Source organism: Loxodonta africana, chromosome 22 (assembly GCF_030014295.1).
Source record: "Loxodonta africana isolate mLoxAfr1 chromosome 22, mLoxAfr1.hap2, whole genome shotgun sequence".
NCBI classification, from domain to species: Eukaryota; Metazoa; Chordata; class Mammalia; order Proboscidea; family Elephantidae; genus Loxodonta; species Loxodonta africana.
The window spans coordinates 4,287,326-4,359,414 of record NC_087363.1 but is presented as its reverse complement, the minus strand read 5'-3'; the positions used below and the strand labels follow the sequence as shown (position 1 = coordinate 4,359,414).

At 40.3% G+C, this 72,089-nt stretch overlaps 1 protein-coding gene across 1 annotated transcript; it reads left to right on the top strand.

Moving 5' to 3' along the window:
- Positions 1 to 13,225: 13,225 nt before the first annotated feature.
- On the top strand, positions 13,226 to 70,369 carry LOC104847212 (uncharacterized). Its single transcript, XM_064275176.1, has 5 exons — positions 13,226 to 13,720; positions 15,853 to 15,921; positions 36,512 to 36,815; positions 37,686 to 37,872; positions 70,137 to 70,369. The coding sequence occupies exons 1-2, from the start codon at positions 13,226 to 13,228 to the stop codon at positions 15,868 to 15,870; spliced, it is 513 nt and encodes a 170-aa protein (XP_064131246.1). The 3' UTR covers positions 15,871 to 15,921; positions 36,512 to 36,815; positions 37,686 to 37,872; positions 70,137 to 70,369.
- Positions 70,370 to 72,089: the final 1,720 nt, after the last annotated feature.

Sequence of the window (72,089 nt, the reverse complement as noted above, 5' to 3'; positions counted from 1 at the left end):
GTAACCAAAAGGTTGGTAGTTCAAATCCACCAGCCACCCCTTGGAAACCCTATGGGGTGGTTCTACTCTGTCCTGTAGCTTGCTATGAGTCAGAATTGACTCGATGGCAATCATTTGGCTTTTTTTAAATCTACTTCTGAGCATCCCCAGGGTTCTAGTAACGTGTGTAATACATTACATAAATCTGCTCGTCCAGGTTCATAAGTTTCTGACAAAATCTTAAACTTCTGACAAAACTTTTGATGATCTTCGAAAGGATCAAGAAATTCTTTAACAAGGGCATGAGGTTTCACTTTAGTCCAGGGAGCAAAAGCAACCTCAGGAGGTCTTCCCCCTGCCTTTGGATATTTTATTTTGAACGGCATCTCAATTACTGTTTTAGTCTCTCTTGTAGCTACTAGTTTGGTTTCTTTTGAGGATTCCCTGGAGTAACAAGGAAGCTCACACAAAGTATTGTCCGGACAAGGAGGTATAGATGGATACAGAGAAGCAGCCTCCAGAGGAGCAGTGGGAGGAGGAGAAAATGCTGTCGTGACAGTAGAATTTTGGCATTGCAATTCTTTGTTTTGCTTGCCTGAACACTGTGTCTTGGAGTAGGCAAAACTATCATCATTTTGTCTCTTGGAAGCTTCCAAAAACAAATTAAAAGAGTCTTCCCACTGGTTCTGATTGGTCCAAGAACCTTTAGCCTCTAACTCGCTGCTCAGAAAAGTTGATTTAGTGAGCTAAAAACTCCCCCAAACTGGCCAGGGATTTTCTGTAGTAAGCATGTGCTACCACCAAAGATACTGAACTGAAATGGGGGTCACAGTTTTTAGCCATGTAAGTGGTGGGAGTCACAGAAGGAGGTCCGCTATGGTCTTTGGAGGTGGCATTCCCCATCTTACTAAACACTTGTACGTGCTGACAACCAAAGAGTGCTTTAAGCTTAATACACCTTCAGAGGAAAAAAAAGGAAACATTTGCGCAGGGAGTTATATTTTTTATCCACTAGATGGTGGACTTGTCATGCTCAAGATTTCTGCAAAATGTCCAGACCATGAAAAGAAACAACTGACCAAAAACTTAAAAGGTACACTGAGAACTTCAGCACCTTCAGGGTTTGAAAAAAATGCGAGTATTTTGCTGCAGTTGAGATGTGTTCTCTTGTGGCATTTAAGAGGTTGACTTGTGCCCTTATTTTATTTATTCGCTTATTTTTGCAGGTTGTAAGACCCGAAAGCACGTCGGTAGACAGTCATTCAAATCATGAATTAGATTGTAAATGAGATCAAATGGGCAACACCTGCCCAAAAGCAAAGGCGAGAAGGCAGAAAGCGTCAGGAAACCAGGATAAATGGAAACAGGGAAACCAAGGTGGAGAAGGGGAGACTGTTGACACATTATGGGGATTGCACCAATGTCACAAAACAATTTGTGTATAAACTGTTGAATGAGAAACTAATTTGCTCTGTACACTCTCACCTAAAGTGCACACACACGCATGCGAACACACACACACACACAAATCAAAACTCATGAATTAGAAATAGGCAAACAGAAAACAAAAGAAAGATGAGCATGAATACACTTAACAGAAAATAGCCAGTAAGTGGCAACTTCGTAACACCCGAACTGTAGTTTAAAACACAATCCTCCAACAAACTTGTTCAGTAGTGAATGGGAAAGTGAAAGTTGAGAAATGGCTTTGATAAGTCCCAAAGATCCATGCCGAAATACTTGGGGCTCACTCTTGGGAGCACTCACTTCTGGACAGGTCCCAAGGGGTCCGAGACAGCAGGAGCTTGTCAGTGCCTGACTCTGGTTTTTCAGCTCCTCCTGGTCCACTGGGGAAGACATCGCCGAATCCCACCAAGACTATGCCAAATGTTGTAGAGAAAAGACTCTCCAATTCTGTTAAAGTAAAATAAAAGACATGTATTGAAGGCAGTGTGTCATTCGAATGGAGATTGTGAAAACCTCAGAGTTTGAAGCTCACAGATCCAAGGGAAGGGGTACAAATCACATATAGGCATAGTGTCATAGGAGGAGATAGAAAACACAATATTCTGATTGGTTTAGTGACTGAGGTCAATCAATGGTGAGACAAAGCAAAGCATGATTTTTAACATCACTGGTTACATTAACACAACTGGAATACGTTGGCTAAAGGACAAAATTGCAAGGTATGTGTTTGCAGAGGGGGGTCTCAGGACCGTCAAAAAATGATGACATGATGATGGCATGAAAGATACTGTCAGGAATAGGTTGTTAAACATTACCTCAGCAGAATATAAGATTTTCTGAAGAGATCTAACACAAAGCATTTCGATAAGGTTTGGTTACAGACCCCAGGACACGTAGTATCCACATCGTTAGCCTGACCACAAAGAAAAGAATTTCGTTAATGACAGGGTTGGTTCCTAAGCAACAGGGTTTGAATCTATGTGAAAGGTTATACTGAGCCTTAGCATTAGTTCAGCCATTTTACTTTAGGTCAGGTGCGTCTTTGGATTTTATGTCCCAAGTCATGCTTTAGGTTGTTAATACAAGTTGAAGACTATATGTTTTCTTGGTGACTTTTTCTTTTTATAATTACTACATACCACCCGTTTATCCTACCAATCCTTCTTAACTTAAATTCTTATGCCTAATATTAATGTCTAATTCATTTATATTTATAGTGATTAATATACTTGGACTTCTTTCTACAAACTTATTTGGGTTTTTCTATTTACCATGCTTTTAATTTGCTTCCATTTTTCTTCTTTCTTACGTGCTAATCAATTCACTAATTTTCTCTCTGTAATTTTTTTATTCTGTATAGGTTTGGAAATTACACATTCTATTTTTCTTATTTTGGTGAATACTCTTAAGTATTTAGCATGCGTATCAGTAATGAAAAGTGCCTGAGTGGCACAAACAGCTTGCACTTGACTACTAACCCAAGTCACCCAGTGGCCCTGTGGAAGAAAGGCCTGGTGATACACTTACATAAAGACTACAGCCGAGAAAAACCTATGGAACAGTTCTAGTCTGTAACACTTGGGGTTGCCAGGAGACAGGGGCTGACTCAACGGTAACTAACGATAACATCAGTAGTGGACTCTCGTCATATTCAGGAGAGCCATAATCATTTAAACAGCCTTTCTATATTAGCGTTATTGATTCCACCTCTCTAGTATACAAGTCAGACTCAAATTTTCTGCCTCCCTTGCAGCTAGACTGCAGACCTATAACTTAGTCTCTGGTAACCAGAAGCACCTGTGAAAGTAGGCAATATAAGCTATGCAAGCTATGCCTTTGCTTCCATTTTCCCGGTAGAGGAAGAGGAATTCAGCTTGCGGAGGTGGCAGTGGTTGCAAGATCGAACTCCTGATGCAGAATTGGCATTGATGCTGACAGCAGGGGCCAATGAAGAAAAGTTGAGCTCCTGCCATTTGGTGTTCCATGGGGGCAGTAGCAGTTTCTTTATCATGCTCATTCTGCTGCATGGTTTAGGGCACTTCTAGGACCTTAGCCAAAGCTTTGTTTTTCTAGGTCTTCCAATGACTCAGAGAGCTGCTGAATAGAATTTTAAGAAATTCCTTCATGGATTCTGTTAATGGCAGCAAAGAACCTAAACTATAATAACTTGTTAAAATCAAAAGTTAAGGAATATTTCGCTCCCCCTTCTGAATAAAAGGAGTCTACCACCAGACAAGTTGTGGAATGACATCAAGGACACCATCCATAAAGAAAGCAAGAGGTTGTTGAAAAGACAGGAAAGAAAGAAAAGACCAAGATGGATGTCAGAGGAGACTCTGAAACTTACTCTTCAACGTCGAGCAGCTACAGGAAAAGGAAGAATTGATGAAGTAAAAGAACTGAACAGAAGATTTCAAAGGGCCTCTCGAGAAGACAAAGTATCATAACAACATGTGCAAAGAGCTGGAGATGGAAAATCAAAAGAGAAGAACACACTCGGCATTTCTCAAGCTGAAAGAACTGAAGAAAAAATTCAAGTCTCGAGTTGCAATAGTAAAGGATTCTATGGGGGAAAATATTAAACGACGCAGGAAGCATTGAAAGAAGATGGAAGGAATACACAGAGTCATTGTACCAAAAAGAATTAGTCGATGTTCAACCATTTCAAGAGGTGGCATATGACTGGGAACCGATGGTACGGAAGGAAGAAGTCCAAGCTGCTCTGAAGGCATTGGTGAAAAACAAGGCTCCAGGAATTGATGGAATATCAATTGAGATGTTTCAACAAACAGATGCAGCACTGGAAGTGCTCACTCTTCTATGCCAAGAAATATGGAAGACAGCTTCCTGGCCAACTGACTGGAAGAGATCCATATTTATGCCTATTCCCAAGAAAGGTGATCCAACTGAATGTGGAAATTATAGAACAATATCATAAATATCACATGCAAGCAAAATTTTGCTGAAGATCCTTCAAAAATGGCTGCAGCAGTATATCGACAGGGAACTGCCAGAAATTCAGGCCGGTTTCAGAAGAGGACGTGGAACCAGGGATATCATTGCTGATGTCAGATGGATCCTGGCTGAAAGCAGAGAATACCAGAAGGATGTTTACCTGTGTTTTATTGAGTATGTGAAGGCATTCGACTGTGTGGATCAAAACAAATTATGGATAACATTGTGAAGAATGGGAATTCCTGAACACTTAATTGTGCTCATGAGGAATCTGTACATAGATCAAGAGGCAGTTGTTCGGACAGAACAAGGGGATACTGATTGGTTTAAAGTCAGGAAAGGTGTGCGTCAGGGGTATGTGAAGGCATTCGACTGTGTGGATCAAAACAAATTATGGATAACATTGTGAAGAATGGGAATTCCTGAACACTTAATTGTGCTCATGAGGAATCTGTACATAGATCAAGAGGCAGTTGTTCGGACAGAACAAGGGGATACTGATTGGTTTAAAGTCAGGAAAGGTGTGCGTCAGGGTTGTATTCTTTCACCGTACCTATTCTATCTGTATGCTTAGCAAATAATCTGAGAAGCTGGACTACATGAAGAAGAACGGGCCATCAGGATTGGAGGAAGACTCATTAACAACCTGCATTATGCAGATGACACAACCTTGCTTGCCGAAAGTGATGAGGACTTGAAGCACTTACTGAGGAAGATCAAAGACCACAGCCTTCATTATGGATTGCACCTCAACATAAAGAAAACAAAAATCCTTACAACTGGACCAATGAGCAACATCATGATAAACAGAGAAAACACTGAAGTTGTCAAGGATTTCATTTTACTTGGATCCACAATCAACAGCCATGGAAGCAGTAGTCAAGAAATCAAAAGACACACTGCATTGGGCAAATCTGCTGCAAAGGACCTCTTTAAAGTGTTGAAGAGCAAAGATGTCACCTTGAAGACTAAGGTACGCCTGACCCAAGCCATGGTATTTTCAATCGCATCATATGCATGTGAAAGCTGGACAATGAATAAGGAAGACGGAAGAAGAGTTGACGCCTTTGAACTGTGGTGTTGGCGAAAAATATTGAATATACCATGGACTGCCAAAAGAACGAACAAATCTGCCTTGGAAGAAGTACAACCAGAATGCTCCTTAGAAGCAAGGATGGCAAGACTGCGTCTTACACACTTTGGACATGTTGTCAGGAGGGATCAGTCCCTGAAGAAGGACATCATGCTTGGCAGAGTACAGGGTCAGCAGAAAAGAGGAAGACCCTCAATGAGGTGGGGTGACACAGTGGCTGCAACAACAAGCTCAAGCATAACGACGATTGTAAGGATGGCTCAGGACCGGGCAGTGTTTCGTTCTGTTGTGCATAGGGTCGCTATGAGTCAGAACCGACTCAGTGGCACCTAACAACAACAACAACCCACCAACCACTGCTGTCGAGTCGATTAGGACTCACAGTGACCCTATAGGACAGAGCAGAACTGCCCCATAGAGTTTCCAAGGAGCACCTGGCGGATTTGAACTGTGGGCCTCTTGGTTAGCAGCCATAGCACTTAACTGCTATGCCACCAAAAAAAAAAACCAGAGTTTCCAAAAAAGGAGTTTAGAATGTTTTAATTCAGAACTCCTCAAAAATAAAAAAAAAAAAACTTTTTTTTTCCTGCTACCATCTACCATATTTTTATGACTAATACTTTTATTTCACCTTGTTTTTACATTCTAAAATACTGGCTCTTAAAAAAGAGTAATACTTATTTGGATTAAGCAGGATATTTGCTAATTTATTGGTTCACCCTTTCTTCTCCCATCTCACTTGTTTCTTTAGGGTTCAGTTTGTTTCTGGTTCAAGTATATCCTTTAATATTTCTTTCAATGAGGGACACTGAGTGCCAAATGTGAAAATGTATTTTGTCCTTCCTTTTGAAATATAGCCTAGCTAGGTATGGAATTGTTTCTGAGTTCTGGTTTCTCAATACTTTGAAGATATTTTCCATCTTCTGTCACATATTTTCACTGATAAGTCTGATGACATGTCCCTGTCATTCCTTTTAGGGTAATTTGACTTCTTTCAGTGGTAATTTTTAACATTTTCTTACTGTGTTTGGTGTCCTGTAGTTTCACTGTTAATGTGTAGGTCTCAGTTTTTACAATTATTCTGCCTGAGACTTAGTGTCTACCTTTGATCCGATGATGACTCATGCTTTTCTTCAAATCTGAAAAATTCTCAGCCATGATCTCCATTAATAGTATCTCTTCTTCATTTTCTATTTTCTTTCCAATGAAACTTTTAGATCTATGTTGGATCTTCTAATTTTATCTTTTCAGTCTCTGAACTTTTGATTTTTTTATCTCCTTGTTTCTCTGTGCTGCTTTGGCAGTCTATTATATACATTCTCCATGTATTTCAGACTCTTTATAAAGCTCATTTTTATAAGACAGGTAGAGGGTCAGTGGACTGACAGAGTGGCTGCAACAACAGGCTCAAGCTTAGCAACAATTGTGAAGACGGTACGGGGCTGGGCAGTGCTTCATTCAGTTGTACATAGGGTTGCTATGAGTAGGAACTGACTCAACCACACCTAACAACAACAATGGGGATTATGTGGCTGAAAGGCATCAATAGTTGCCTATTTCCTACTTTCTTAGCTACTCTTCTTGGCTTCCAAGGCCCTCATGAATCCAGGCTTGCCGTTTACTAGCTGGGTAACTCTGGGCACACTTCTCAGGGTACTGAAAACTGAAATGAGATAAAGGATACACAGTGCAGAGCAAGTACCTGACATGTGGTAGTATCCAAAAACCCACTGCCATCAAGTAGATTCTGACTTACAGAGACTGTATAGGACACGGTACAACTGCCCCATCAGGTTTCTTAGCTTGTAATCTTTACAGAAGCAGACTGCCACATCTTTCTCCCCTGGGGCGGTTGGTGAGTTTGAACTGCTGACCTTTAGGTTAGTAGCCAAGCCCTTAACCACTGTACAACTGGGGCTCCTTATGTAGTAGTATCTAAACCATACCAACCCCATGGCCGCTGAGTTAATCCCAACTAACAGCGACCTATATGACAGAGTAGAACCGCCCTGTAGAGTTTCCAAGGAGTCCTGGTGGATTTCAACTGGCAGCCTTTTGGTTAGCAGCTATAGCCACCACTACATCACCAGGGTTTCCATGTAGTGGTATAGGAAATAAAATTTGTTGTGATAGTCCAGCTCACAGCAATTCTGTATGATATCTGTCCTCAAACCATTTTAGACATGGCTTCTGCATAGAAACTTTCATCAATTTCAAGACCTTGCTTCTTTGACCATAGTGATTGGCTAAAACATGGTCACATGACTCTAACCCAACCAGTTAATCATTCCTTTCTCCCGTGCACTGGCTGGTGGATTAGAACCCCGACCTTCAGTTAGCAGCCCAGTGCTTAACCACTGTTCCACCAGGCCTTCTCTTCAAATCTGAGGTCAGGAACATTGGCTTTTTTCCTTTATCATTGCAGAGTACTTAAAGTGTGTTAATAGAGGTCTTGGTTGTAGTAAAGGAGAATGAAAGTGACCTGGAGAAAAGAGGAGGGAGGTAAGGGTGGCAGACAGAGGGATTACTGACAACATTCAAGTTTCTAGTTTCACTGGTTTTGATGATATGGGACTTTACTTTCAGTAATATAAATTTCTATTTTTTTTTTTAATTGTGCTTTAGGTGAAAGTTTACAGCTCAAGTTAATTTCTCATACAAAAATTTATACACATATTGCTATTGGACCCTAGTTGCAATCCCTAAAATATGACAGCACACTCTGCCTGTGCACCCCGCATTTCCAGTGTCCGTTCAACCAGCTCCTATCCCCTTCTGTCTTCTCATCCCACCTCCGTACAGGAGCTGCCCATTTAGTCTTTTGTATCAACTTGAACTAAGAAGCACACTGTTCACAAGTATTATTTTATATTTTATAGTCCATCAATTGAATGTCTGAAGAGTTGGCCTAGGGAATGGTTTTAGTTCTAGGTTAACAGAGAGCCCAAGGGCCATGTCTTTGGGGGTCCTCTAGTCTCAGTCAGACCATTAAGTCTGGTCTTTTTATATGAATTTGAGTTCTGCACCACACTTTTGCTCTGTCAGGGACTCTCTGTTATGTTCCCTGTCAGGGTGGTCACTGGTGATAGTCGGGCACCAACTAGTTCTTCTAGTCTCAGGCCAATGGACTCTCTGGTTTATGTGGCCGTTTTGTCTCTTGGGTTAGTATTTTTCTTGTGTCTTTGGTGTTCTTCATTCTCCTTTGCTCCAGGTGGGTTGGGACCAATTGATGCACCTTAGATGGCCTCTCGCAAGCTTTTAAGACCCCCAGATGCCACCACCAAAGTGGGATGCAGAACGTTTTCTTTGTTATGCCAAATGACCTAGATGTCCGCTGAAACCATGGTGCCCAGACACCTGCCCCTGCTACTCTGTCCTGCGAAGTGTTTGGTTGTGTTCAGCAAACTTCTTAGCTTTTGTTTTAGTCCTGTTGTGCTGACTTCCCGTGTGTTGCGTGTTGTCCTTCCCTTCACCTAAGATAATTCCTGTCTACTCTCTAGTTTTTTTACTCTCTAGTTAGTGAATTCCCCTCTCCCTCCCTCCCCACCCTTGTAATCATCAAAGAATGTTTTCTTCTGTTTGACTTTTTTCTCAAGTTCTTATAATAGTGGTCTCATACAATATTTGTCCTTTTTTGACTAATTTCACTCAGCACAATGCCTTCCAGATTCATCCCTGTTGTGAGATATTTTTCAGACTCATCATTGTTCTTTATCTTTGCATAGGATTCCATCGTGTGTGTATACCATAATTTGTTTATCCATTCGTCTGTTTATGAGCACCTAGGTTGTTTTCGTCCTTTTGCTGTAGTGAAGAGTGCTGCAATGAACATGGGTGTGCATGTATCTGTTCGTGTAAAGGCTCTTATTTCTCTGGGATACATTCCAAGTTGTGGGATTGCTGGATCGTATGGTACTTCTTTTTCTAGCTTTTTAAGGAAGAACCAAATCGATTTCCAAAGTGGCCATACCATTTTACATTCCCACCAGCAGTGTCTAAGTGTTCCAGTCTCTCCACAACCTGTCCAACATTTACTAACTTGTGGTTTTTGGATTAATGCCAGGCTTGTTGGGGTGAGATGGTATCTCATTGCAGTTTTGGTTTGCATTTCTCTAATGGCTAATGACTGTGAGCATTTCCTCATGTATCCGTTAGCTGCCTGAATGCCTTATTTGGTGAAGCTCCTGTTCATATCCTTTGCCCATTTTTAATTGGGTTATTTGTCTTTTTGTTGTTGAGGGTTTGCAGCAACTTGTTGATTTTAGAGATTGGCTCCTGATCAGATATGTCATAGCCCAAAAATTTTTCCCAGTCTGTAGGCTGTCTTTTTAACTCTGGTGAAGTCTTCTGATGAGTGTAAGTGTGTGATTTTTAGGAGTGCTCCCAGTTATCTAGTTTCTCTTCTGGTGTTTGTGCATCGTTAGTTATGGTTTGTATTCTGTTTATGACATGTATTAGGGCTCCTAGCATTGTCCCTGTTTTTTCTTCCATGATCTTTATCATTTCAGATTTTATATTTAGTTCTTTGATCCATTTTGAGTTAGTTTTTGTACATGGTGTGAGGTATGGTCTTGCTTCATTTTTTTGCATATGGATATGCAGTTATGCCAGCACCATAAGTTAAAGAGGCTGTATTTTCCCTTCATAACGGACTTAGGACCTTTGTCCAATATGAGATGCTCATAGGCAGAAGGATTTACATCTGGGTTCTCAATTCTGTTCCATTGGTCAATCTGTCATTGTATGAGTACCAGGCCATTTTGATTACTATGGCGGTTTAGTATGTTCTAAAATCAGGTAGTGTGAGGCCTCCCACTTTGTTCTTCTTTTTCAGTAATGCTTTACTTTTTTTTTTTTTTTTTTTTACTTATCCGGGGCCTCTCCCTTTTCCATATGAAGTTGGTGATTTGTTTCTCCATCTTTTTAAAAAATGTTGTTGGAATTTGAATCAGGATTGCATTGTATCTGTAGATCGCTTTGGGTAGATTTGACATTTTTACAATATTGAGTCTTCCTATCCACGAGCAAGTTATATTTTTCTGCTTATGTAGGTCTCTTGGTTTTTTGCAGTAGAGTCTTGTAATTTTCTTTGTATAGGTCCTTTATGTCTCTGGTTAGATTTATTCCTAAGTATTTTAAGTTCTTGGGCGCTACTGTAAATGGTATTGATTTGGTGATTTCCTCTTTGAAGTTCTCTTTGTTAGTGTAGAGGAATCCAAATGATTTTTGTCAGTACTGTATATTTCTACATTTCTTTAATATTTGAGTATTTTATAATAAGCAGGAGAAATCCTATAAATTTTTTTAAAAAATCAGAATTCAATATGAATTTTATTTTGTTGCTCAATTCCTTACATTTTTTTATTTCTATGTTTCAGAATAAATGGTTATTACCCTCTGGCCAGCTATGGAAATGTATTTGCTGTAATAATAACATTAAATTTGTACAACCATTCAGACTTCCCAAAGCCTTTCATGTCATCTTACCTGATTCTGGGAGATGAGCAGGCCAGGTAAGGTCAAGTTTAGATTTTCAAATGATGTTCAGAGTCAGGAAGGGTGAGAACCCAGCTAGGTCTTAAACATTCTCTAGCAGGAGAGTTTGGCATTTACTATTTGTAAAGTTGTCAGATTGGTGCATTATAAAACATATTCATTAATTGTTGGTAATTAGAAAAATTCAGAGGAGCTCTGAAAAGTTTTATTAGATCAATTACAAAACCTATAAAAATGCATACTTGGTCCATAATTTTAATTCATGTTCTCAAAAGCACTTTCGTTCCCTCAAAAGTTAATCTTCACCATATTCCTAATAAAGTTCCCACTGTGCTTTTAAATTCTAGGACTTTAATCTAGAGGAGGGATGATTGGGGGGAATTTATTGACTTCTGACTAGACATCCACAGTGGTTAACAGGTTTACGTATCCATGAAGCGAAATTCTTAAGGTAGAATCCTGTATCCCACATAGCACATGGGTAATTTTTTTTAGTAATATTATCACAACTTTGATTTGCAGAATTCAAATGCTTTCATAACATGAACTCACTCACTTTCACTAACAGATAAGGAGAGGTTGGGGGACAAATAGCATCCCTATTATGTCTGCTGGAGCTGATGAAGTAAAGGGAAAGGCATGAGGTACTGAAGATAATACAAAGCAAGAGCAGTTGGACTTTCTTTTTAGTTTTGTCATGATTGTTGCATTCACTGTTATGAGAATGTCTGCATTTTAAGTAGAAAATGTAATTTATGATGACGAGTATAATTTTAGGTAGAAATTGTTTCTATAGCATCAAGGCATGGATATGTCAAAGAATACTGGAAGACTTGTACTATTAATTTGCATTGTTTTTGATCTTGCCAAATCTGATATTTTCATTTTTTATGGGGCTAAGGATAAGCTTTTTATTATAAGTGAAGCATTATAATAATCTGACAGTTCTGGCGTAGGTCCCCTTTCCTGCATCCAGACTGCCATTAGACCGAAATTGATCCTCTAAATATGGAGTCTATCCGAAGAGATACAACTGATGTGGGGAAAACGGGACTTTTTAAAACCAAGTCTGAGGTCACATGTTCGTGTTCTAACCATCTGTACCTTTTATTAACCAGGGGCTGGTCCCGCCTGGGAGGACAGACACAAGCGCACAACAGTCTTCTATCCTGGAATGGGAACAGTGTGCAGCTGCCTAAGAGAAGCAGTTTCAGAGCTGTGGGGTGGCGTGGAGGGTAGGGAGTGTATGTGTGTGTGGCAGGGTTAGGGAGTTATTCCTCTTCTCCTCCATCCAAGGACGATACTTATTAGAAATTTTGCACATCGTTTTTTATATTTAATTGATTTTTCTCACGTGGGAGACAGAATCCTTCAAGTGCATAAGAAGAAAGGGAGAAAAAAGAAAAAAAGCAAGCCTGGCAAGGGGGCTTTCTGAGAGGGGGACCACAGCCTTCCTTAGGATTGGGACTGCAGGCAAAAAAAAAGCTCAGGCGTCCATAACCTGTTTGACTGCAAACACGCCTCCCTTCCTTCTGGAGAGCCAGCATCGCCCCCTCCCCCTGGACTGCAGCCCCCAGGCATTACCTCACACCCTTCCAGTGCCTCCACCATGCTCCCCAAATCCCGGACCTTTGGGGAGGGGGGCGAGGGGACACAGAAGGGTCTCCAATCTACCTCGACAGGCAAGTAGCTGCCAGTTCGCCTTCCCCGCCTCCCTCTGGCCTTGGTCACCACCCCGGCGAGGGCAGCGGCCGCCCATGACCACCTCTCACCCCACTCCCTGGGCTCCATCAGCCCTTCCCCACCCAACCCCAGGGGCGCATCCTCACTCTTCCTCCGAATGCGAGTCCAGCTTAACGCCACATTCCAGGCCGCTACGGAGAAAGCAGCAGCCCCCAGATTCCCACCCCTCACGCCTGCCCATTCCCGCCCCTCAACCAGCTCCTTCATCCTCCCAAGGCTCGGAGGCGCATCTACACTCTACGTCCAAGTGTGGATCACCGGCCGTTACCCCCACCCCCTGCTCCCCTTCAGCCCTGGGCTCCGCCCACCGCACTAGGCCGCGCGCCCAGGAGCCCCTACACCTGGCCGTCCCACCCCCGGCTCCGCCACGTTCCCGACTCCCCCGCCCACGGCAGCCGCAGCTCCGCGCCCACCCCTCGCGGCTTCCTCCTCACGGCCGTCTCTCCCTCAGGCAGGCGCGGGGGGCCACCAGCGAGCGCAACGGCGTAGCCAATGGGCGCTCAGCTTTCTCTGGCCTCTCCCCACCCCCCCGCGCGGCGGCCAATAGCGGCGGGCGGTGGTGGTAATGCTGCGGAGTGGAGTTTGCATGCCGCTGATGCCGCGGGCTGGAGCGGCGCTGCCGCGGGGGCTGACGGGGTATTTCGGGAAGGGGGTGTGAGAGGAGGAGGAGGCGGCAGGCGCTGTGGCGGCCGCTCGGGCAGCCTGTGGAGGCAACCGAGAAAAAGAGAAAGAAAGGAAGGAAGAGAGCGTGGAGTCCTTAGGAGGAGGAGGCGGGACCGGCCGGGCTCCTCACCTCTCTGCGGCGGCGGGCGGCCCGGGAGGCGGTTCCCCCCCTGCCCACGGGCTCCTCAGTTCAGCCGGCCGCCGACCCGCGGCCCCGGGCAGCTGCTGAGGCCACCGGGGTGGCAGCGGCGGGCCGGGGCGTCGGCGGAGGCTGGAGTGGGCGCGGCGGCGACCGCCATGGCGTTCCTCAAACTCCGCGACCAGGTAGGTGAGGGGCGACGGAGGGGCAGCGCTCCGACTGAGGAGGAAGGGAGGTAGGGCGGGCCGGCGACGTGGGCGGCTTGGACGCCTGCCCGGCGGGGTGGGTGTGCGGGAGGCAGGGGTCCCGCCTCGGGGACAGGCGTCTACACTCTCCGTCCGCGTGTGAATCGCTAGCGGCTACCCCCACCCGGTGTCCTTCAGTCCCGGGCTCCGTCCACCGCTCTGGGCCGCGCTGTCGGCCCGCGCCTCCTGTCGCCTGCCAGGTGAGGCTCAGGCCTGACAGGTGGCTTCCCGCAGGCGCGCGGAGCGGTGCGGGCGGCCGTGACCTAGGGTCACGACCTTGCTTGTATGCTTCGCTGGATGGATCCTGGTTCAGAGCAGTTGATTCTGCTTAGGGAGAAGTTATTCAACGTGCAGGTTGCCAGATTTGTTTTCTTTTGACATCTTGTGCACGTTCTTGGTTACTTGGCTTGGGAAGAGCTGGTCAGAGATTACCTGACTCGTGACTTTCTTGGCCTGAAAAAATATTTTGTGTGTAGGAAGGAGATCGCAACGGTATCAGAATGATTCGTTCTCCTAAATACATAGGTAACGAGGCTTTCAGGAGATGCAGGCGCTTGCAGACGTTTGTACCTTTCCTTAAGGGAAAAGGAAACGTGAAATTTACCGAGTCGTAGGAAACTTACTAGTGCTGAGAACTTATTTTTGCTTTCCTCCCTTCCTTTTGTGAGCAGAAGATAATTGGACAGATTTGAAGGAATAGTTACTCGCATGCATTGGGAAATTATTCCATAAATCGGTACCTGTTTTGCAAAATAATGGGGGAAAACTTGAGATGTGCTTTTTAATATTGTTTCTTAGTGAATATTGTGCCTTGCGTTCTGAATCTAAGTAGTATGAATTCTCATTTCCTAAGTGAATTTTATGTTTAGGCTGGTGCTGAAGGTGTGTATCATTTGGTAGCAGAAGGGGTCTACTTGGTGCTGACATCATCTCAGGACATGATACTTTGAAAAACTGTTCAGTCAAGCTTATGCCTTTTATTTCAAATTGTAGGACTGTGCTGTCCAGTACAGCCACTAGCCGGAAAACAAAAACAAACCTGTTGCCGTGGAGTCCATTCAGACTCAGTGACCCTACAGGACAGAGTAGAACTGGCCCCATAAGGTTTCCACAGAGCGGCTAGTGAATTCGAACTGCCGACCTTTTGGTTAGTATCGTAGCTCTTAACCACTATGTCACCAGCCACTAGTCACCTGTGGCAATTAACATTTAAGTTAAATAAAATTAAATCAATTTCAAAACTCACTTCCTCAGTCCTGCTAGCCACATTTCAAGTGATCAGTACTGTTAACTATCCTACTGGACAGCACAGATAATAGAAGATTTCTATCATCAGGGAAAGTTTTATTGGACAACACTGTTAAAGAATAACAAGCAAAGCTCAGTTGAAATAAAACAAATTGGTTTCTCTTTGGAAACTCCAAGGGTGTGAAACTCAAAATCTAAATTTTCCTCGAATTTTTACCATTCTGAATAACTTTGTGTTCCCATAAGTAATGGTTGAGGTAACAATTGCTCGCTTTCTTTAGTTTCTAATCCTGTACTTTTGGGAAAGTTATTTTTATGATTTAAATCATTGTATGTGCTACGGTTTTGGTAAACTTTTAGGAGAGCATACTATTTTATTCACTGTCAGGTTTAAACAGAAATAGGATTGTGTTTTCAGTTGGTCATAAAATCCAGTTGCACCTTTGTGTACGGTATTTAGGAATTACACTCATGAAGCGACTGTGATGCTAATCCAGTTTTATATAATATTTAGTAATACTAAGTGGTAAAGTCGATCTATTAAAACGTCACCTGTAAACCTGAGGGTGATTGGATAAGTTAATAAAATGGCCTGGCTCAGAGAGGGTAAAAGAGCATTGAGGTTTACCTGTAAATCACTAAGCCGTTGGCTTATCTGGTCTCTCTTTTGGAAGACATTGAGAAACGAGTTTAATTTTTAATTTTGCCTAGTTTAAACGGAATAGCTGTTTTAGAAGTCGTCTTGTATGTTGATACTTTATAGTTAGAAGTGATGGTAAAAGTCAAATGGAATGTAAATACTATTTGAACTTTCTCATCTACAGAAAAAGCAGCTCAGCTAAGATGAATTATTTTATTTGGAGGAAAGCAGGATGAGATCTGAATAAGTACAGGTGAGTTTTAAAGGTGGAAGATACTTGACTTAAATTTAGCTCAAAGAATAACAGGTAAAGCATAAAACGAATTGGCTTCATTTACATTTGAGGCTGGAAGTAGTAGAACCTACTTTTCTAGATTTATCTCCATATTCATCTTGTATTTTGTTTTCTCCTAGTTTTGTAAAATACAGCCTAATATGTACAAGCTGTAGATGGGTAGTGGTCATTTTTTCATTGTGCGTTTAAGCATCGGGAGACTTAGAGATGGTTTAAATATAAAATCAGTGAGCAAATAAAGCAGGTTGTTCAAATACCAAATCAGTAATCTGAATGAGAGAGCTTTCCTTCATCTTATGCCAGTACCTAATTATGTGGGTAAAAGTTATTACTTCCAAAAAAAAAAAAAAACTACTGTGTATTAATTGGTGAAAATAATTTGAGACTTTTTAAACTAAAATTACTTTCTTGTTCTTTGTAGAGTAGAAAAATGAACTTTTCCCCAGATTATTTCGCTTTGAATCTGTAACAATTGTAGGGTTTTATTCAACAGGTGTTGCTGTCAGTATTTTTCTCTTTGAAGTTAATAAAAATGTAATCCTACATGATTGCACTTTAACTTATTAGTAGTAATTCATAGTACATTCATTATAATAAGAAAGATGGGAGGCGGGGCCAAGATGGCGGACCAGGTAGACGCTACCTCAGATCCCTCTTGCAACAAAGACTCGGAAAAAGAAGTGAATCGATCACATACATAACAATCTATGAACCCTGAACAACAAACACAGATTTAGAGACGGAGAATGAACAAATACGGGGAAGCAGTGAGTGTTTTTGGAGCCTGGAGCCAGCGTCCCAGTCAGGTAACCGTGGCGCCGGGCTTAGGTCTTGGCCCAGGGGAGCTGAACTCAAAACCTTGTGACGGCGCAAACAAGGGGCCAGCCCTACTCCCCTGAACTGACCCTGGGAGGGGGCCCAGCTGTCCACGCGGGCGGCGTGGCGACGCAGCTGGTGGGAAAAGTCCCCGGGAGGCAGTGACTGGTTTTAGAGCCGGGAATGCAGTGTCCCAGCCGGGAAACCTTGGCGCCAGGCTTTTGACTGGGCGCTGTCACGGCGCAAGCACGGGGCGTAGCCCTACTGCCCTGAACTAACGCCGGGAGGGGGCTCAGCCGGGCCAGAGGGGCGGCGCGGCGACGCAACTGGTGGGAGGAGAAGTCCCCGGGAGGCAGCGACTGATTTTGGAGCCGAGAGTGCAGCGTCCCAGCAGGGGAACCTTGACGCTGGGCTTTGGACTGGCAGCTGAGGATCTGACCACAGCTTCAGTGGGCCAGACCCTTGGGGGCAATCTCCACACAGCCAGCACACGAAGGCGACACGCCCCTCGGGAATCTGAGATAAAATAGTCATTCCAAGCAAGAAAAGCAACTTTGGCTGTATTCCAGGGTACTACGCTCCTGTTTCTCTGAACCCTCCCCCACCCTTCTCAGGCGGCTTCATTAACATTGGAATTTCCTGAGCCAGAGGGAGAATGGCTCCGGCTCCGCTGCGGCTTTACTTTTCCCCTTTTTTTTTTTTTTTTTTGGTCTTTTCCTAACCCACTCTTCCAGCCGGAGAGAAGGAACCACAAAAAACCCAGGGACCAAAAATCCATCCCTAATCGGACTAAAAACACAGAAACAGCTACAGCCAAGCATATATGATCCAAATCTCGGACTTTCATCCTTACAGGGAAAAAGGTGGCAGTTACAATCCAAAGACAGTTCTGTTAGGGATCTGACTGCATTTTTTTTTTTTTTTAGCGGATTTTCTGGAAAAACAAGTTTCCCAGGTCTGATATCTCTGCTTATTCAACAGAGCCCTAACTGACCCACAACAGGGAACTGAGGGCTGAAGCTCCCCCCAGACCACCTAGCCTCTTGCCTTAGGGGTCTAAGGAGGGTGACACCTACCAATCAGTAGAGGTACTTGCACTGGGGGCCTAAGGTACAGCTGCAGTGCCCTCCCACCAAGGTGCTACAGGAATAGAGACACACCTACCTCACTGACACTTGGGGGAAGCCTGTCAGCATCCTGCCCCCCCGGAGGGTGAACCCCAGCTGCTAATAGAATCTGGTGCACACAACTATCACCACTGCTTCTCGAGGTGGATAGGTGTTAGGGTGCATCACACACTTGATGACCCAAAATCAGATTCTACTCAAGAATAGTGAATAGACTCAGACATATATATCTGGCAACAGCCCAAACCAGCTGGTAATAGGTCATAAGTAAGTTAAGGGCTACAACAAACAAGACAGCACAATCTAGTAGCCCATCCACGTATATTCAAAGAAAACAAAACAAGATAAGACTCAGTGAGCAATTACAGAATAAACCACTACTTTTTATATCTTAGTGATGGCTCGGAGACAGCAATCGATATCAAACCACATAAAGAAGCAGACAATGACACCTTCTATAACCCCCCAAACAAAAGAATCAAAATCTTTCCCAAATGAAGATACAATCCTGGAATTATCAGATACAGAATATAAAAAACTAATTTACAGAATGCTTCAAGACATCAGGGATGACCTCAGAAACGAAATAAGGCAAACTGCAGAAAAAGCCAAGGAACACACTGATAAAACAGTTGAAGAACTCAAAAAGATTATTCAAGAATCTAGTGGGAAAATTAATAAGTTGCAAGAATCAATAGAGAGACAGCATGTAGAAATCCAAAAGCTTAACAATAAAATTACAGAATTAGACAACGCAATAGGAAGTCAGAGGAGCAGACTCAAGCAATTAGAATGCAGAGTGGGAAATCTGGAGGACCAGGGAATTAACACCAACATAGCTGAAAAAAAATCAGATAAAAGAATTAAAAAAAGTGAAGAAACCCTAAGAATCATGTGGGACTCTCTCAAGAAAGATAACTTGCATGTGATTGGAGTCCCAGAACAGGGAGGGAGGACAGAAAACACAGAGAAAATAGTTGAAGATCTGCTGACAGAATACTTCCCTGACATCATAAAAGATGAAAGGATATCTATCCAAGATGCTCATCGAACCCCATTTAAGATTGATCCAAAAAGAAAAACACCAAGACATATTATCATCAAACTTGCCAAAACCAAAGATAAAGAGAAAATTTTAAAAGCAGCCAGGGAGAAAAGAAAGATTTTCTTCAAAGGAGAATCAATAAGAATAAGTTCAGACTACTCAGCAAGAAGGCAAATGGGATGACATATACAGAGCACTGAAGGAGAAAAACTTCCAGCCAAGGATCATATATCCAGCAAAACTCTTTCTGAAATATGAAGGCAAAATTAAGATATTTACAGATAAACACAAGCTTAGAGAATTTGCAAAAACCAAACCAAAGCTACAAGAAGTACTAAATTGTTTGGTCAGAAAACCAATAATATCAGATACTAGCACAACACAAGGTCACAAAACAGAACATCCTGATATCAACTCAAATACGGAAATCACAAAAACAAATTAAGATTAATTTAAAAAAATGCTCATAACGGATCATTGAAGTCAATACGTAAAAGATCGCAATAATCAAAAAGAGGGACTAAATACAGGTGGCATAGAACTGCCATATGGAGAGTGATACCAGGCGATATAGGACAATACAAGTTAGGTTTTTACTTAGAAAAATAGGGGCAAATATTAAGGTAACCACAAAGAGCTATAACAACTCCATAACTCAAGATAAAAGCCAAGAAAAACGTAACGACTCAAACATAAAGTCAAACACTATGAAAATGAGGATGTCCAATTTACTAAGAAAAACATCTCAGCACAAAAAAGTAAGTGGAAAAATGAAATAGTCAACAACACACATAAAAAGGCATCAAAATGACAACACTAAACACTTATTTATCTATAATTACGCTGAATCTAAATGGACTAAATGCACCACTAAAGAGACAGAGAGTCTCGGATTGGGTAAAGAAATACGATCCATCTATATGCTGCCTACAAGAGACACACCTTACACTTAGAGACACAAACAAACTAAAACTCAAAGGATGGAAAAAAATATATCAAGCAAACAATAAGCAAAAAAGAAGAGGAGTAGCAATATTAATTTCTGACAAAATAGACTTTAGACTTAAATCCACCACAAAGGATAAAGAAAGACACTACATAACGATAAAGGGGACAATTGATCAGGAAGATATAACCATATTAAATATTTATGCACCCAATGACAGGGCTGCAAGATACATAAATCAAATTTTAACAGAACTGAAAAGTGAGATAGACACCTCCGTAATTACAGTAGGAGACTTCAACACACCACTTTCGGAGAAGGACAGGACATCCAGTAAGAAGCTCAATAGAGACACGGAAGACCTAATTAGAACAATCAACCAACTTGACCTCATTGACTTATACAGAACCCTCCACCCAACTGTTGCAAAGTATACTTTTTTTCCTAGTGCACATGGAACATTCTCTAGAATAGACCACATACGAGGTCATAAAACAAACCTTTGCAGAATCCAAAACATCGAAATATTACAAAGCATCTTCCAGGCCACAGGGCAATAAAACTAAAAATCAATAACAGAAAAACTAGGGAAAAGAAATCAAATACTTGGAAACTGAACAATACCCTCCTGAAAAAAGACTGGGTTATAGAAGACATCAAGGAGGGAATAAGGAAATTCAGAGAATGCAACGAGAAGGAAAATACTTCCTATCAAAACCTCTGGGACACAGCAAAAGCAGTGCTCAGAGGCCAATTTATATCGATAAATGCACACATATAAAAAGAAGAAAGAGCCAAAATCAGAGAACTGTCCCTACAACTTGAACAAATAGAAAGTGAGCAACAAAAGAATCCATCAGGCACCAGAAGAAAACAAATAATAAAATTAGAGCTGAACTAAGTGAATTAGAGAACAGAAAAACAATTGAAAGAATTAACAAAGCCAAAAGCTGGTTCTTTGGCAAAATTAACAAAATTGATAAACCACTGGCTAGACTGACTAAAGAAATACAGGAAAGGAAACAAATAACCCGAATAAGAAACGAGATGGGCCACATCACAACGGACCCAACTGAAATTAAAAGAATCATATCAGATTATTACGAAAAATTGTACTCTAACAAATTTGCAAACCTAGAAGAAATGGATGAATTCCTGCAAAAACACTACCTACCTAAACTAACACATTCAGAAGTAGAACAACTAAATAGACCCATAACAAAAAAAGAGATTGAAATGGTAATCAAAAAAATTCCCAACAAAAAAAGCCCTGGCCCGGACAGCTTCACTGCAGAGTTCTACCAAACTTTCAGAGAAGAGTTATCACCACTACTACTAAAGGTACTTTAAAGCATAGAAAATGACGGAATACTACCCAACTCATTCTGTGAAGCCACTATCTCCCTGATACCAAAACCAGGTAAAGACATTACAAAAAAAGAAAATTACTACCTATATCCCTCATGAACATAGATGCAAAAATCCTCAACAAAATTCTAGCCAATGGAATTCAACAACATATCAAAAAAATAATTCACCACTACCAAGTGGGATTTATACCAGGTATGCAAGGCTGGTTTAATATTAGAAAAACCATTAATGTAATCCACCACATAAATAAAACAAAAGACGAAAACCACATGATCTTATCAATTGATGCAGAAAAGGCATTTGACAAAGTCCAACACCCCTTTATGATAAAAACTCTCACCAAAATAAGAATTGAAGGAAAATTCCTCAACATAATAAAGGGCAGCTATGCAAAGCCAACAGCCAACGTCACTCTAAATGGAGAGAACCTGAAAGCATTTCCCTTGAGAACGGGAACCAGACAAGGATGCCCTTTATCACTGCTCTTATTCAACATTGTGCTAGAAGTCCTAGCCAGAGCAATTAGGCTAGACAAAGAAATAAAGGGCATCCGGATTGGCTAAGAGGAAGTAAAATTATCTCTATTTGCAGATGACATGATCTTATACACAGAAAACCCCAACGAATCCACCAGAAAACTACTGAAACTAATAGAAGAGTTTGGCAGAGTCTCAGGTTATAAGATAAACATACAAAAATCACTTGGATTTCTCTACATCAACAAAAAGAACATCGAAGAGGAAATAACCAAATCATTTACAGTAGCCCCCAAGAGGATAAAATACTTAGGAATAAATCTTACCAAGGATGTAAAAGACCTATACAAAGAAAACTACAAAGCTCTACTACAAGAAATTCAAAAGGACATACTTAAGTGGAAAAGCATACCTTGCTCAGGGATAGGAAGACTGAACAGTAAAAATGTCTATTCTACGAAAAGCCATCTATACATACAATGCACTTCCGATCCAAATTCCAATGTCATTTTCTAAGGTGATAGAGAAACAAATCACCAACTTCATATGGAAGGGAAAGAAGCCTTGGATAAGTAAAGCATTACTGAAAAAGAAGAAGAAAGTGGGTGGCCTCAATCTACCTGATTTCAGAACCTATTATACAGCCACAGTAGTCAAAACAGCCTGGTATTGGTACAACAACAGGCACATAGACCAGTGGAACAGAATTTAGAACCCAGATATAAATCCATCCACGTACGAGCAGCTGATATTTGACAAAGGCTCAGAGTCAGTTAATTGGGGAAAAGATAGTCTTTTTAACAAATGGTGCTGGCAGAACTGAATATCCATTTGCAAAAAAATGAAACAGGACCCATACCTTACACCATGCACAAAAACTAACTCCAAGTGGATCAAAGACCTAAACATAAAGACTAAAATGATAAAGATCATGGAAGAAAAAATAGAGCCAACCTTAGGAGCCCTAATACAAGGCATAAACAGAATACAAAACATTACCAAAAATGACGAAGAGAAACCCGATAACTGGGAGCTCCTAAAAATCAAACACCTATGCTCATCTAAAGACTTCACCAAAAGAGTAAAAAGACCACCTACAGATGGAAAGAATTTTCAGCTATGACATCTCCGACCAGCGCCTGATCTCTAAAATCTATCTGATTCTGTCAAAACTCAACCACAAAAAGACAAACAACCCAATCAAGAAGTGGGCAAAGGATGTGAATACACACTTCACTAAAGAAGATATTCAGGCAGCTAACAGATACATGAGAAAATGCTCTCGATCATTAGCCATTAGAGAAATGCAAATTAAAACTACGATGAGATTCCATCTCACTCCAGCAAGGCTGGCATTAATCCAAAAAACACAAAATAATAAATGTTGGAGAGGCTGTGGAGAGATTGGAACTCTTATACACTGCTGGTGGGAATGTAAAATGGTACAACCACTTTGGAAATCTATCTGGCGATATCTTAAACAGTTAGAAATAGAACTACCATACAACCCAGAAATCCCACTCCTGGGAATATACCCTAGAGATACAAGAGCCTTCACACAAACAGATATATGCACACCCATGTTTATTGCAGCTCTGTTTACAATAGCAAAAAGCTGGAAGCAACCAAGGTGTCCATCAACGGATGAATGGTTAAATAAATTGTGGTATATTCACACAATGGAATACTACGCATGGATAAAGAACAGTGACGAATCTCTGAAACATTTCATAACATGGAGGAACCTGGAAGGCATTATGCTGAGCGAAATGAGTCAGAGGCAAAAGGACAAATATTGTATAAGACCACTATTATAAGATCTTGGGAAATAGTATAAACTGAGAAGAACACTTACTTTTATGGTTATGACGGGGGGAGGGAGGAAGGGTGGGAGAGGATTTTTTACTGATTAATTAGTAGATAAGAACTGCTTTAGGTGAAGGGAAGGACAATACTCAATACATGGATGGCCAGCTCAACCGGACTGGACCAAAAGCAGAGAAGTTTCCGGGATAAACTGAATGCTTCAAAGGTCAGCAGAGCAAGGGCGGGGTTTTGGGGACCATGGTTTAAGGGGACTTCTAAGTCAATTGGCAAAATAATTCTATTATGAAAACATTCTGCATCCCACTTTGAAATGTGGCGTCTGGGGTCTTAAATGCTAACAAGCGGCCATCTGAGATGCATCAATTGGTCTCGACCCACCTGGATCAAAGGAGAATGAAGAACACCAAGGTCACATGACAACTTAGAGCCCAAGAGACAGAAAGGGCCACATGAACCAGAGACCTACGTCATCCTGAGACCAGAAGAACTAGTTGGTGCCCAGCCAGAATCGACGACTCCATTGGCAGGGAGCACAACAGAGAACCCCTGAGGGAGCAGGAGATCAGTGGGATGCAGACCCCAAATTCTCACAAAAAGACCATACTTAATGGTCTAACTGAGACTAGAGGAATCCCGGCGGGCATGGTCCCCAAACCTTCTGTTGGCCCAGGACAGGAACCATTCCCAAAGACAACTCAGCAGACACGAAAGGGACTGGACAGTGGGTAGGAGATAGATGCTGATGAAGAGTGAGCCAATGATATCTGGTGGACACTTGAGACTGTGTTGGCATCTCCTGTCTGGAGGGGAGATGGGAGGATAGAGTGAGTTGGAAGCTGACAAAATTGTCACGAAAGGAGAGACTGGAAGGGCTGACTCATTAAGGGGAGAGCAAGTGGGAGTACGGAGTAAGGTGTATATAAACTTATATGTGACAGTCTGACTTGATTTGTAAACGTTCACTTGAAGCTCAATAAAAGTTAATAAAAAAAAAAAGAAAGATAGACTATCTTTGTTTAGTTCAGGGATCACAAATTCACATGCCTATAGGGACTACAATAGGGAGTGATGTCCTGAGATCACGGCCTATAGGAGCAGGTATGTTACTTGCTGCCATTGTTAACTGTGCAGGTATGCCTAGTGTCTTTAGAACTCCTTTTTTTTTTTTTTTTTAAGGAATTCAGCACTCTGGATTCTTAATACAAAATCTCTTTGTATAAGAATTTAATGCTATGGTTTTAAAAAGGGGCTTGTAGGGGACTAGCTTGCAACCTGTAGTTTTAATCAGCTTGAGAAAACAAAGTACTAAGTAAGATTCCTATTAAAAAGTTTTCTTCAAGGTAAAATGACCAAATTGGTCATTGGTCATAAACTTTAAAAAATTGAGGTATTATTTAGGTCACATATATCGAAAGCTATATATATTGACTCGTGGTGACCCCATGTGTGCAGAGTAGAACTGTGCTCCTTAGGGTTTTCAAGGCTCTGACCTTTTAGAAGCAGATCGCCAGGCCTGTCTTCTTAGGCTCCTTTCGGTGGGTTTGGACCACCAACTTTTGGCTGGTAGTTGAGGACTTAAACATTTACGCCACCCAGGACTCTGAGATGTAATTTGTATAACGTGGAACTCACCATTTTAAAGTGTACAGTTCAGCGATTTTAAGTATATTCACAAAGTTGTGCAATTATTACCACTGTCTAATTTCAGGTCTTTTTCATTACTCTGAAAAGAAACCCCATATCCCATTAGCAGTCACTCCCTATTCCCTCCTCCCCTCGTCCTCTGGCAATCACTAATCCACTGTCTCTGTGGATTTACTTATTCTGATTATTTCATATAAACAAAGTACTATAATATGTGGTTTTTTCCGTCTGACTTCCTTCATTTAACATACTCTTTTTTTTTTTTAGGTTCACGTATGTCGTAATATCAGTCAGTTGGTCGTAAACTTTTATATTATGTTTCCATTGCCATCGAGTCGATTCCAACTCATAGTGACCCTATAGGACAGACTAGAACTTCTCCATAGGGTTTCCAAGGAGTGGCCGATGGATTCAAACCACTCACCTTTTGGTTAGCAGCCTCTATAGCTCCATATCCTGTTTAAAACCAAACTCAGTGCTGTTGAGTCGATCCCGACTCATAGCGACCCTATAGGACAGAGCAGAACTGCCCCATAGAGTTCCCAAGGAGCACCAAGCAGATTCGAACTGCCGAGCCTTTGGTTAGCAGTCGTAGCACTTACCTCTATGCCACCAGGGTTTCCGTGTCATGTTTAGGGGTTCCTAAAAAAGTTCCTATATTTGTATGCTATTTCACTGCTTCCTGTAGTGTTTGTTGATGTTGTTGTAAGGTGCTGTCAGGTCAGTTCTGACTCATAGTAACCCTACGTACAACAGAACGAAACATGTCTGGGCCTGCGCCATCCTCATGATGGTTGTTATGCTTGAGCCCATTCTTGCAGCCACTGTCAGTCCATCTCATTAAGGGTCTTCTTCTTTTTTCCTGGTCCTCCACTTTACCCTGGCAGACAGGTTTCATCTCAGCTTCCAGACTAAGACAGACTAGGAAGAAGGACCTGGCAGTCTACTTCTGAAAAGAATTAGCCAGTGAAAACCTTATGAATAGCAGCAGAACATTGTCTAATATAGTGCCAGAAGATGAGCCCCCCAGGTTGGAAGGCACTGAAAAGATGACTAGGGAAGAGCTGCCTCCCCAAAGTGGAGTCCACCTTAATGATGTGGATGGAGTCAAGCTTTCAGACCCTTCATTTTCTGATGTGGCACGATGTCTTACACACTTTGGACATTTTATCAGGAGGGACCAGTCCCTGGAGAAGGACATCATGCTTGGTAAAGAGAGGGTCAGCGAAAAAGAGGAAGACCCTCAATGAGATGGATTGACACAGTGGCTGCAGCAATGGGCTCAAGCATAAAAATGGTTGTGAGGTTGGCCCAGGATCAGGCAGTGTTTCGTTTTGTAGTATGCAGGGTCACTGTGAGTCAGAGCCGACTTCCTGGCACCTAACGACAACAATCACTTTACCAAGCATGGTGTCCTTTTCCAGGGACTGGTCTCTCCTGATAACTTGTTCAAAATATGTGAGATGAAGTCTCATCGTCCTGCCTTCTAAGACGCATTCTGGCTGTACTTCTTCTATGCTGGATTTGTTCGTTCTTTTGGCAGTCCATGGTATAGTCAATATTTTTTGCCAACACCACAACTCAAAGGCATATGTATACATAAAATGTATATATTGCATATATAATTTGGGATGTTGTTATGTATGTTTTCTGAATCTGTTTTATAACTGGGGCTCCCTTCTGGGTTAGTGGTCATTAGGTGAGAATTCTTGATATGTAGAAGGTTTTTATGAAGAAGCTTTTTAGTTATCTAGTGCTCCTATGACAGGTACCATAAGTGGATGGCTTTAACAGGCAGAAATTTATTCTGTCAGAGTTTATGAGGCTAGAAGTCTGAATTCAGGGCTCCAGCTCCAAGGGAAGGTTTTCTGTTTTTATCAGCTCTGGGGAAAGATCCTTGTCATCAATCTCCCCCTGGTCTAGGACCTTCTCAGTGCAGGGAACCTGGATCCAAAGGATGCACCCATTCCTGTCTCTTCTTTTGGCGATAATGAGGTGTGTCTCCTCTGCTCCCGTCTCTCTTTTGTATCTCAAAAGATGGCAACCCAATCCTGTAGATCGTGTTCTGCCTCATTGATATTATGTTGTTGTTGTTGTTGTTAGGGGCCGTCGAGTCGGTTCTGACTCATAGCGACCCTATGCACAACAGAGCGAAACACTGCCCAGTCCTGAGCCATCCTTGACAATCGTTGTTATGCTTGAGCTCATTGTTGCAGCCACTGTGTCAGTCCGCCTCATTGAGAGTCTTCCTCTTTTCCGCTGACCCTGTACTCTGCCAAGCATGATGTCCTTCTCCAGGGACTCATCCCTCCTGACAACATGTCCAAAGATTGTAAGATGCAGTCTCGCCATCCTTGCTTCTAAGGAGCATTCTGGTTGTACTTCTTCCAAGGCAGATTTGTTCGTTCTTTTGGCAGTCCATGGTATATTCAATATTCTTTGCCAGCACCACAGTTCAAAGGCGTCAGCTCTTCTTCGCTCTTCCTTATTCATTGTCCAGCTTTCACATGCATATCATGTGATTGAAAATACCATGGCTTGGGTCAGGTGCACCTTAGTCTTCAAGGTGACATCTTTGCTCTTCAACGCTTTGAAGAGGTCCTTTGCAGCAGATTTGCCCAATGCAGTGTGTCTTTTGATTTCTTGACTGCTGCTTCCATAGCTGTTGATTATGGAACCAAGTAAAATGAAATCCTTGACAACTTCAATCTTTTCTCCATTTATCATGATGTTGCTCATTGGTCTAGTTGTGAGGATTTTGTTTTCTTAATGCTGAGGTGTAATCCATACTGAAGGCTGTATGTAGTCTTTGATCTTCCTCAGTAAGTGCTCCAAGTCCTCTTCACTTTCAACATGCAAGGTTGTGTCATCTGCATCATGCAGGTTTGTTAATGAGTCTTACTACAATCCTGTTGCCCCGTTCTTCTTCATATAGTCCAGCTTCTCAGATTATTTGTTCAGCATACAGATTAAATAGGTATGGTGAAAGAATACAACCCTGAAGCACACCATTCCTGACTTTAAACCAATCAGTATCCCTTTGTTCTGTCCGAACAACTTCCTCTTGATCTATGTAAAGGTTCCTCATGAGCACAATTAAGTGTTCTGGAATTCCCGTTCTTCGCAGTGTTTTCCATAGTTTGTTATGATCCACACAGTCAAATACCTTTGCATAATCAATAAAACACAGGTAAACATCCTTCTGGTATCCTCTGCTTTCAGCCAGGATCCATCCTACATATCTTAGCAGTTAGGATTTATGACACATAGGATAATCACATCAGATCACAAAATGGTGGGCAGTCACACGGTACTGGGAATCATGGCTTACCCAAGTTGACACACATTTTATGGGGACACATTTCAATCCGTAGTAGTAGGGTTGGCATATCTCAGTGAGTAGAGAGAATAACTTAAGTACTATTTTAGTTAGTAAGTTCACATTTGATCCAGTACCCACTAAGGGGGTAGAACGTTGTACTTTGAACTTTGTTTATGGAGGCACAGGGGAAGATGATCCTTGAAAAATCTTGTAATTTGGAATACGGAATGCATGAAGTGCCTGAAGAACACTGAGGCCCAGATATTGAGGTACTTTATATCAAGGGTACTCCTTTTCTGCTGGTGACTGTGGGACACCCAAGAGTACATTAGCTACTGTCTCTGCCCTTAAGGATCTTATTGGCTATGAGAGGAGAAAAGATACACATAAAGACAGAGTGTGTGAGATACTTCACATGAAAAGCGTTGTGGAGGTTGAAGACAAACACAGAAAGCATATTATTTGAAAATGTAATGATCAAGTGTATTTTATGTTTCCTCACTTTTTGGGTAGCTTGTATAATACAAGGAAACCCTGGTGGTATAGTGGTTAAGGGCTATGGCTGCCAACCAAAAGGTTGGAAATTCTAATCCACCAGGTGCTCCTTGGAAACCCTATTGGGCAGTTCTACCCTGTCCTATAGGGTCACCATGAGTCAGAAATCGACTCGATGGCAACGACAGTTTTGATATAATACAAGGTAGAACATGGTGAACTCTATAAGAGATGTAGGTAACTTGTTTCAGAATTCAGAAAGGAGCAGATGATTTCATCATGGACAGAGGGACACCGTCATGGTAGGGGAGGTATTTTAGGTTCACCTGGAAGTATTTGTAAAAAGCAGACAGTTGTGCATGAAAGCAACAAGAGGGAACCATAAGGTCAAGCCAGGAAGAGGATGGTGTGCCTATGTTGGGATAGTAAAGAGAGAGCCCTGACTGGTGCATGTAGTTGAAAAAGACGGGAGATAAATTACCTAGGTTAACTGTGACTGCATTATGAAGTACTTTAAATATCAGGCTAAGAAGTTTGGATTTGATTGGTAGGCAATGAGAAGGCATTATAGCTGTGCTTTCTTAGAGTCTGTGAAGGACTTCAAGAGAAACGTGCATATATGTACTTACTCAAGAGGGCCCATAACTTTTATTAGATTCTCCAAGGGGCCTATGACCCCTGAAAGTTAAATTACCACTATATTACAGGTTTTAGAAGAGTAGTTTACAAAAGACAGATAAACACCCAAGGCCAGTTAGGTGGCTATTGTTGTAATTCAGACTGTATGTAATATGTTTGAGTATAAACTGAGGACATTAAGTACTAAGCAAAAGTTTGAACGGAAGTGAGTATATCTTCAAAGGTCCCACATAGCCATATTAATGGCTCACTTGTAAGTACAATTGAGAGTGACTATCATATATTTTGGAAACCCTGGTGGCGTAGTAGTTAAGTGCTATGGCTGCTAACCAAAGGGCTGGCAGTTCGAATCCACCGGGTGCTCCTTGGGAACTCTATAGTGCAGTTCTGCTCTGCCCTATAGGGTTGCTATGAGTCGGAATTGACTAGATGGCACAGGGTTTGGTTTGATTTTTTTTTTTAATCATATATTTTTGTTGTTGTCGTTGTTATTTAGTCCCAGTAGGATAAATTAAACTTCATGAAAATGAAGTCAAACATTGATTATGGCAATAAAAAAAGAATCAGATAATCCAGGTGTTTAGATTTGGGTTGTGTTAGGTTTTTCAGCATTTTATCTTGTTATTTGGTTTTTATTATTCTAGTTTAACATAAAATTGATATTTAGTAAATGTACTCTGGGGTGAAGTGACCCTGGAAAAATGCTGTGTGTCTGGAGAGAGTAGTTTAGGATTAAGTCTTTTTGGTTTGGATAATGTTCCTGGTAGACAGCCACATGAAATCAGATCAGTCACACAGTAATACTTCTGATTCAAAACAAAATTTAATGAAATCTCCAGTTACTAGTATGTTGTGTGCAAATATAAACTTGAAATGATTACAATTATCAAATACTTTAGTTTTTATTTCCACCATTCCCCATTCTTATTTATATGATAACTATCCTCCTATGTGAAGCTCATTTAAAAAAAAAAAGAAAAAATTACTAACATTCTTCTCTGTGTTTGCTGATTGGCATAGAAAATAGTCTGGATGCAGTTATTACTTCACAGCTTTAGGGAAAAGGCCACTTAATTTATTAGTTTATTATCAACTTAAAAGTCCATCTTTTGTACTTGTAAGGATTTAAGGCCACAGTTAACATTAAAACATGCAGTATAGGATAATTAAAATACTTAAAAAGTAAAATCAGGTAAGAAATATTTGTTCTAAAACTTAGAATGAGAGTTATTACAATTGAGCGCTACATTTAACTTTATTTCCTGTTATCTAAGGTATAAAAAAAAAAGAGAGAAAGAGATTGATTTTATATTTTATACTAAAAAAAAAAAATTTTTTTTTTTTTTTAGAGAGCACAAATTACTTTGGAGAGGTAGCCTTTTCCCTTGCATCAGTTTTTGGATTGAAAAATTTGATCACTTTTTCTTTTTTAGATAGCTTTGTTGAGATATATTCACCTACCATATAATTTACCAATTTAAATTATACAATTCAGTTCACAGAACTGAACAAGTATCATTACAATCAATTTTAGAACATTTTTATCATACCAAAAAGAAACCCCTCACCTCTAAGCTGTCACTCCCTAAACCCATATCCTTTCCAGCCGTAGATGTCCACTGAACTGTTTTTGTCTGTGTAGATTAGCCTTTTCTGGATATTTTGTATAAATGGAATTAAATATAAACATATGTCCTTTGTGATTGTCTTCTTATCTTCAGAGATGTATGTATTAAGATCCTTTCTTCATTTTTTAATTGGGTTATTCATCTTTTTGTTATTGAGTTGTAGGAGCTCTTTATATATTCTAGATACAAGTCCATTATCAGATACAACATTTATCAGATTTTTCCACCAGTCTGTAACCTGTCTTTTCACTTTTGTGATGGTGTCCTTTGAAGCATACAAGTATTTAATTTTGATTAAGCCCAGTTTATTTTTTCTTTGGTTACTTGTTCGTTTGTTGTCATATCTAAGAAATAATTGCCTAATTCAAAGTCATGAAGAGTGTAGTGGGTTGAACACGGGTCCTGAAAAAGACATGTCCAAGTCCTTACCCGAGGATCCTGTAAATGTGATCTTACGTGGACAGAGGGTCTTTGTAGATATAATTAAGGTAATGATCTCGGGATGAAATCACCCTGATTAGCGTGGGCTCCAAATCCAGTGGAATGTCCTTGTAAGAGATAGAAAAGGAGAAGACTGAGAGACCTAGAAACACATGGAAGAAGGCAATGTGAAGATGGAGGCAGAGACTGAAATCACGTACCCTCAAGCCAAGGAACAACTGGAGCCTGAGATGCTGGAAGAGGCAAGAAAGAAGTCTCCCCTAAAACCTTTGGAGGGAGGGCAGCTCTGTGGACACCTTGATTTTAGACTTCTGGCCTCAGCTGTGAGAAAATAAGTTTTTGTTGTAAGCTACCAAGTTGTAATTTGTTAATGGCAGTCCTAGGAAACTAGTACAAAGAGTTGTACAGTTACAGCTCTTACATTTTGGTCTGTGATCCATTTTGAGTAAGTTTTGCATATGCTATGAGGTAGGAGTTTAACTTCATTTTTTTGTGTGTCTAGACTATTCTTTTCCCATTAAATTGTCTTGGTATCCTTGTCAAAAATCAACTGACTGTAAATGTGAGGATTTATTTCTGGACTCTCAATTCTGTTCCACTGGGCTATATCAGTACCATACTGTCTTAATTACTTGTAGCTTTGTAGTAAGTTTGAAATTGAAAAGTGTGAGTCCCCCAACTTTATTCTTCTTTAAGGTTATTTTTGCTTTTCTGGGTTACTTGCATTTCCACATAAATTTTGAGATCAACTTGTTAATTCCTGCCAAACAGGCTGTTGGACTTTAATGGGAATTGTATTGAATCTGTAGATCAGTTTGAGGAATACTGCCATCTTAGCAATATTGTCTTTCAGCCCATGAACATGGGATGTCTTTCCATTTATTTAGATTTTTTTTTTTTTTTAATTTCTTTCAATGATGTAGTTTCCAGAGTAAAAGTTTCTTAATTTTATTTTCAGGTTGTTTATTGTGTATAGAAATACAGTTGTCTTTTGTATATTGCTCTTGTACCCTGCAACTTTGTTGAACTTGTTTATTAACACTAATAGTTTTGAATGGATTCCTGAGCATTTTCTGTATATGAGGTCATGTCGTCTGTGAATAGAGAGAGTTTTACTTCTCTCCAGCCTAGCCTTTTATTTCTTCCTCTTGATGAATTGACCTGAGCAGAATCTCCAGGACAATGCTGAATAGAAGTGGTGAGAGTGGACATCCTTATCTTGTTCCTGATCTTCTGGGGAAAGCATTCAGTCTTTTATTTTAAGTATGATGCCAGCTATGAGTTTTTCATAGATGGCCTTTATCAGTTTGAGGAAGTTCCCTTCTATCTCTGGTTTGTTGACTGGTAGCTTCTTATACATGGATAAGAAGTTCCCACCTTGGGTCCATGATGTAGCCGTAGAACTAGAAAGAAAAATCCCCTGGCTTTAGCCAAGGTCGTATGTTGTCGGAACTTATCCATTCTCAAGACTTCTAAATATTGCTTTTTTATTAGTGATTCTCAAATTTGTGATTCTGGTTTTGAATTTTCGCCTAAGTTCTAATCTCTCTGACATTTGCTTATTTGATAATTCCAATTAGCTATCAGTCTGCCATTCCAAATTCAGCATGACTTTATTCATGGATTCATTTGATTGATTCATTTATTGTACATTGAGTGCTATTCCAGACTCCAAAGGATACAAGAATGTGTTTGGAGAAATGTCTGGGGTAAGAATGGCTCTAACTCAGAGGACCTGGCATGTCAACAGAGGACCCTCTTGGAGATACGCAGGGGCTGTGTCACAAAGATCCTCTGAGCTAAGTTCTAAGGAGTTAGAAGTTTATTCTGAAAGTAGTAGTGAGCCACTGAAAGATCTGAAGCAGGAAATCAGTGTCAGATGTGAATTTTGAACAAATCGTGAGGAAGGAGAGGTAGTATAGAATATATAGATTGATTTGAAAATGAAGCTGGAGGCTGGGGAACTGGTAGTTCTATCATTTGAAAAGAAAAGAAAGCCTGAAATAAGACACTGGCAGTGGAGCTCTGGTGGCACAGTGACTAAGAGCTACAGTGAACCATGGCTCCTAACCAAAAGGTTGGCAGTTCAAATCCACCAGCTGCTCCTTGGAAACACTGTGGGGAAGGTCTACTCTGTCCTACAGGGTTACTGAGTCGGAATTAACTCGATGACAATGTTGGTTTTTTGTTTTTTAAGTGGGGATAGATACATAGATTTTTAGGAAGTCAAAAATGGATAGTACTTGGTAACTGGATTATAGAGGCTGAAGGAGCAGGACAGTACCTCCATGATTCCTATGGTTTTGACCACGGCCTAGGTGGTTCTACATTGGAGAAGTGTTATAGTTGTTGTTAGTTGCCATCAAGTTGATTCCGACTCATGGCGACTCCATGTGTGCAAAGTAGAACTGGGTTTTCAAGGCTGTCATCTTTCATAAGCCGATCGTCAGGCCTGTCATCCAAGGCACATCTGGGTGAGTTCAAAGCGTCAGCCTTTTGGTTAGTAGTCGAGTGTTTTAACCTTCTGCACCACGTTGGGAATCCTAGGCGGTTAAATGTGAGGCTGGATTCAGAGAAAAGTGTTTTAGGTGATAATTAATGTGAATGAGGTCACTCAAGGAATGAGCAGAGCTCGTGGTCAATGAGAGTATAGTGGAGACTATAGGATGAGTAGAGGAAAGGAAACCTGAAATTAAGCTACAAGAGGTAGGAAGAAAGCTACAAGAGGCTGCTATTACAGGCCAAAGTAGGGAAGAATTAGCTCAATTTTTCATTATCGTTTAGTTTTCCTTTTATCCAGTACATTGTTTTAAACTTTAACATGAAAATTTTTTGTTTTGCTTTTCCCATTTGCCTCATGCTCTTTACTACCTAAGCCAGTGTTTCCTAACTTGGACATATATCAGAGTCACTTGGTGAGATTAAATGCAGATTCTTTGGGTCCTGGTAGACCTACTGAATGAGAATCACCTGGGATGACACCCTAGAATCTGTATTTTTTAAAAACTTCTGTGATAAAGACTTGCTCTTTACCAAGCTTGTTTCTTTTTATCCCTGATGCCAGCTAACTTACATTTACTAGTCCCTTTGGTGTTGGGGATGGCCATATGATTGAGATCTTTCCACAGGAAATTAAGCAGAAGTGTTGAGTGTCACTTTATCCATTGCAAATACGAAGCCCCCTTGATCGATCCTCTCTCTTTCCCACCTTCTGTCTGGCAGTTGTATGTATGACAGAGCAACATTGGAAACGAGGGGTCAAATAGAGCTGAGCATCTGTCAACCTGGGTCGTCTCCACCCTCCTCAAACTGATCATTAACACTGATTTTGGTCTTTCTGTATGCATGGATTAAAAATAAACTATTGTGTTATGCCACAGTTTTGGAATTTACCTATTATAACATCCACTGTTACATTAGCCAGTATGGTTTCTTAGATTACTATTTAAGGATCAGAGTTTGGGAACCGTTTGTCTATAATATTTGTATTTTTAAACTCATTTATATATGGCAGGGTAGTCTTCAGTTTCAAACAACGTATTGCATTAGGCAAATCTGCTGCAAAGACCTCTTTAAATTATTAAAAAACAAAGATGTCACTTTGGGGACTAAGGTGCACCTGACCCAAGCCATGGTATTTTCAGTTGCCTCATATACATGTGAAAACTGGACAATGAATAAGGAAGGCTGAGAAAGAACTGATGCCTTTGAAGTATGGTGTTGACGAAGAATATTTAATATACCATGAACTGACAGAAGAGCAGACAAATATGTCTTGGAAGAAGTAACAGCAAGAATACTCCCTAGAAGTGAGGATGGTGAGATCGTGTACTTTTGGCATGTTATCAGGAAGGACCAGTCCCTAGAGAAGGACATCATGCTTGGTAAAGTAGAGTGTCAGCAAAAAAGAAGACCCTGAACAAGATCTGTTGACACATGGCTACAACAACGGGCTTAAACATAGCAAGGATTGTGAGGATGGCGCGGTTACTGGGCAGTATTTCATTCTGTTGTACATAGGGTTGCTCTGAGTTGGAACTAACTCGATGGCACCTGACAACAGTAGTCTTCAGTTGTTGACTTACAGGCCCTGTAGGTAAATATTGTATTTTTTTCTGTAATAATTTTAATGGAAATGGTTTTGTTAACATCCTGATAATTTTATTAAATGACAAACATTAGCATGCTTACTGCCTCCTGGTCTTTGATTGATGCTGGGGATACATCTATATATAAAACAAAGGGTCTGCCTTCTGGTATGGAATAAGATGGACTTAGATAAGAGCAATTATCTTACCTGTACTTTGGAGCACCAAGGGAGAAGTGGCTAATTGAGCCCAAGGTGGAGTGGGTGGAGTCCTTCTTGATGTTTATATCCCTTATGTAATATTGTTCTCTTTTATACTTGTTGGACAGGAGTCATACATAACCTCTTTAAAATACTCCTTTAAATGAAAAAAAAAACAAACCTTTTTCCATTGAATCAATTCCAACTCATAGTGACCTTATAGGACAGAGTTTCCAAGGAGCGCCTGGTGGATTCCCTTTAGAAGATCAAAAACAAGTACATTTTTGGTAGATTTGTGTTACATGGGGTGTGCCGAACATGTGCCTTTTCTTAATCTCTATCACTAAGAAAATTATTTAAGAGAACTATAAATTTTAGTCTTGATGCAGATTATATTGTTAAATGTTTCCTGCAATTAACAAAGAAAAAAAATTTAAAGAAAACCTTATTGATGATGTTTACTCTTTCCTTCTTCCTTTGCAGGGAAATTTTGGATTGGGAATGGTACAGGTCAGAAAGAACCTACTTTCTTCATAAACATGGTATGCTAAATCTGTGTAAGTTCCATAGGGTAAAATCACATAATTAATCAAACAGGACTTGGAAAGATATATCTATCTGTCTTGCCAAACCCATTGCTGTCCAGTTGATTCTGACATGATGACTCCATGTGTGTACAGTAGAACTGCACCCTGTAGGATTTTCTTGGATGTAGCCTCTATGGAAGCAGATCGCCAGGTTTTTCTTCCGTAGTGCCACTGGGTGGGTCCGAACCTCCACCCTTAAGGTTAGTAGCTGTGCGTGTGTGTCTGTGTATGTATATGCATGTGTGTGTGTAGATGGGTACATGTGTATATGAATAAACAAGAGTCTTCTATATTGCATAGTTCTCTAAATACTTAGGGATTTCCCCCAGTTTTGAAAGCTTACACGCTAGGCAGTATGTGGTTGCAGTGTCAAACTGGATCGTTACCAGTGTGAGGAAAGTGTTCCTAGGAGAACTATAAAAGGCTGAGCAAGTGACAGCCACAACCTGGAGAAATAGGCGTGACATGTTCTTGGAGTTTGTTGGACTTGTTTGTTAACAACAGTTGGCTTTTAAAGAATATGTAAGCGACTGCAACGTCAGCAGGATTGAAACCAGGTGACTAGATCAGAGTAGCAAGTGTAGTATTAGTTAGGCAAGACAGATAAATAGCCTAATCCAAGGTACGAGCAAGTAGTTAGAAACTAGCATGTCTGTGAGAGCCTGCAGGATTCAAATAGGGAAGATGTCTGGGATCAAGAGACTTTAGTAAATGAGGCCAAGGAGCTATGTAACCTTGCAGACATTCTCATGTGATCTTGTAGAAGGGAAACTGAGAGAGAACCTGGTTAGAGTATTTTCTAATAGAGAAGCTAGTCAAGGGGGAAAATGAAATATGGGCTGTATGTCCTATAGAAATGTTTCTGGGTGATTGTGTATATGTTCAGTAATGGCTAATCTACTCACTTAACAATGGATGAACTTGTTATTTTAAAGAAACTTACTGTAAATTATTTAAAATATGAAGTCCTTTAATAGAATAAGTGATCTTTTAGCTTATCTTTTATCACAAAACTGAATTTCTGTATATTACCTTCACTTAAATTTAGATGCTCTGACTGACTGTTACAGGTGATCACTACAGAGAATATTTTGCATGTTCTCATGAATTACTGGAGTCCTGGTGCCATAGTGGTTAAGAGCCCAGCTGCTAACCAGAAGGTCTACCAGCCACTCCTTGGAAACGCTGTGAGGCAGTTCTGCTCTGTCCTATTGGGTCCTTATGAGTTGGAATCGACTCGGCAGCCTCAAGTTTCAGGTTTGGTAAATTACTGGCTTTAGAACCACCTATTTTATGTATTGGCTGTGGAACTGTTGCTTTTTAAATGTTAGTAATTAACTCATTTGTATTTTCTCCTTACTGACAATATTTCACCTTCTAAGGCTTACAGATTCAATTAATGTCAAATGAACTCCTTACCTGCTCACCTTGTACCTCTCTTTGCTCCTTGGAGCTGCAGTTCTGAACTTGAAATTTCTTTTCTCTGACCACAGCTTCTTTCATTCTTGGTTCTTCCAGTGAACCTGAGCTTTGCTGTGTTAAGCCTACTTCACTTAGTTGCTCGGTTCAGTTTGGCACAAACTGACCTCTGGAGAAGCCTTGACCTTTTGATTTGCACAGTCCTGGTTAGAGCAGTGTTTTTCAAAGTGTATGCACTGCTAAAACGGCAAGATGAGCAAACCTCACCTTTATCATTTCCTTGTCACCAGTCACTTACATGGCACTTTGTCTCTCTTACCCTAACCACCCAGCGTTAAACTAAACCTCATCCCTGGCCACCTAGGGCCAGGTCATTGGGTACCAGCCATAGGCTCAGAAGTCTGCACAACTCCCATCACTTCAGACCAGCTGGCCTCTCTCTCTCTCTTCCTCTCTCTGTCCCTCACTTTCTCCCTCTCTGTCTGTCTCCCTCTCTCTCTCCCTCTCTGTCTCTCTCTCATCCCCTGGGACGAGCCTGTGCAGCCTTTCTCTGTCACCCAGTTGCCCAGACCTGGGTCTTCACAAATCTCTGTCCTGCTAGCCCCTGCTGGCTTATTGCCCCCTATGGGTTTGCTAATTCTCTATAACTGCTTATAAAATTCATGGAAACTTTAATTTCTTTTTGTTGTGTGCTGTTGAGTTGATTCCAACTCAGAGCAACCCTTTTGACAGAGTATAACTGCCCTATAGGGTTTCCTAGGCCATAATCTTTACCGGAGCAGATCGCCAGGTCTTTTCTTCTGCGGAACCACTGGGTGGGCTCGAACCACTGGTTAGCAGCAGAGAGCTTAACCATTGTGCACTAGGGCTCCTTTACTTGTACCTACATTTACTCATTGATTATAATCAGAAAGGATACAAGCAAAGAGACTTCAGACAAGGCCTGGGAGAGGGCCCTGTGGCGCAGTGCAGAGACAGTATCTGACTTTCATCTTTATCCTCCCATCTTGTCAGCTGGGGATTGTGTGCCTGATGATTTTATACGTGGTGTTAATTGATGAGGACTGAGGAGAGATGGCAGGAGCTGAGACTAGGGGAGGAAGAGTATATGGGGCAATTCTAAACTAAGGGGCTTGAAATTTATTCTTACAGCTGTGGGGTGGCAGCCATTGGAAAAGTTTATTTAGAGTTTTGTCCTTCAGTTTGAGCCTTTAGGAACCGACTTTGCAAGGACTGGGCGCTGCTTAGAGATGACAGTGACAAATCATAGGTTCAAAGAGGAAGGTGAATCTTCCTTTTTCTCTGGAATTGGTCCTTTATTCTTTTGGGCAGTTAAAAGTTGTTTGTATCCAAGAAGCTACTTCCTTGCAGGCATGAAATATTTACAAATTTGTGACAGAGTGATGTATAGCATGTGGAGAGGGAATCATGAGAGCTCTCTGTGAAGTTTGTGAAGCAAGAGTTTGAGAAAACCACTATTATGGGAGTCACCGGCTGGTGCAAATGGTTAACGTGCTCAGCTCCTAACGGAAAGATTGGAGGTTGGAGTCCACCCAGAGGTGTTTGGAAGAAAGGCCTGACAACCTTCTTACAAAAAAACAGCTATGATAACCCTATGGAGCACAGCTCTACTGTGACATACGTGGGGTTGCCATGAGTTGGAATTGACTGGACAGCAGCTGGTGTTTTGGTTTGTTATAGGCTGAACGGATTGCTTATTGTTTGTGTATATACAGTGGGGTGTGTATTGAAAGCTTAAACATCCTCTGGCATCTTATTTATTTTTGACTGTTCAAGGAAGGCTGGGCTGATAATACTAGTGCCTTTTAGTAGTTGACATAACAGGGAAGTATTTGGCCTTTTACTTACTTGGAACCCACAACTTTTTTTTTTAAACATAGGTAGGCTAGATAAGAGGCTTTGTACTTGCTTCTTAGAAGAAATTTAGGAGCAGTAAATTGACTGCCTTCAAATTTTTGCTACCAGTTCTTCATAGAAGTATAAAATGCAGAATCCCTGCCTGATTCGTTTGTAAACAATCCTTGTGATTGTCAGCTTGCCAAGGGATGCTTTTTTCTTTTGAGTAATTTCTGGGGAATACCTTGCTTTGGATCACCCTTTGTTGTTGCCTTCGGGAGTACAGGTGCTCTTTTCCCCCCTTTTTCATAAAACCAGTAAATTCTACAGTTTTCAGGAATTTAACGTTGTTTTCATGGAACTGATGTAAGTTAAAATTGAAACTGTGAGAGAATTTACCTATTTAGTCTTGAGCTGAAAATTTCCCGAAGAGTAGGAGCCATAGTTTTGCCCGCCACCAAACGCAGAACAAGTAATTTTGAATTTATGGACATGATTATGTCATGGCCTTTCTAAATACAAAAATATAACTTTCACTTAGAACATTGAATACTTTGATAATATCTTTACTGATATTGGTGAGAATGTAGTGAAATTGGTCCCATTATAGTTTTGTCTATTTGCCTTTTTTTTTCAATTATGTTCTAGGTGAAAGTTTACAGAGCAAATTAGTTTCTCATTAAAGAATTAATACACAAATTGTTTTAGGACATTGGGTGCCAACACTTTGATGTGTCAATGCTCTCCCCTTCACGCTGGGTTCCCTGTTCCCATTTGTTCAGTTGCCTGTCCCTTCCTGCTTTCCTGTCTTTGCTTTTGGGGTGGTGTATTCATTTAGCCTCATAAACATGGTTAAATTATGCAGCTAGTTCCTCAAGTGTGTTGTTGTTTGCCATATAGACTTGTCTAATCTTTGGTCTAAGAGCGAGCCTCTGGAGTACTTTTGTACTGAGTTAAAAGGGTATCTGGAGGCCATAGGCTTGTGGTCTCTCAAGGTTCTGTCAGACCAGCAAGTCTGATATTTTTTTGTATGTTTGAATTTGAATTTTGTTCTACATTTTTCTCCTGCTCTGTCCAGGACCCTGTGTTGTGATTCCTGTCAGAGCAGTTGGTGGTGGAAGCCGGGCACCATCTAGTTGTTCTGGGTTCAGCCTGGCAGAGATTGTGGTAGTTGTGGTCCATTAGTCCTTTGGACTAAACTTTCCCTTGTGTTTTGTTTTTTTAATAGACTGAGGTAATCTTGTTTATTTGTCTACATGTTTATGGTGTCTCCCTGTACTGGAATGTGAACTCTAAGAGGACAGGGACCATGTGTCTTTTATATATTGCTGTATCCCTGTCATGGATTGAATTATATCCCCCTCAAAAATGTGTGCGTTTACTTGGTTAGGCCATGATTCCCAGTATTGCGTGGTCGTCCTCCATTTTGTGATTGTAATTTTATGTTAAAGAGGATTAGGGTGGGATTTTAACACCCTTACCAGGTCACATCCCTGATCCAGTATAAAGGAAGTTCCCCTGGGGTGTGGCCTGCACCACCTTTTATCTCTGAAGAGATGAAAGGGAAGTAAGCAGAGAGTTGGGGACCTCATACCACCAAGAAAGCAGCACCAGAAGCAGAGTGTGTCCTTTGGACCCAAGGTTCCTGTGTGAGATGCTCCCAGACGAGGGGAAGACTGATGACAAGGACTTTGCTCCAGAGCTGACAGAGAGAGAAAGCTTTCCTGTGAATCTGGAGCCCTGAATTTGGACTTGTAGCCTACTGGACAATGAGAGAATGAATTTCTTTTTGTTAAACCTGTGCACTTGTGATATTTCCGTTATGGCAGCACTGGGTGACTGAGACAATCCCTATCACCTATTGCAGTGCTTTGCGTATAGTGGACACTCAAGTAATTGCTGAATGAATTCTGACTTGGTGTGGCTTAGGTGGTATCCTGACATGTATTGAAAAAGCACCTCGGGTTATTTTGATGTGCACTCCCATGGTTGAGAAACCTTGGTCTATCTTCCTTCTCTAATGTGCGTGAGATATAGAAGATATCACTCTTGAAATTGGTAATCTCATTTCCCTAGTAGGAAAAGTTTAATTTGGTAATGTTATTCAAATGTTGTTTGTAGGTAGGACTCAGAATGGACAATTGCATTCCATCATCAAATAATTAAGTTTAGGAAAGGTGGGAAGATAGACCTAAAATTGAGTTTATTCCATTTTTTTTTTCTTTTTGTTTAAAAAAAAAAAACAGGCAAGGTTAGACTTCCTAGATGGTTTTCCTTCAAAACACTGCTTCTCAATGGGGGACATTTTGACGTCTAGAGACGTTTTAGATCCCTTGTAGCTTAGTGGTTAAACGATCAGCTGCTAACCAAGAGGCTAGCGGTTCAAATCAAGCCGCTCTGTGGGAGAAGGATGTGGTAGTCTGCTTCTGTAAAGACTACAACCTTGAAAACCTGATGGCACAGTTTTACTCTATCTTATAGGGTCACTATGAGTCGAAATGGTCTCCACTGGCAATAGGCTTTTTAGTTTTAATTTAAATATGCACATATCTTACATTTTAAAGGCTTGTTTGTATATGTAAGTCAGTAGTTTTCAAAGTGTAGTCCTTGAACCCTTAGGAGTAAAACCTATTCATATTAATACTAAAATATTATATGCCTTTTTCTCTTTGATGTTTGGATTAAAGATACAAAAGCAATGCTGAGTAAAACAGCTGATACCTTAGCAGGAAATCAAGACAGTGGCACTGAATTGTCCAGTAGTGTGTATTCTTCTCTGTCATGAATACTTCATGTCATACAGTTAAAAAAAAAAAAAAAACCTCATTTTTCCTTCAGATTCTTTTTCAGTACAAATTAAATTTTACTATACTTGGCCCTAGAGTATCTGTGTGATAAAGTGGGTATGTGCTGCAGAGGAAAAGAATTTGTATGATTGAGTTGCTAGCTCAGCTACCCCTGTCCCCATTTTCATGTAATATCTTCTTTAATTGAAAGAACAACTGAAAAACCATGGTTATTCAGACTTGGGTATTTGGCAAACATTTCTTTGAAAATGAACTTGTTACTAATGATAAAATTGGAGCTTTCAGGCAAAAATTAGAATTTGGGGAAATCTGTATGGGCCACCTTGAGCTTGATAGCATTCTAGTAAAGACATTTGTGGTAATAATGATAGTAATAGTGGTATTATATAATGAACTGTGTCAACATTTGGAAGAACTGAATAACTCAGCAAACCAACATTTTCCAGATGGCGTTATAAAATCACACATAGGTAAAGATCCCATTCAAAGAGCAAGTTAGACAAATGGATTTTGTGTGTGTGTGTGGTAAAGTATGTATAACAAAACATTTGGCATTTCAACCATTTGTATGTGTACAATTCAGTGACATTTATTACATTCACCATGCTGTGCAGTTGTCATCCCTATCCATTTCCAAATTTTTTTGTTATCACCCTTAACAGAAACTCCATACTCCTTAAGGAATAACTTTGCATTTTCCCCTCCCTCCTGCCCTTTGTAAGCTCTCATAAACATTGGTCTCTATGCATTTGCCTGTTCTAGGTAGGTATTTTATATAGGTGGATCATACAATATTGTCCAGCAGTGTCTGACTTAGTTCACTCAGTATAATCTTTTCAGGGTTCATCCATGTTTTAATATGTATCAGAACTTCATATTTCTTCATGGCTTAATTACTGCACTGTATGGATTTCCCACATTTTATCCATCTGTTGATGGATACTTAGTTTGTTTCCACTTTTTGGCAATTGTTAATAATGCTCCTCCCACATGTCTGTCATTTTGTTGTACTTTGGGGGCTTGTGTGTTGCTGCGACACTGGAAGCTCTGCCACTGGTATTTAGATACCAGCAGGGTCACCCAGGGCGGACAGGTTTTAGTGGAGCTTCCAGACTAAGACAGACTAGGAAGAAGGACCTAGTGGTCTATTTCTGAAAAGAAGAAATAGAAATGAGAAGAAACAGCTGCAAACATCCATTAATAATCAGAACCTGGAATGTACAAAGTATGAATCTAGGAAAATTGGAAATCATAAAAAACAAAATAGAACACATAAACATCAGTGTCCTAGGTGTTAGTGAGCTGAAAAGGACTGGTATTGGCCATTTTGAATTGAACAATCATGTGGTCTGCTATGCCTGCAGCAACAACCTGAAGAGGAATAGCATTGCATTCATCATCAAAAAACATTTCAGGATCTACCCTGAAGTACACTGCTGTGAGTGATAGAATAATATCCATACGCCTGCAAGGAAGATCAGTTAGCGTGACCTACTTTTCAAATTTATGCACCAACCACTAAGGTCAAAGATGAAGAAATTAAAGATGTTTTACCAACTTCTGCAGCCTCAAATTGATTGAACATGCAATCAGGATGCATCGATAATTATTGGTGATTGGAATGCAAAAGGTGGAAACGAAGGATTGGTTGGTGGAAAATATGGCCTCAGCGATAGATACGATGCTGGAGATCACAGGATAGAATTTTGCAACACCAATGACTTTTTCATTGCAAATATCTTTTTTGAATAACATAAGTGGCGATTATACACACAGTCCTCACCAGATGGAATACACAGGAATCAAATCAACTACATTTGTGTAAAGAGATGATGGAGAAGCTCAATATCATCAGTCAGAACAAGGCCAGGGGCCAACTGCAGAACAGACCATAACTGTTCATATGTAAGTTCAAGTTGAAGCTGAAGAAAATTAGAACAAGTCCAGGAGAGCCAAAGTACAGGCTTGAGTATATCCCACCTGAATTTAGAGACCATCTCAAGAATAGACTTGACACGTTGAACACTAATGACCAGACGAGTTGTGCAAGGACATCAAGGACATCATACGTGAAGAAAGCAAGAGGTCATTAAAACGACAAGCAAGAAAGAAAAGACCAAAATGGATGTCAAAAGAGACTCTGAAACTTGCTCTAGAACATCAGATATCTAAAGCAAATGGAAGAAGTGATGAAGTAAAAGAGCTGAACAGAAGATTTCAAAGGGTGGCTCTAGAAGACAAAGTAAAGTAACCTGGAGTTAAGAAACCAAAAGGGAAGAACATGCTGGACATTTCTCAAGCTGAAAGATCTGAAGAAAAAATTCAAGCCTGGAGATGCAATATTGAAGGATTCTACAAGGAAAATATTAGATGACACAGGAAGCATCAAAAGAAGATGGAAGGAATACACAGAGTCACTATACCAAAAAGAATTGGTCAACATTCAACCATTTTAGGAGGTAGCATATGATCAGGAACCGATGGTACTGAAGGAAGAGGTTCAAGCTGCACTGAGGGTATTGGCAGAAAAACAAGGCTTCAGGAATTGATGGACTACCAATTGAGATGTTTCAACAAACAGATGCAGTGCTGCAAGTGCTCACTTGTCTATGCCAAGAAATTTGGAAGACAGCTTCTTGGCCAGCCAACTGGAAGAGATCGGTATTTGTGCTCATTCCAAATAAAGGTGATCCAACTGAACGCAGAAATTATCCAACAGTATTATTAATATCACACGCAAGTAAAATTTTGCTGAAAATCATTTAGAATGAGATGCAGCAGAATATCAACAGGGAACTGCCAGAAATTCAAGCCAGATTCAAAAGATGAGGTGGAAAGAGGGATATCATTGCTGATGTCAGATGAATCTTAGTTGAAGGCAGAGTTAACCAGAAAGATGTTTACCTCTGTTTTACATTGAGTGTGCAGAGGCAGCCGACAGTGTGGATCATAACAAATTATGGATGATTGCCAAGGATGGGAATTCCAGAACACTTAATTGTGCTCTTGCAGAATCTGTACATAGATAAAGAGTCAGTCGTTGGAACTGAACAAGGGGATACTGCATTGTTCAAAGTCAGGAAAAGTGTGTGTCAGGGTTGTATGCTTTCACCATATTTATTCAACCTGTATGCTGAGGAAATAATCCGAAAAGATGGACCATATGAAGAAGAATGAGGCAACAGGATTGGAGGAAGACTCATTAACAACCTGCAATATGCAGATGATAAAACCTTGCTTGCTGAAAGTGAAGAGGACTTGAAGTACTTACTGATGAAGATCAAAGACTACAGCCTTCAGTATGGATTACACTTCAACATAAAGAAAACAAAAATCCTCACAACTGGGCCAGTAAACAGCATCATCATAAACAGAGAAAAGATTGAAGTTGTCAAGGATTTCATTTTACTGGATCCATAATCAACACCCATGGAAGCAGCAGTCAGGAAATCAAAGGACACATTATGTAAATCTGCTGCAAAAGACCTTTTTAAAGTGTTAAAAAGCAAAGATGTCACCTTGAAGACTAAGGTGGGCCTGACCCAAGCCATGGTGTTTCAAGTTGCATCTGCATGCGAAAGCTGAGCGATGAATAAGGAAGACTGAAGAAGAATCAGTGCCTTCGAATTAATGGTGTTGGTGAAGAATATTGAGTATACCGTGGACTGCCAGAGGAACAAACAAATCTGTCATGGAAGAAGTACAACCAGAGTTCTCCTTGGAAGCAAGGATGGCAAGACTTCGTCTCTCATACTTTGGATATGTTGTCAGGAAGGACCAGTCCCTGGAGGAGGACATCACGCTTGGTAAGGTGGATAGAGGGTCAGTGAAAGAGAGGAGGACCCTCAACAAGGTGGATTGACACAGTGGCTGCAACAATGGGCTCAAACATAGCAACAATTGTTAGAATGGCACAGGACCACACAATTTTTAGTTCTGTTTTGCATAGGGTCACCATTAGTTGGAACCAACTTGACGTCATCTAACAACAACAATAATAATGCTCCAGTGAACATCGCTAAGCAGGAAACTGAGACCCTGTGTCTTAGGCTGGGTTTTCTAGAGAAGTAAATCCAGTAAAGCGGATAAGTACATATAGAGAGTGATTAATGTGAAGGAAATGGCTAATGTGGTTGTAGAGGCTGGAATGTCCTAAGTCCATGGATCAGGCTGGAGGCTTCTCGTGAATCACATAGCTGCAGGGCGGGGAACCCAAAATGGGCAGGCAAGATGGCAGGTAAGCTTCTAGTTCCAGTCCCAATAACTGGAGGTCAGACAAACAGGAGCCAGCTGCCGAATCCAGAACGAGCAGAAGTCCATGAGCCTTGCCAGAAAGTCTTCCTATATTGGTTGCAGACGACACCCCCGAGGAAACTCTTTCAACTGATTGGCTGCTCACAGCAGATCCCGTTGTTGAGGTGATTACAGTATATCAGATCTCATCATGGAAGTGATTACATCATTTTACGACTGCCAAACCACTGAGAGTCACACCCCAATCAATTTGAAACACAACCATAATGATCACACCCTGCTTTCAAGTCTTTTGGGTAGATATATACCTAATAGTGCAATGGCGGAGTCATATGGTAATTCTATGTTTAACTTTATGAGGAACCACCAAACTTTTCCACAATTGATTAGGGTTCCAATTTTTCCGTATCCTTGCCAACACTTCTTATCTTCCATTTTTCTGGTAATAGTTATCCTAGTGAGAGTGAAGTGGTGTTGTGGTTTTGATTTGCGTTTCCCCAATGATTAATGACGTGTCAAGCATCTTTTTTTCCCTTAAGTTAAAATATTTTTTTGTTTATTGTACTTTAGATGAAGATTTACAGAGCGAACTAGTTTCTCATTTAACAATTAATACACATACTGTTCTGTGACATTGGTTGCCAACCCCACGACATGTCAGCACTCTCCACTTCTCAATCTTGGGTTCCGCATTACGAGCTTTCCTGTCCCCTGCTGCCTTCTTGTCCTGGCCCCTGGGGTGGTGTGCCCTGTTAAGTCTCCTTTTGTTTTATGGGCCTGTTTAATCTTTGGCTGATGGGTGAACCTCAGGAATGATGACTTCATTACTGACCTAAAAGTGTGTCTGGGGGCCATACTCTCGGGGCTTCTCCCGTCTCTGTCAGGCCAATTAGTCTGGTCTTTTTTTCTGAGTTAGAATTTTGTTTTACATTTTTCTCCAACTCTGTTTGAAACCCTCTGTTGTGACCCTTGTCAGAGCAGTTGGTGATGGTAGCGGGGCACCATCTAGTTGTGCTGGACTCAGTCTGGTGGAGGCTGTGGTAGCTGTGTTCCATTAGTTCTTTGAGCTAATCTTTCCCTTGTGTCTTTGGTTTCCTTTATTCTCCCTTGTGTTGAGCACCATTTTATGTGCTTATTGACTGTTTGTATGTTCTTTAGAGAAATGTCTGTTCAAATCCTTTGCCCGTTTTTAAATTTGGTGGTTTGTTTGTTGTTGTTGTAGGGTTTTTTGTTTTGTTTTTGGTTTTCTTAATATTCTGGATACTAAACCCTTATCAGTTATATGGTTCCTAAATATTTTCTTGGATTCTGTAGGTTGTTTCTTAACTTCCTTGATAAAATCTTTTGGAAGTTTTTAAATTTGGAGAACTGGATTTATCTGTTTTTTCTTTTGTTACTACTGCTTTTGGTGTTGTATCTTAGAATCCATTGTCGGAAACTGGATCCCAAAGCGTGTTTTATTCTTAGCATTTTAAGCTTTTAGTTCTGACATTTAGATCATTGATCTGTTTTGAGTTAATTTTCATACATGGTGTGAGGTATGGGTCCAATGTCATTCTTTTGCATTGTCTTTCTCAACACCGTTTATTGAAGACTATTCCCCAATTGAATGCAATTGGCACCTTGTAAAAAAATCAGTTGACTGTGGAAAATTAATTTATTTCTGGGCTCCCAATTCTATTTAATTTTTTTATATCTTTGTCATTATACCAGTACCAAACTGTTTGATTACTGTAGCTTTATACTAGTTTTTGAAATAGAGAAGTTTGAGTCCTCTTACATTGTTTTTATTTTTCAGGGTTGCTTTGGCTATTCAGAGCCCCTTGCAGTTTCATGTGAATTTGAGGTTTGACTTTTCCATTTCTGCCAAGAAACTGTTGGAATTTGTGTAAGGATTGCATGGAATCTGTCGATTGGTTTGAGTAGTATTGACATTTTAACAATATTAAGAACGTGGAATGTGTTTTCATTTATTTAGGTGTTTAATTTCTTTCAGCAATGTCTTATGGTGTTCAGTTAAAAGTCTTTGTCCTCCCTGGGTAAATTAATTCCTAGGCATTTCATTCTTTTGGATGTTTTTGTCTGGGAAATAGTTTTCTTTTTTTCCTTGCCTTTTTAAAATAATTTTTTTTTGTTGCTGAGAGTATATGCAGCAAAATATATACCAATTCAACACTTTCTGCGTGTACAATGTAGCGACACTGATTGCATTCTTTGAATTGTGCAACTATTCTCACCCTCCTTTTCTGAGGTAATCCTCCCCCATAAGCATAAACCCTAAGACTCCTACAGAATCTTTTGAATCGTGTTGTCAGTTTGATCCCACATAAATAAGTCTTCAAAGAATATAATGCTCAAGGCATTCTTTACTAGTTGAGCTAAAGTATTGTTTGGTTTTAAGAAGATTTCAGGGGATATTTTTGGTTTTAGTTTTAAAGGTTATCTTAGGGTAGTAATTTCAGAAGTTTGTCCATCCCCCATGGCTCCACAAAATCTGGAGTCTCTTAGAATTTTAAGTTGCGTTCTGCATTTTTCCCCCTTTTGATCAGAATTCCTCTGTAGACTCCTTGATCAAAATGTTCAGTAATGGTAGTCAGGCACCATCCAGTTCTTCTTGTCACCTGGCATATGAGAGAGTTGTTCATGGACGCAATTATCCACACATTCCATTTCCACCTCCTGTGCCTGACTCTCCTTCTTCTCTTTCTCCTGGCAAATAGTTACCAGTTGTTGTGCCTTGGCTGGCAGATTACAAGCTTTGAAGACGCCAGGCACTACACAGCAAACAAGGAGGTAGAACAAAAGCACTAAACACAGTATTAGGGCAGTTAACTTGGATGTCCCATGAAACCATGACCCTAAACTTCTGAACCAAGGAACCAAATCCCAGGAGGTATTTGGCTGTACAGAAGCAGCCTTAGCAGCTGTTCTCTTTTTGTTGTTGTTTTGTTGTTTTTGTAAACATATCTGTTGCACAACTTTTGCCAGTTCAGCTTTTTACAAGTGTGCACCTTAATGGACAGCAGTTTCATTAATTGGCTGTGTAACCTTGACTTGAACGAATATAATTTTTCTATCACCGTAACCCAAACCTCAGTTCCTTATAAGCAGAAACCCTCTTTTTTTCCCCTGCTTCCTACCCCAGTAGCCACTGAGAAACTTTGGTCTCTATACATTTGCCTTTTCTTATCTTTTTCTATGAGCGAGGTCATACAATATTTATCTTTTTATGATCGACTTGTTTCACTCAGCGTAATGTCTTTAAGCTCCATCCATATTAAAGCATGTATCCAGACTTCATTTCTCTTACTGACTGAATGGTATTTCATTGTATGTATGCTCCACATTTTTGTTTATACATTCGTCTGTTGATGGGCATTTAGGTTGTTTTGACTGTTCTAAATAGTGCTGCAATAAACATTGGTGTACAAGTCTCTCTTTGAGTCTCTGTTTTCAGGTCTTGGTGGTATATGCCTGGGAGTGGAATTGCTGGGTTATCTGATAGTGTTTTTAGTGTTTTGAGGAACTGCTACACTGTTTTCCACAGTGGTCGTACCATTTTGCATTCCACCAGCAATGAATAATGGCTCCAATTTCCCCACATCCTCGCCCTGCCCATATTTGTTACTTTCTGGGTTTTTTTTTTTTTTTTTTAAGCCAACCAAAACAAACAAAAACTCTTTGCCATCGAGTCGATTCCAGCTCATTGCAGCCCTATAGGACAAAATGAGAACTATCTCATAGGGTTTCCAAGGAGCAATTGGTGGATTCGAACCACTGACATTTTGGTTAGCAGCTGAGCTCTTAACCATTGTGCCACCAGCCTGGTGGAAGTGAAATGCACCCTTACTGTGGGTTTGATTTGCATCTCTTGATAACTAATGATGTTGAGTATCTTTTCATGTGTTTGTTGGCCATTTGAATGTCTTTTTTGGTAAAATGTCTATTCAAGTCCTTTGCCCATGTTTTGATGGGGTTATTTGTCTTTTTATTGTTAGGTTGTTGAGACTTTATATGTATTTTGGGTTTTAGATTCTTCTCAAATATATGGCTTGCGAAAATATTCTCCCAGTCGGTAGCTTGCCTTTTCACATTTTGGTAAAGTGTTTTGATGAACAGAAATCTTTAATTTTTATGAGGTCCCATTTATCTATTTTACCTTTTGCTGTTTGTGCTTTTGTTATTGTATAGATAATCCATTGTTCAAAACTAGGCCTGACAGCATTGCCTCTGCATTTTCTTCTAACAATGTTAATGGCTTTAGTTTTCACATTTAGGTTCTTACTCCATTTTGTATTTGTTTTTGTATATGGTGTGAGGCATGGATCCTGTTTTACTTTTCTGCATATGGAAATAAAATTTTCCTAACACCATTTATAGAGGAGACTTTTCTTTCCATATCGAATGGAACTTAGTTAGCACCCTTATCAAAAATCAGTTGATCACAGATGTGTGAATTTATTTCTGGACTCTCAGTTCCATCCCATTGATTTGTGTGTCTGCTGTTACACTAGTATCAGACTTTTTTGATTGCTGTAGCTGTATAGTATGTTTTCTGTTGGTCAAGTTTTGATGTCCTGTCAAAGAAGAATGTCCACAATTATCTTAAAAGGCTGTTTTGTGTGAGTAGAGATTTTCTGCATGTTCTTGAATGAAGACAGTTTATTTCAACACATTAAATGAAGAAATGGCTATGAGAGACCAACTTTTTTCTTTTAATTCAGACACTAAAGAGTTTTATAAAAATGTGAAACTGTGCTACTCTTTTCACAAAATTCTTTTGAAGATAATTATTTTCATAGAAAATTTATTTCTGTTAATAGGTAAATGATATTTTATTATGAAATGAATTTTAAAATAGTTTTTAAAATTTTTTAGTTTTAATTTGGAATACAGTAAACATTAGTGGATACAACCCACATGAGCAAACTTCTCTGAGGACCTCAGTAATCTATACATGTGGAAGGGTCCTCTTAACAACAATTTTTAAACCAGATAGTCTCTTAAGAGTTGTCCCTCAGATATTGTTGAACGTCTGTTCGTTGTTAGGCTAGTCTGCCATAGATTAGGCGATTGAATTGGGCCTTTCATTTAAGACTTGAATATACTTTTAATGTATAAAATATATGACAGAATTTAATTTGATGGTTCCATTTTGACTTCATATAGCTAAAGAAAGTGTTACCTGCAGATCAAATGAGTGGATAATTATATTCGGGAGAAAAAGAAAAGAATTTCAGAAAATGATGAATAAAAAATACTGAACTGTGAACTGCAAGTAATTGTGGAACAAGCATTGTCTTAAACTTTTGGCATCAAGTGGATTCTGACTCACAGCGACCCGAAGCATCATCTAAATGGGAATCTTAATTAGACAAACAAGATTAGATTTAGTAAACACCTTAAATGAAAGAGATTGCAAAGTATAAGAGAGGGTACAATAGGAGTATTTTAATTACTGATAACACTACAGATTTACCCAACCATAAAGAAATAGAAATAACAGTTTATTTGTTTCTGTGAACTAACTCTGTGTTTGAGTAAATTGTTGGTAGGTACTATGAAAGTTAATTGTGGGGAACATTGATGAGAACCTTTCTGAAGGTAATTTACAGAAGAAACTTCACAGATTTTCTTCTTTATCTGTATAAAATTAATCAGGATTGACTTCTACCTCTGGGGGCAAAGATGGCTGACTAGGTAGAAGCTACCTTGGATCCCTCTTGCAACAAAGTCTCAGAAAAACAAGTGAATCGATCACATACATGCCAGTCTACGAACCCTGACCATCAAACACAGATCTAAAGAGTTGACCTGAGTGACAGAGACTGAGAACGAACAACCACGGGGAAGCAACGACTGATTTCGGAGCCTGGAGCCAGCGTCCCAGTCAGAAAACCTTGGTGCCGGGCTTTAGACTAGGTGCAGGGGAGCTGAGCACAGCATCCTGAGACGGCGCAAACATGGGACGCAGCCCTAGCCCCCAGAAGTGACCTCGGGGGAAGCCCAGCCAGTACACGCAGGCAGCGCAGCCACACGGCTTACAGGAGGAGAAGTCACCAGGAGGCAGGGCCTGATTTTGGAGCCTGGAGTGTGGCGTCCCAGCTGGAGAACCTTGGCGCTGGGCTTTGTACTGGGAGTGGAGGAACTGAGACAAGGCTCCTGAGAGCACAAGCACAGGACGCGGGCCTGACACTTGGGGACAGTCTCGACCCAGCCAGAATACACAGTCAACACGCCCGTTGGGAATCTCAGATAAAGCAGTTATCCCAAGCAAGATAAGTAACTTTGTTTATATTCTGGGCTACTACTCTCTCCTCCTATTTATCTGATCCCTCCCCTCCCCTTCCCAGGTGGCTTCATTAACATTGAAATTTCCTGAACTGGAGAGTGAAGTGCTCTGCTGTTTTTCTTTCTTTCTTTTTTTGTCTTTTCCTAACCCATTCTCCTGGCCTGAGAGAAGCAGCTACAAAAAACCCAGGGACTAAAAATCCTTCCCTAATTGGACTAAAAATATAGAACCAGCTCCAGCCAAGCATATGAGATCCACTGTCTTGGGCTCTCATCCCTGCAGGCAACAAGGTGGCTATTATAATGCAAAGGCAATTCTGATAGGGATCTGACTATAATTGTTTTCGCTGATTACTGGAAGGACAAATTTCCCAGGTCTGACATCTCTGCATATTCAACAGAGCCCTCACTGACCCACAACTGGGAACTGAGGGTTGAAGCTCCCCGCCCAGAACACCTAGCCTCCTGCCTTAGGGGTCCAAGAATGTTGACCCCTACCAATCTGCAGAGGTACTTGCATTGAGGGCCTAAGGTACAGCTGCAGAGCCCACCCACCAAAGTGCTTTAGGAAAAGAGACACACCTACCTCACTGGCACTTGGAGGAAGCCTGTCAAGCATCCTGCCCCCCCCGGAGTGTGACCCTCTGCTGCTACTGGAATCTGGTGCACACAATTATCACCACTACTCCTCTAGGTGGATAGGTGACAGTCTGCACCACACACTTGATGACCTAAAATCAGATTGTGCTCAAAAATAGCGAATGGACTCTTAGGCTTATATATCTGGTAGCCCAAACCAGCTGGAAATAGGACATAAGTGATTCAAGGGGTACAATAATCGAGACAGCGCAATTTAGTAACCCATCTACGTATATTGAAAGAAAACAAAACAAGATAAGACTCAGTGAGCAAATACACAATAAATCATTACAATATCTTATAGATAGCTCGGTGACAGCAGTCGATACCGAACCACATAAAGAAGCAGACCATGATTGCTTCTACAGCTACCCAAACTAAAGAATCAAAATCTTTCCCAAATGAAGATACAATCCTGGAATTGCCACATGCAAAATATAAAAAACTAATTTTTACAGAATGCTTCAAAACATCAGGGATGACCTCATAAATGAAATAAGGCAATCTACACAAAAAGCCAAAGAACACACTGATAAAGCAGTGGAAGAACTCAAAAAGATGATTCAAGAACATAGGAAAAAATTAATAAGCTGCAAGAATCCATAGACAGCATTCAGAAATCCAAAATATTAACAATAAAATTACAGAATTAGACAATGCAATAGGAAGTCAGAGGAGCAGACTCGAGCAATTGGAATGCAGGGTGGGAACTCTGGAGGACCAGGGAATTGATACCAATATAGCTGGAAAAAAATCAGATAAAAGAATTAAAAAAAATGAAGAAACCCTAAGAATCATGTGGGACTCTGTCAAGAACAATAACTTGCATGTGATTGGAGTCCCAGAACAGGGAGGGATAACAGAAAACACAGAGAAAATAGATCTGTTGGCAGAAAACTTCCCTGACATCATGAAAGACGAAAGGATATCTATCCAAGATGCTCATCAAACCCCATTTAAGATTAATCCAAAAAGAAACTCACCAAGACATATTATCATCAAACTTGCCAAAACCAAAGATAAAGAGAAAATTTTAAAAGCAGCCAGGGAGAAAAGAAAGGTCTCCTACAAAGGAGAATCAAGTTCAGACTACTCAGCAGAAACCATGCAGTCAAGAAGGCAATGGGATGACATATATAGCGCACTAAAGGAGAAAAACTGCCAGCCGAGGATCATATATCCAGCAAAACTCTCTCTCAAATATGAAGACGAAATTAAAACATTTACAAATAAACACAAGCTTAGAGAATTTGCAAAACCCAAACCAAAGCTACAAGAAATACTAAAGGAAATTGTTTGGTCAGAAAATCAATAATATCAGGTACCAGCACAACACAAGGTCACAGACCAGAGCATCCTGATATCAACTCAAATAGGGAAATCCCAAAAACAAATTAAGATTAATTTTAAAAAGAAAAAAACGCTCAAAACAGGGAATCATTGAAGTCAATATATAAAAGATCACAATAATCAAAAAGAGGGACTAAATAAAGGAGGCATAGAACTGCCATATGGAGAGGGAAACAAGGCGATAGAGGACAATAGAAGTTGGGTTTTTACTTAGAAAAATAGGGGTAAATATTAAGGTAACCACAAAGAGATATAACAACTCCATAACTCAAAATAAAAACCAAGAAAAACGTAACAACTCAGCAAACATAAATTCAAACTACTATGAAAATGAGGAACACACAATTTACAAAGAAAAACATCTCAGCACAAAAAAGTAAGTGGAAGAATGAAATTGTTAACAACACACACAAAAACGCATCAAAATGACAGCACTAAATACTTATCTATAATTACGCTGAATGTAAATGGACTAAATGTACCAATAAAGAGACAGAGAGTCTCAGACTGGATAAAGAAACATGATCTGTCTATATGCTGCCTACAAGAGACACACCTTAGACTTAGAGACACGAACAAACTAAAACTCAAAGGATGGAAAAAAATATATCAAGCAAACAACAATCAAAAAAGAGCAGGAGTAGCAATATTAATTTCTGACAAAATAGACTTTAAAGATAAATCCACCACAAAGGATAAAGAAGGACAGTACGTAATGATTGAAGGGACAATAGACCAGCAAGATGTAACCATATTAACCATTTATGCACCCAATGACCGGGCTGCAAGATACATAAAACAAACTTTAACAGAACTGGAAAAATGAGATAGACACGTCCACAATTATAGTAGGAGACTTCAACACATCACTTTCGGAGAAGGACAGGACATCCAGTAAGAAGCTCAGTAGAGACACAGAAGACCTAATTGCTGCAGTCAACCAACTTGACCTCATTGACTTACACAGAACACTTCACCCAGCTGCTGCAAAGTATACTTTTTTTTCTAGCACACATGGAACATTCTCCAGAACAGACCACATACTAGGTCATAAAACAAACCTTTGCAGAATCCAAAACATCGAAATATTAGAAAGCAACTTCTCAGACCATAAGGCCATAAAAGTGGAAATCAAAACAGAAAAATCAGGGAAAACAAATCAAATACTTGCAAACTGAACAATACCCTGCTGAAAAAAGACTGGGTTAAAATGTCTATTCTACCAGAAGCCATCTATACATACAATGTACTTCCGATCCAAATTCCAATGTCATTTTTGAAGATGATAGAGAAACAAATCACCAACTTCATATGGAAGGGAAAGAAGCCTCGGATAAGCAAAGCATTACTGAAAAAGAACAAAGTGGGAGGCCTCACGCTACCTGATTTCAGAACCTATTATACAGCCACAGTAGTAAAAACAGCCTGGTATTGGTACAACAGGCACATAGTCAGTGGAACAGAATTGAGAACCCAAATATAAATCCAACCACATATGAGCACCTGATATTTGACAAAGGCCCAGTGTCAGTTAATTGGAGAAAAGATAGTCTTTTTAACAAATGGTGCTGGCATAACTGGATATCCATTTGCAAAAAAATGAAACAAGACCCATACCTCACACCAAGCACAAAAACTAACTCCAAGTGGATCAAAGACCTACACATAAAGACTAAAACGATAAAGATCATGGAAGAAAAAATAGGGACAACCTTAGGAGCCCTAATACAAGGCATAAACAGAATACAAAACATTACTAAAAATGACGAAGAGAAACCAGATAACTGGGAGCTCCTAAAAATCAAACACCTATGCTCATCTAAAGACTTCACCAAAAGAGTAAAAAGACCACCTACAGACTGGGAAAGAATTTTCAGCTATGACATCTCCGACCAGCGCCTGATCTCTAAAATCTACATGATTCTGTCAAAACTCAACCACAAAAAGACAAACAACCCAATCAAGAAGTGGGCAAAGGAAATGAACACACACTTCACTAAAGAAGATATTCAGGCAGCTAACAGACACATGAGAAAAAGTTCTCGATCATTAGCCATTAGAGAAATGCAAATTAAAACCATGATGAGATTCCATCTCACTCCAACAAGGCTGGCATTAATCCAAAAAACACAAAATAATAAATGTTGGAGAGGCTGTGGAGAGATTGGAACTCTTATACACTGCTGGTGGGAATGTAAAATGGTACAACCACTTTGGAAATCTATCTGGCGATATCTTAAACAGTTAGAACTACCATACAACCCAGAAATCCCACTCCTTGGAATATACCCTAGAGAAACAAGAGCCTTCACACAAACAGATATATGCACACCCATGCTTATTGCAGCTCTGTTTACAATAGCAAAAAGCTGGAAGCAACCAAGGTTTCCATCAACGGATGAATGGGTAAATAAATTCTGGTATATTCACACAATGGAATACTACGCTTCAATAAAGAACAGTGATGAATCTGTGAAACATTTCATAGCATGGAGGAACCTGGAAGGCATTATGCTGAGCAAAATCAGTCAGAGGCAAAAGGACAAATATTGTATAAGACCACCATTATCAGATCTTGAGAAATAGTATAAACTGAGAAGAACATGTACTTTTGTGTGTACAATGGGGGGGAGAGAGGGAGAGGGTTTTTTACTGATTAATTGGTAGATAAGAACTGCTTTAGGTGAAGGGAAGGACAACACTCAATACATGGAAGGTCAGCCCAATTGGACTGGACCAAAAGCAAAGAAGTTTCCAGGATAAAATGAATGCTTCAGAGGTCAGCGGAGCAAGGGCGGGGGGTTGGGAACCATGCTCTAAGGGGACTTCTAAGTCAGTTGGCAAAATAATTCTATTATGAAAACATTCTGCCTTCCATTTTGAAGTGTAGCGTCTGTGGTCTTAAATGCTAACAAGCGGCCATCTAAGATGCATCAATCGGTCTCAACCCACCAGGATCGAAAGAGAATGAAGAACACCAAGGTCACACGATAAGTATGAGCCCAAGAGACAGAAAGGGCCACATGAACCAGAGACTTACATCATCCTGAGAGCAGAAGAACTAGATGGTGTCCAGCCACAACTGATGACTGCCCTGACAGGGAGCACAACAGAGAACCCCTGAGGGAGCAGAAGAACAGTGGGATGCAGACCCCAAATTCTTATAAAAAGACCAGACTTAACTGTCTGAGTGAGACTAGAAGAATCCCGGCGGTCATCCTCCCGAAACCTTCTTTTGGCCCAGGACAGGAATCATTTCCGAGGATAACTCATCGGACATGGAAGGGACTGGACAATGGGTTGGAGAGAGATTCTGATGAAGAGTGAGCTACTTGTTTCAGGTGGACACTTCAGACTGTGTTGGCGTCTCCTGTCTGGAGAGGAGATGGGAGGGTGGAGAGGGTTACAAGCTGGCAAAATTGTCATGAAATTAGAGACTGGAAGGAGGGAGCAGGCTGACTCATTGGGGGAGAGTAAGTGGAAGTATGGAGTAAGGTGTGTATAATCTTATATATGACAGACTGACTTGACTTGTAAACTTTCACTTAAAGCACAATAAAAATTATGTAAAAAAAAAAACCTGGAAATAGACATGCCATACAATCCAGGCATCTCACTCTTAGGAATATATCCTAGAGAAAAAAGAGCCATCATACAAATAGATAGATGCACATCCATACGTTCATGTTCATTGCAGCATTATTCCTAATATCTAAAAGATGGAAACAACCTAAGTGCCCATCAAGAGATGAATGGATAAACAAACTATGGTACATACACACAGTGGAATACTACCCAACGATAAAGAACAATGATGAATCAGCAAAACATCTCACAACATACATGAATCTGGAAGGTATTATGCTGAGTGAAATAAGCCAGTCACAAAGGGACAAATATTCTGTGAGACCACTAGTATAAAAACTCACGAAAAGGTTTACAAAAACGAACAATCTCTGATGGTTACTAGGCAGGGGAGGAGTCGGTATGGAAAAACACTAATTAGACAATAGATAAGTGGTAACCTTAGTGAATGGTAAGAGAGTACACAATACTGGGAGTGTCACCTCTACTTGATTAGGGCAAAGTCATGAAAGCTTCATAGACACAGCCAAACTCCCTGAGGGACCAAATTACAGGGCTGAGGGCTGGGGACTATGGTCTCAGGGGACATCTAGCTCAATGAGCACAACATAATTTATAAAGAAATATTCTACATTCTACTTGATGTTTAGCATCCGGGGTCTTCCAAGCTTGTGGGCATCCATCTAAGATATCTCACTTGCCCCACCCCATCTGGACCAAGGGAGAATTAAGAAAAACAAAGACACAAGGGAAAGATAAGTCCAAAGGACTAATGGAACACAACTACCACAGTCTCCACTAAACTGAGTCCAGCCCAACTAGATGGTGCCCAGCTACCACCAACAACTGCTCTAACAGGAATCAGAATAGAGGGTTTTGGACAGATATGGAGAAAAATGTAGACCAGAATTCTAACTCCAAAAAAAGACCAGGCTTACTGATCTGACAGAGACTGGCAAAACCATGAGACTGTGGTCCCCAGACACCCTTTTAACTTAGTACTGAATTTATTCCTGAGGTACACCCTTTAGCCGAAGATCAGACAGGCCCATAAAAGAAAATGAGACTAAATGGGCACACCAGTCCAGGGGCAAGGACGAGAAGGCAGAATGGGGCAGGGAAGCTGGTAATGGGGAACCCAAGACGGAGAAGGGGAGAGTGTTGACATGTTGTGAGGGTGGCAACCAATGTCACAAAATAGTATGTGTATTTATTGCTTAATTAGAAACTAGTTTACTCTTTAAACCTTCCTTTAAATTACAGTAGCCAAAATGAGAATGAAAACACAACAGACAAAAGCTTTTAAGATACGGCAAAAGCAGTGGTCAGAGGAAAATTTACAGCAATAAAAGAGAAAGGGCCAAAATCAAGTTTAACCCTACAACTCAAACAAATAGAAAAGGAGCAGCAAAAGGAGTTCCCACTCACAAGAAGAATGAAAATAATAAAGATCACAGCAGAAAAGAATGAAATAGAAAACAAAACAAAAAGTAGAAAGAATCAACAAGACTAAAAGTTGGTTCTTTGAGAGGATCAATAAAACTGGAAAAATAGAGGTAGAAAATTTGAACAAGCCAATAGCAAAAGAAGAAATTGTAGATGTCATAAAACAAACAAACAAACTACCAACAAAAAGTCCCAGCCACGTCAGCTTCACTGGAAAATTCTACCAAACATTCAGAGAAGAGTTGACAACAATTCTACTCAAACTATTCCAGGACATAGAAAAGGAAGAAATACTCCGTAATTCATGCTACAAAGCCAGCAATATTCTGATACCAAAGCCATGCAAAGACATTACTAAAAAAGAAAATTATATACCAATAGCCTTTATGAATATAGATGCAAAAACTCTCAACAAAATTCTAGCCAACCAACACTATATAATGATTCAAGATACAATTCATCATGAAGGCTTAACTACAATAAACATTTATGCACCCAATGTCAGGGCTCCAAAAGACATAAAGCAAACACTAAGAGCAATGAAAAGAGAAATTGACAGTTCCACAATAATAGCGGGAGACTTCAACAGACCACTCTCAGTAACGGGCAAAACATCAGACCACTCTCAGTAATGGACAAAACATCTAGAAACAAACTCAACAGAGATACAGAAGAGCTAAAGAGCACAATCAGCCAATTTGACCTCACAGACATATATAGAACACTCCACCCAACAGCTGCAAAGTACACTTTCTTTTCCAGTGCACATGGAACATTCTCCAGAATAGACCACATCTTAGGCCACAGAGCAACCCTCAACAAAATCTAAAACAAATTGTCTTCTCTGACCACAATGCCATCAAAGTAAAATTAACAACAGGAAGACTAAGGAAAAAAAAATCAATTACATGGAAAGTGAATAACACCATACTTCAAAACCACTAGGCAATAGAAGAAATCAGAGATGGAATCAAAAAATTCCTAGAATCAAATAAGAATGAAAATACATCATATCAAAACCTTTGGGACACACCCAAGGCAGTCCTCAGAGGTCAATTTACAGCAATAGATGCACACATCAAAAAAGAAGAGCCAAATCAAAAATTAGCTGTACAACTTCAACAAATAGAAAACACACTCATACACAAAAAGGCCCAGACGCACCAGAAGAAAGGAAATAATAAAGCTCAGAGCATATATAAATGAAATAGGAGTAGAATAGAAAGAATTAAGAAAGCCAAAAGTTAGTTCTTTGAAAGGATGAACAAAATCGACAAACCACTGGCCAAATTGACAAAAGAAAAACAGGAGAGGAGGGAAATAATCCAAATAAGAATGAAATAGGGGATATTACAACAGACCCAACTGAAATAGAAAGGATCATGACAGAGTATTATGAAAAACTATACTCCAACAAATTTGAAAACCTAGAGAAAATGGACAAATTTCTAGAAACACACTACCTACCCAAACTAACACAAAATGATTTTGAGAAGAGATTAAAAAGGTAATTAAAAAAAAAAAAAAAACAAATAAATGCCCTGGCCCAGATGTCTTTCCTGGAGAATTCTACCAAACATTCAAAGAGCTCACACCAGTACTACTCAAAACTATTTCAGAACACAGTAAATGAAGTGATACTTTTAAATTCACTCTACGAAGCCCTTATAACCCTGATACCAAAACCATGCAGACACCAAAAAAAAAAAAAAAAATTACGGACCAATATCTCTCAGGAATATAGAAACTAAAATTTTCTCCAAAATTCTAGCCCATAGAAATCAGCATCACATCAAAAAAAATAAGACACCACAACCACTTAGGATTCATACCAGGTGTGCAAGGATGGTCCAACAGTAGAAAGTCAATCAGTGTAATCCACCATATAAACAAAAAGAATCACATGATCATCTCAATCAATGCAAAAAAGGCATTCAACAAAGTCCAACACACATTCCTGATAAAAACTCTCAATAAAATAGCTATAGAAGGAAAATTTTTCAACATAATAAAGGGCTTATATGCAAAACCAATGGCCAACATCATTCTTAATGGGGAGATGCTGAAAACATTCCCCTTCAGAACAGGACAAGACAAGGATGCCCTGTATGACCACTCCTATTTAAAATTCTATTGGAAATCCTAGCTAGAGCAATAAAATAGAAACAAAAATAAAGGGCATCCAAATTGGTAATGAAGAAATTAAACTCTATCTATTTGTGGATGCTAAAAAAAAAAAAAAAAAAAAAAACATAGAAAACCCAAAAAACTCCATGAGAAAACTACTGGAACTCATACAAAGATTCAGCAGAGCAGCAGGATACAAGATAAACATACAAAAATCAGTTGGATTTCTACACATCAATAAAGAGAACAATGGAAAGGAAATCAGGAAAACAATACCATTTGTAATAGCCCCTAAAAAAAAATAAAATATTTGGGAAAAAATCTAACCAAGGATGTAAAAGACCTATACAAAGAAAACTATAAAACATTACTGCCAGAAAACAAGAAATCTGCATAAATGGAAAAACATACCATGCTCATGGATAGGTAGACTCAACATGGTGAAAATCACAATTCTTCCCAAAGCGATTTACATATATATCGCAGTACCAATCCAAATACCAACAACATTCTTTAAAGAGATGGAAAAACTTATCATGAACTTTATATGGAAAGGGAAGAAGCCCCAGGTAAGTAAATCACTATTAAAAAAGAAGAATAAAGTAGGAGGACTCACACTACCTGACCTCATGACCTACTACACAACTACAGTCCTCAAAACAGCCTGATTCTGGTACAATGACAGATACATTGACCAACGGAACGGAATTGAGAACCCAGATGTAAATCCATCCACCTACGGTCACCTGATGATCGACAAGGGTCCAAAGTCCATCAAATGGGAAAAAGAGAGACTTTTTAAAAAACGGTGCTCGCAAAACATGGTGTCCACTTACAAAAAAAAAAAAAAAAAACAACAAACAGTACCCACACCTCACAAAGTATACAAAAACTAATTCAAAATGGTTCAGAGACCTAACTATAAAACCAAAAACCATGAAGTTCACAGAGGCCCTAATACATGTCATTAACAGGATACAAACCACAACCAACAACACACAAGCTCCAGAGGATAAGCTAGATAACTGGGATCTTCTAAAAATTAAACACTTATGTTCATCAAAAGACTTCACCAAAAGAGTAAAAAGAGAACCTACAGACTGGGAAATGATTTTTGGCTATTACAAATCAGACAAAGGTCTAATCTCGAAAATCTACAAAAAAATCCAACACCTCTACAACAAAAAGACAAATAAACCAATTAAAAAACGGGCAAAGGAAATGAGGAGTCACTTCACCAAAGACGATATTCAGGGGGCCAACAGACGCATGAGGCAATGCTCATGATCTCTAGCAATTAGAGATATGCAAATCAAAACCAGAATGAGATAACATCTCACCCCGGCATTATCAGCACAAATTAGTGAAACGGGAAATAACTAATGTTGGAGAGGCTGCAGGGAGATCAGGGCTCTTGTGCACTGCTGGTGGGAATGCAAAATGATACAACCATTTTGGAAAACAATATGGTGCTTCCTTAGAACGCTAGAAATAGAAATACCATATGATCCAGGAATCCCACTCCTAGGAATATATCCTAGACAAATAAGTCATCACATGAATAGTCATGCACGACCATGTTCACTGCAGCATTGTTCACAATAGCAAAAAGATGGAAACGACCTAGATGCCCATCAACAGGTAAATGGATAAACAATGATACATACACACAATGCAGTAGTACCCAATGATAAAGAACAATGATGAATCTGCGAAGTATCTGATAACATGGATGGATCTGAAGGGCATTACGCTGAGTAAAATAGGTCAATCACAAACGGACAAATATCCTATGAGACCTCAACTCTAAATGCTCATGAAAAGGTTTACATACAAAAAAAAAAAAAAATCTTTGTTGGTTATTAATCAGGATTACCTTGATTTAAGGAGCCCTGATGGTGCAATGATTAAGGACTCAGCCGCTACCTAAAAGCAATGAACAATCTGAAAAGGAAATTTAGAAAACAATTCCATTTTCAATGACATCTTAAATAATACAATACCAAGGAGTTAATTTAACCAGGAAGGTGAAAAAACTGTACACTGAAAACTATAGAAAAATGTCATTGAAAGAAATTAAAGAAGATCTGAATAAAGGGAAAGACACTTCTTGGATTTTAAGACTTAATACTGTTAAGATAGAAATACTACCCAAAGTGACGTAGAGATTCAACATGATTCCTATCAAAATGCCAATAGTCCTTATTGTAGAAGTAGAGAAGCAAATCCTCAAATTCATATGGAATTGCAAGGAGCCCCCAATAGCCAAAGCAATCTTGAAAAAGAACAACAAAGTAGGAGGACTCACACTTCTATTTCAAAATGTACTATAAAGCTATAGTAATCCAAACAGTCTGGTACCAGTATACAGATAGAGATATAGACAAACAGGCTAGAATTGGGAGTCCAGAAATAAGCGCATGTGTCTGTGGGCAACTGATGTTGAACTAGGGTGCCAAGTCCCTTCAGTGGGGGAAAAAATAGTCTCTTCAACAAATGATGCTGGGACTGTTGGATCTCTCTATGCACAAGAATGAAGTTTGACTCATATCTCATACCATATATAAAGATTAAATCAAAATGGATCAATGACTAAGTGTAAAAACTAAAACCATGAAACTCTTAGAATAGGGGTAATGTTTCAGGACCTAGTTTTTGACAGTGGATTCTTACATATGACGCCAAAAGCATGAACAATAAAAGATAAAATAGGTAAGTTGGACTTCATCAAAATTAAAAACTTCTGTGTATCAGAGAAATTTATCAAGGAAGTGAAGAAACAACCTACAGAATGGGAGAAAATATTTGGGAAGCATGTAATATCCAGAATATATACTAAGGCACAGTGGTTAAGAGCTAAGGCTGCTAACCAAAAGTCCGGCCGTTCAAATCCACCAGTTGCTCTTTGGAAACCCTATGGGGCAGTTCTACTTTGTCCTATAGAATCGCTATCGGTCCGAATCAACTTCATGGCAACAGGTTTTGGTTTTATCTGTGGTGATTCAGTGGTAAAATTCTCGACCTCGATGTAGGAGACCCCTGTCTGTCAGTGGAGAATTGCTGAATATGTTGCCGAATAGGTCTCCGTGGAGCTTCCAGACTAAGATGAACTAAGAAGAAAGGCCGGTGGCAATCTTCTGAAAAATCAGCTAATGAAAACCCTGTGGATCACAGTGGTACATTCTGCAACCGATCATATGAGTGGCGTAGGACTAGGCAGTATTTCATTCCGTTGTGCATGGGGTCTCCATGAATCAGAGGCGGACTCAACAACAGCTAACAGCAAGAACAATAGCAACAACTCAACAACGAAAAGACGAAGGACTGAGTTAAAAAATGGGCAAAGGACTTGACTAGACATTTCATCAAAGAACTATCCAAATGGGCAATAAGCATATGAAAAGATGCTCAACGGTCATTAGTCATGGTTGTTAGTGGCCATTGAGTCAAGTTGCTAGCATTCCACCCTGACTTATGGAGACCTCATCCACAACAGAATGAAATGCTGCCTGGTCTTGTGCCGTCCCATCCCCATGATGAGTTGCAGATCGGCAGGCTTTTCTTCCTAGTCATTCTTCGTCCAGAAGCTCCACTGAAACGTATTCGGCATCATAGCAACACACAAGCCTCCGCTGACAGACAGGCGGTAGCTGCACATGAGGTGCATTGGCCTGGAATGAAACCTGTGTCTCCTGCATGGAGGGCAAGAATTCTACCCCTGTACCGCCACTGCCCCCTTGTAGTGTTTCATAGCATCTTCAAATTTCGTGTGTTCGAAATTAAATTTATCGTCTTCCTTTCCCCGAAAATTCTGTTACTCTGTTTCCCTCATTGGTGAATGGTGCTATCATCTGTTCAGTTCCAGAAGTCATAAATTCAAAAGTCATTCTTAACTCCTCCTTCCATCACCCTCCCATAGTCACTTGATTACTAAGTTCTGTTGATTCTGTCTTAATATCCTAGAAATCGTTCCGCTTCTTTCATCCCTTCTGCTATGGTTCAGGTTCTTATTTGAACCATTGACTACTGCATCAGCCTCTTAATTGCCCTTCTGGAATTTAGGCTGACTCTTTGATCTTTCTTGTTAGTGTATTCAATTCTTAACATTTCTGAGATACAAATCTGAATAGTCACACCCCTGGTTAAAATTTTCAATTATTGGCCATCACCTTCATGATAATAGTGGCGTTAAATATAGCTAAGTGCATTACTTATTGCGGTACAGTGAATTAATATGGCCCTTGTAGCCATGGTCTTTGTAACTCCCACCAAATGACTGGGTGAGACTATGCAAATGAGGTGCTGGTGGCCCACCAAAGGGATTGGCAAGTTTGCTTATAATATAAATAAGGTGCATGGCACCTTGTGGGGTTAGAACCATGCAGATAGGTGTATGCAGCCCTAATGGGGGGATTGGTCAGTTTTTCCATCTGACTGGGCTTAAAATGAGCAATCTCAGAGGTGGGAAGAGAGAGGATTTTAACACCACCAAGAAAGAAAACTCAAGAGTGGAGTGCATCCTTTGGACCCGGGATCCTTGTGCTGAGATCCTCCTAGATTCAGGAGACAGACAGACAGCTGTGACACCAGAGATGGTGAGAAACAGCCGCAGAGAAATGGTGGCAGCAGAGGCAGCAGAACCAGGAGACTGGCAGGAGACGGCGAGGTGGGCTTCCCAAGCCACAGAGTGAGAGAGTTGGCAGAGTGGGGTGCCTCTGGGTACTTATCGGCAGAGCTAAAAGAGCTTTGTAACACCTGAGCAGGGCAAAGGCCAAGGGGCCAGAGAAAGATGTGCCTGCAAAAACACTGAGAAGATGCTGTCCTGGTCAAAGAACTCTATCCTGAGCATTCCCGAACCTGAATTGTAACCTGTTACTTCCCAAATAAACTCCATAATTATGAGTATTGTCTGTGAGTTCTTTGTGGTCATTGCAACAAATTATTAAACCCAGCAGAGGAGTAGAGAGTGCTGTGGGAGGGACAGTTGGTGTCATAATTGGTAAAAAGGTTGAAAAGTGGAGGCATGTCTGACTCCTGCCTGTGTAAGAACCAGCGTGGGCTGTTGATTTTGATTCTCCTTCTCGTATGTGAAGTTAGAGGAGGTCAGATGCCCCACCATGCCATTTTTACCCTTGTGTTGTCTGATTTTATTCTTTGAACAGTCCTTTGCCATTTTCCTGGTTGCACAGATGAGGAAATTGAGACCTAGATTTAAACCCAGGACTGTCTGTTTTTAAAGTTTACGCTCTTAGGCACTTTCTTATGCTACTTACGTAGGACATCCCAGACCCCTTGTGTTGTGGCTCTTACCCACTTCTCTAGTGTCTACTTGACATTTTTTAAAGTAACGTACTTGAGAGCAGAGATCATATCCCACACCAAGCATTTTCTTAAAACATAGTAGGCACTTGGTAAATGTTTGTTAAATGATTGTTAAGCAGTGATGAATAGCAGGGGACAGTGAGACTAGCCCAGTGTAGAAAGACATGAAAGAGACATCTGAAGAAAAGGATTCCTCTGGGTGGCCATGTTCATAAACGGTCAGCCTTTGGGTTAAAGCAAAATAGTGAGAGGTAACGGAATGAAGGAAATGAAATCCAGAAAGGGTGATTAAAAGAAACTTTTTGTTTTTGACATGAATGAATTGTGTCCCAGGGTTGTAAGAACCTGAAAATGAAGTCTCTAAATACCTTTTTATGTTTTTAGGACTTGTGGAATTAAAGAGAGAGATGCCTGAAAACTAGAGACAGAGAAGTGTATTTTTCGGAAAGGGGAAGAAGGAAGACTATAGAGCTTAATATGGCCCTCAGATGAGAGTCTAGAATAAATTACTTAAAGGATAAATTGTTTCCAGGAGAGGTGAAGCACTAATCATTAGGAAATAGCCTGAATTCATTAAGAAATAAACAAAACAGCCGAGCCTTCTTTTTGCACATGGAGCCTGTTGTTTTCAGTCCATTGGATGAGATGTAAGGTGTACTCATCAAAAGCACAGATCATGGGAGGGAGAGGCTGTTAGCTAGGATGGGCTAGATTTGGCTGTAGTAATAACCTCAAATTTTGGTGTTAAAAACAAAAGAGGTTTATTTTTTAAATAATATATTTTTGGTGATTCCAATTCAACAGGTTTCACACATATTACTTAATGACATTGGCTACATTCTTTTTTTTTTCCCTATTATTGCATAGGGTGTATTTGTTTTTACAAAAGTAGAATAACTATAACAACACTGATCTACCATGCCTGATATGGTCAGTATGTCCCATCCATGTTTCCTGGGACCACAATATCATTTTTAAAATTTTATATTGTTGAGAATATATACAGCAAAACATACACCAGTTCACCACAATTCAGTGACATTGATTACATTCTTCAAGTTGTGTAACTATTCTCACTCTCCTTTTCGTTTCTGAGTTTTCTCCCACATTAACATAAACTCACTGCCCCCTAAAGTTCCTGTCTAATCTTTTGAGTTGCTGTTGTTACTTTGATCCCATATAGTCCTTCAAAGAGCACAATGCTCAAAACAGACATTTTTTACTAGTTAAGCTAGACTATTTAGTTTTAGGAAGACTTCAGGAGATTTCTTTTGGTTTAAGGTTTAAAGATTATCTCAGAGCATTAGTTTCAGGGATTCATTCAGCCTCCATTGCTCCGGAAAGTCTGGATTCCATGAGAATTTTAAAATCTTTTCTGCATTTACCCTGTTTTGATCAGGATTCTTCTATAGACCCTTTGCTCAAAATGTTGGGTCATAGTAGCTGGGCACCATCCAGTTCTTATGGTTTCATGGCAACCAAAAAAGAAAAAAACAAAAAACCTGATGCTCTCAAGTCTGTTCTGACTGATAGCAACCCTGTAGGACAGAGTAGAACTGCCTCATACGGTTTCCAAGCAGTGCTTGGTAGATTTCAACTGCCAGCCTTTTTGGTTAGCAGCTGAGCTCTTAAACACTGCCCCACCAGTTATTCATGGAGGCAATTAGCAACACATTCCATATCTTCTCCTGTTCCTTATTCTCCTTCTTCCTCTGTTGCTCCAGGCAAATAGAGACCAATTATTGTGCCTTGGATGACCACTTGCAAGCATTTAAGAACCCAGACACTATGCAAGGAACCAGGAGGTAGAAAAGAAGCACTAAACATGTTATTAGGCCAATTAACTGGGATGTCATGTGAAACTGCGACTCATGATGACCCAGTATGTGCAGAGTAAAACTGTTCTCCACAGGGTTTTTAAGACTGTGACCTTTCTGAAGCAGATCACCAGGCCTATCCTTCAAGGTACCTCTAAGTGCATTCGAACTGCCAATCTTTCAGCTAGCAGTCAAGCACTTAATCGTTTGCACCACCCAGGGACTCCTGAGTCATCGTACCCACTGTTTTTAATGACCTCAGGAGATGGTGAATTTTACCTCTCTGGGTAATCTCTCTGGAATAAACCAGAATTTTTTTTCTTTTTTTTTCTTTAGTTTTAAGGCCGTACAACCCACCATACATTGGGCCACCTCACAGGAAACTGATCAAGAGAACAGGAGACATTTAATGAGAGTTTTCTTTCTTGGTGTTTCAGGAGAACTAGAAAGAGTCACAGCCTTTCCTTAATGTTGATGTATTTATTGAGGAGGAAAGAAATTATGTAACAGGGAAGTGTGGGGCACTGTTTGAGAACTTGGTCTTATCTGGCTAGTTACGGAACATTCTTATGCCTTGTTGTTTAAGGATTTCTTTTTTATTTTTCAGGAACACAGGAGGAAAGGAAGACATCTCAGGATCCCATTTCGAGGGTCCTTTGGCTCCGTATTCACTGTCAGAACATTTTCTTCAAGAGTCCTGGGCCAGACACCTGGATTTCCAGATGGGTTTTGTAGTCAAGGAGATTTTAGATAGCGGAGGTGTTTCACTTATGTAGAAAAGTTCAGTTATCTAAAGAATTTATTTTATAAAATACCACAAAACTTTGTGACTTAAAACAACAGCAATTTATTATTTTTCATGATTTTGTGGACTGACTAGTATCAACTGAGTGGTTTTGTTCCACATGGTGTAGCTGAGGTCACTCATGGGCCACATTTAGCTAGAAGCCTGACTGGGACTAGGACATCCAAGATGGCCTCTCATCCTCTAGTACCTCTCGCCATTCTGTAATCTAGCCCGTTTCTTCATACCATGGCATTTAGCTTCCAAGAAGGAGTATTTCAAGAGGACAAGCCCCAATATGCAAGCACTAATGAAGCCTCTGCTGGCATCATTTTGCTAATGTCTCATTGGCCAAAGCAAGTCACATGATCAAGTCCAGAGTCAGTGTGGGAGGGGGCTACACAAGGGTGCAAACACCAGGAGGTTTTGTTCACTGGAGGCCACCACTATAACAATATAGCACAAGTGAGCAGGGCAGTTTTGCACACTGGGTCTCCTCAGTTGTCAGTGCTTAGGTATGGATGCGTAACCTAAGATCTGGTCCTTGACTTTGCAATTCCAGAAACTCTATGTGATTAGGGGTTCATGCTGAGCCCCATGCTTTTATCTGAAATTGCCTCTCATCATCACTCAAAGACGTGAATTTAGGCTGTCATATTTTTCTCTCAAGACTGTCGTCTTGGCCACAGATGATTGAACCAGAGTAGACACCTGACCTATGACTCTGTTGGCTGAGCTGGCCCAACTGGACTTTCTCCTATGACTTTGGCATCGGAATACTGAGAGACTAAGACCCAAACTGGTGAAGAGATTATAGAAAATCTCCTAGATAATCTAAAATGAGTTTGGAAATATATCTAAACTCCTGAGATGACTAGAAAATGAGACTGCTAAACCATAGTTATTAAGAGATTGGCTGCTAACCAAAAGGTTGGCAGTTTGAATCCACCAGCTGCTTCTTGGAAACCCTATGGGCAGTTCTGCTTTGTCCTATAGGGTCGCTATGAGTTGGAATCAACTTGATGGCAACAGGTATTCTCTAGTGGATATATGTTTCTGCTCATTATGCTCCATGACAATATCTAGCTGCAAGGGAGGCTGAGAAATGTAATCTCTAGCTGAGTAGCCATGCACCCAACTACTGTGGAAGAAGGAGAAAATGTATTTTAGTGAACACTTAGCTGCTGCCTCCTCCCCCTACCCCCTCCCCACACAGCATAGTGTTGAATTCATGGTTACCTTTCAGAAGGGAGAGAGACAAGAGTGTATTCAGAGGGAGTAAACAGGATGATGAAGGCCTCAAAATCAGGTCATAAGCAGATTGGTTGAAAACTTGGGTATTGTTATATTGAGTATTTAGGAAACGAAATGGCTGCCTTTGAATGTTTTACATGCCAAAAGAGATAAAGGTTATTCTCTAAAGGCTCAAGGAGTAAATATAATAAGAGGAAGGTAACCAGTAACCAGTTGCCATCAAGTCAGTTCTTGACTCATGGCTCAGAGAAATATATTTATGTTCATTAAAAGAAGAGATTAGCTTGGAGGTGGGGCCAAGATGGTGGACTAGGTGGACGCTGCCGCGGATCCCTCTTGCAACAAAGACTCGGAAAAACAAGGGAATTGATCACATACATAACAATCTACGAACTCTGAACAACAAGCACAGACTTAGAGACGGAAAACGAACAAATACAGGCAGACAGCGACGGTTTTCAGAACTAGGAGCCAGCGTACCAGGCAGGTGACCTTCAGAGCCCGATCTGGGGCAGAGCCCAG

What these genes read in the sequence shown, in the direction of transcription:
- LOC104847212 (XM_064275176.1), top strand. Translation starts at nt 13,226, where the DNA reads ATGGGCGCTCAGCTTTCTCTGGCCTCTCCCCACCCCCCCGCGCGGCGG.